Below are 60,972 nucleotides of genomic sequence, written 5' to 3' on the forward strand. Positions count from 1 at the left end.
TGTAGACTTCATTACAATCGAAAGATGACAGGGGGGTGACACATCAAAACAAAGTGAGAGGACTGTAGCTAGGGTGATGATATCGGTCTTGAAGGTTACTGAAGACGTCAATAGATGAGGTGGTCCTGAGACTAGGTCGACAGTGACCTCGTTTGGCAGTGAGAGGACTGTAGCTAGGGTGATGATATCGGTCTTGAAGGTTACTGAAGACGTCAATAGATGAGGTGGTCCTTAGATTAGGTCGACAGTGACCTCGTTTGGCAAAATCGGGTATTGCCAGATGTTGCGTTTCTCCTTCCATCAGAACTCAAAGAATGTTCTACTTAGCTTATTGTCATGTCGTCTATTTAATATGAAGGATATGTTTAGCATCTGTGTGCACCTCAAGGGTTGATGTAAAAATGGGTTATACATGGACTGTCTGGATTATGACATTGTGTAACATTGTCTTGTGATTTTAATAACCACACCTCACATTCCCTTGGGGACAAAGTTATTCTACCATATAACCCCATTCTACTGGCAGACAGGCTAAAACCGCCTCCTATTCTACTACGTCAACACTAACATCTCAGATTTACTTTGTTTGAAAAGTCTACTGGGACAGGAGAACAAAACATATGTAGAATATTAAATTAGGTTATTGAATGTGTATTAAAAAAAAAATAGTCCACCATAATCACGTTTCCTGGATGGTACTAAACAAACAACGAGAACAAATCAAATGGTCAGGTGGCTGAATGCACATCAGCCTGACAAAACGCCATCCTGCTTCAAAAAACAGAACATCCACAGTGTTACACTGTGTTTTGTGTGCGTGTTGTAAACATCCATGATGTTACTGTGTTTTGTGTGCGTGTTGTAAACATCCATGATGTTACTGTGTTTTGTGTGCGTGTTGTAAACATCCATGATGTTACTGTGTTTTGTGTGCGTGTTGTAAACATCCATGATGTTACTGTGTTTTGTGTGCGTGTTGTAAACATCCATGATGTTACTGTGTTTTGTGTGCGTGTTGTAAACATCCTCGATGTTACTGTGGTTTGTATGTGAAAACAGGCCTGAAAAGAATGAAAGGAAGTAATTGGCCATAGAGGACATTGAGGCAGAGGCATACCATATGTTGTGTGAATGATGTGAGTCCTCCAAACCGTACCTCTGCAGAACCTATGCTGAAGACACTAGTTGTAGTTAATTTAACCACTAGGGGCAGTACTGCACTGTGGAAAGAGGAACAGTGGATTGCTGGGGGAAGATATTTTTTAGATACACAGGCACGCACGTACACAGGCACGCACGTACACAGCCCATCGAACATGTAATGGGCAGCCCTATCAATGCCTAGCACTACATGACCAAATGTATGTGGACACCTGCTTGTCGAACATCTCATTCCCAAATCATAGGTATGAATATGGAGTTGGTCCCCCCTTTGCTGCTATAACAGCCTCCACTAGATGTTGGAACATTGCTGCGTGGACTTGCTTCCATTCAGCCATAAGAGCATTTGTTAGGTCGAGCACTGATGTTGGGCGATTCATCCTAAAGGTGTTAGATGGGGTTGAGGACAGGGCTCTGTGCAGGCCAGTCAAGTTCTTCCACACCGATCTCGACAAACCATTTCTGTATGGACCTCGCTTTGTGCATCGGGGCATTGTCATGCTGAAACAGGAAAGATTGTCATTGTATGCTGTAGCATTAAGATTTCCCTTCACTGGAACTAAGGAGCCTAAACTGAGTAATGAAAAACAGCCCCAGACCATTATTCCTCCTCCAAACTTTACAGTTGGCACTATGCATTCGGTCAGGTAGCATTCTCCTGGTATTCACCAAACCCAGATTCGTCGTCAGACTGCCAGATGGTGACGCGTGATTAATCACTCCAGAGAATGCGTTTACACTGTTCTAGAGTCCAATGACGGCAAGCTTTACATCACTCCAGCCAACGCTTGGCATTGAGCTGCTCGGCCATCGAAACCCATTTCATGAAGCTCCCAACGAACAGTTATTGTGCTGACTTTGCTTCCAGAGGCAGTTTGGAACTCCCTAGTGAATGTTACAGAACATTTTTTACGCGCTTCAGCACTCGGCGGTCCCGTTCTGTGAGCAGCCACTTCAGCTGAGCCGTTGTTGCTCCTAGATGTTTCCACTTCACAATAACAGCACTTAGTTGACCGGGGCAGATCTAGCAGGGCAGAAACGTGACAAACTGACTTGTTGGAAAGGTGGCATCCTATGAAGGTGCCACATTGAAAGTCACTGAGATCTTCAGTCATGCCATTCTAATGTTTGGCTATGGAGATTTCATGGCTGTGTGCTTGATTTTATACACTTGTCAGCAACGGGTTTGGCTGAAATAGCCGAATCCACTCATTTGAAGGGGTGTCCACATACTTTTGTGTATATATAGTGTAGGTTGGGGCTAATTAAGCTAGCTCAAGTCACAGCTCCACGCCTGATAAGATTTTAAACAGGAGGGGGGAGAGAGCAGGAGACACGGTTCCATTTCAGCCGAAACGCCATTCCGCTAGAGCCACCCCCCAAAGACTATTTGGAGTCATCACCCCCCCCTCTCTCCTCCTCACCTCTCTCTCCAGAGTAATTTGTAGTGTAAATATGGGTATTTAAAGCGGTCACCTTCTCTGGTCTCAGGGCTGAAAAGGCAATTACAGCCAGCAAACAGCTTCATTGTTATCAGTGAAGGTGCGGCGCTCATTCCGGTCCCTGGAGCAACACTAGCTGCCATCGATCGTTATCAGGGCTGAGGAGAGGATTACTAATGAAGCTATCCTGAGGCTCCGTAGTCTGTTTGTGTGGGTAATTGAGGATGGTAACTCTCCCTGTGTGTGTGTGTGTGTGTGTGTGTGTGTGTGTGTGTGTGTGTGTGTGTGTGTGTGTGTGTGTGTGTGTGTGTGTGTGTGTGTGTGTGTGTGTGTGTGTGTGTGTGTGTGTGTGTGTGTGTGTGTGTGTGTGTGTGTGTGTGTGTGTGTGTGTGTGTGTGTGTGGTTCTTCACATCAGGTATCTTTCTGTTCATTTCCTCTCCCAGCATGACTCTCTGTATAGCTCAGATCTAAAAAGGACATAAAACTGTACAACAGCAGTTTCCCTCCCTTCCTCTCATCTTGACACAGCACGGCTGGAGAATACTTTGAGGATACTTCACCTCCCTCTTATTTTTTCTCTTTCTTCAGACCTTGAGCAGGAGATGGAATGAGAGAGAGAGCGAGACTATGCCAAGGTCAGACGGTGAGATAGTTCAGCAACATCTGATTTAGTCCAGGAGAAAACAGAAAAAAATGCTCTCTCCCCCTCCCTCCCTCTTTTCCTGCAGAGAATAAACCCAGACAGTCATTAGTACATACTGCAGCTTTAGATACAATACAAATAATTCACCTGTGTGTGCAAGAGAGAGAAAGAAAAAGTACATAATAACATATCCATTTCTCTTAAATATAAAAAGACAGCAAGGAGACAGAAAGCAAAGAAGAGGTGAGAGAAGGAGAATTAGAGAAATGTCCTGCTTGACTTCAGCAGTTAGGAGGACATGTTTATACCTTTCTGAACAGGGCTGACACGTCTAGACGGATGAAGAACTACACTGTTCTATTATTACTACTGTCTGATGTTACTTACACTTACACCTCTCTCTCTCTTGCTAGGTGTGTGTACATGTTTATACCTTTCTGAACAGGGCTGACACGTCTAGACGGATGAAGAACTACACTGTTCTATTATTACTACTGTCTGATGTTACTTACACTTACACCTCTCTCTCTCTTGCTAGGTGTGTGTACATGCGTATCTGGAGGCGAAGAAACGCACACCTGTTTAGGCGAGGTGCTGGCTAGCGGAGTAGAGCACTTGAAAAACAAAAGGAGAGCTGCACACTCTAGGAGCTCAGATGCAACAATTTAATAACCAACGTTTCGACAGACAAGCTGTCTTCATCAAGGTGAATTTAGTCAGGTCGCCCAAAAAGTTACATATTTTAGCTTTAACCAATCCAAACACACACTGGCTCTGACGCTCGTCGGATGTGGCCGGGCTTGCAAACCATTACAAACTACAAAGGGAAGCACAGCCGAGAGCTGCCCAGTGACACGAGCCTACTAGACGAGCTAAACTACTTCTATGCTCGCTTCGAGGAAAATAACACTGAAACATGCATGAGAGCACCAGCTGTTCCGGATGACTGTGTGATCACGCTCTCCGCAGCCGATGTGAGTAAAACCTTTAAACAGGTCAACATTCTCAAGGCCGCAGGGCCAGATGGATTACGAGGATATGTACTGCAAGCATGCACTGACCAACTGGCAAGTGTCTTCACATACATTTTCAACCTCTCCCTGTCCGAGTTTGTAATACCAACATGTTTTAAGCAGACTAACATAGTGTTATTGGGCACAGGGACTAAGAACACTAAAGTACTGCCCTATCAGATCCATAGATGATGCAATCTCTATTGCACACTGCCCTTTCCCACCTGGACAATAGGAACACCTATATGAGAATGCTATTCATTGACTACAGCTCAGCGTTCAACACCATATTGCCCTCAAAACCCATCAATAAGCTAAGGTCCCTGGGACTAAACACTTCCCTCTGCAACTAGATCCTGGACTTCCTGACGGGCCGCCCCCAGGTGGTAAGGGTAGGTAACAACACATCCGCCACGCTGATCCTCAACACAGGGGCCCCTCAGGGGTGCGTGCTCAGTCCCCTCCTGTACTCCCTGTTCACTCATGACTGCACGGCCAGGCATGACTCTAAAACCATCATTACGTTTGCCGATGACACAACAGTGGTAGGCCTGATCACCGACAACGACGAGACAACCTATAGGGAGGAGGTCAGAGACCTGGCCGTGTGGTGCCAGGACAACAACCTCTCCCTCAACGTGATGAAGACAAAGGAAATGATTGTGGACTACAGGAAAAAGAGGAACAAGCATGCCCCCATTCTCAACGACGAGGCTGTAGTGGAGCAGGTTGAGAGCTTCAAGTTCCTTGGTGTCCACATCACCAACAAACTAACATGGTCCAAGCACACCAAGACAGTCGTGAAGAGGGCACGACAAAACCTATTCCCCCCTCAGCAGACTGAAAAGATTTGGTATGGGTCGTCAGATCCTCAAAAGGTTCTACAGCTGCACCATTGAGAGCATCCTGACTGATTGCATCACTGCCTGGTACGGCAACTGCTCGGCCACCGACCGGCCCAGGACATCACTGAGGTCAAGCTTCCTGCCATCCAGGACTTCTATACCAGGCGGTGTCAGAGGAAGGCCCTACAAATTGTCAAAGACTCCAGCCACCCTAGTCATAGACTGTTCTCTCTGCTACCACATGGTAAGCGGACCCGGAGCACCAAGTCTAGGTCCAAGAGGCTTCTAAACAGCTTCTACCCCCAAACCATGAGACTCGTGAACATCTAATCGAATGGCTACTCAGACTATTTGCATTACACCGCTGCCACTCTGTTATTACCTATGCATAGTCACTTTAATAATTCTACCCCCTTTTTACACTGCTGCTACTCTCTGTTATTACCTATGAATAGTCACTTTAATAATTCTACCCCCTTTTTACACTGCTGCTACTCTCTGTTATTACCTATGCATAGTCACTTTAATAATTCTACCCCCTTTTTACACTGCTGCTACTCTCTGTTTATCTATGCATAGTCACTTTAATAATTCTACCCCCTTTTTACACTGCTGCTACTCTCTGTTTATCTATGCATAGTCACTTTAACTCTACCTACATGTACATTTTACCTCAATTACTTTGACTAACCGGTGCCCCCGCACATTGACTCTGTACCGGTAGCCCCTGTTTATAGTCTCGCTATTGTTATTTTACTGCTGCTCTTTAACTACTTGTTTTTTTTGTGTGTTTTTTTAAGGGGTGGATCAGCTTAATATTGCGGAAATAATGTTGCTTCCAATGTAATTGTCTGCATCATTTCCAAACCCCCATATTTTTTGGGTTAATATATCCATACACGCATGCATACATATACACATATATACATACACATACCTATATAGACATACATACTTTTTTAAAGAATATACCTTTATTATTATTCCCCGCAAACCCTACCACCGATCCCCCAATTGGAGTAAACTAATAAACACTTCTGCTTTTACCTTCAATTTATACATCTTATACACATTTTACAGACACAGTCTACTTTACAATAGTTCTCTCTTGTTTGTTCTTAGTCCTTCCTCTATTTCTGATGTCCATCCAGTTTGATTTCTATTTGTAACTGTGCTATTTCACAAAAGTTCCGAACCTATATACATTTTACAGATCCCAGATGCTTTACATTGTTTATCTTGTTATTAGTCCCACCCTTCAGCTCCATTCAACCCCTCCCATCTATCTCTCAACATCATCCATTTTGGATTTCTATTTGCCATATATTTTTCAACTGTGCTGTGATGCTTCACAAAATAATTAAACCTTCCTATTCTCATAGCTTCGACAGATTGTAAATTAAAAATAAACATTTTTGCTAAAATAATTATTATATTATTGACTGATTGACTATGGCTTTTCAAATCACCCAGTATTGCTATCTGTAGCATTAGTTCTAGGCAAATGTTGCAATTCTTCAGCCATTCCTGGACCTGTGACCAAAAACGAGCTACATATGGACAATATCAAAATAAATGATCTAATGACTATGCCTCCTCACAGCAGAATCTGCAGAGCTGGGAAGATTGTATCCCCCATATATATAACATTCTATTAGTTGCAAGAATTTTGTACAGTAATTTAAATTGAAAAATTTGAAGTTTTGAATCCGGCGTTGTTTTGCGAATCAATTCATAAACCATGTGCCATGGAATGGGTACATCGAAAATCTCTTCCCAACTATTTTGCAATTTATATGTCACAGCTGTCAGTTTGTTGGTCCTTAAATTAAATTGGTATATGTTTTTATTTATCACACTTTTCTTTAACCATTTATGTTCTTTAATACAGGGCCAACATACAAGTTCCTTACTTTTTTCCCCTTCTACTTGCCTCTTCCATTTTTGTGGTAATGCTGCAATGTATTGGTTGTAATTTTGGGTAGTGCAGACATTTCCATATGTCTGTGTTAGCTGCATGTGTGACATAACTCCACCAGTCCTATTTATGATATCATTCACAAAAATTATACCTTTTTTAAACATTTCTTTGATAAATACCGTTTTTTTTATCAATTAGTATATTTGAATTTAACCACAATATTTGTTGTACTATTTGTTCCGTCCTTTCAGGGGGATTAAACTGAAATTGCAACCAACTTTTTCTAAGGCGTGTTTAAAAAATAAAGATATTTTGGAGATTATTTTCTTTTCAAACAACCGAAAGTGAGCAGGTGTAATCTGAATTAAGGGAAAAAGGCCCTTCTTGAACATAGGATGAGACATTCTTACCAATTGACTAGAGAACTAGTTTGGATTTAAGTATAACTTTTGTATGACTGATGCCTTTAGTGTGAGGTCTAATGCTTTATTATTTAATAATTTCTGCCCTCCGAATTCATATTCGTTATATAAATAGGCACTTTTAATTTTATCTGGCTTGCCGTTGCAAATAAAATGTAATATTTTTTGTTCATATAATTTAAAAAGCAGGTTAGCAAATAGGTAAACTGTGATATGACTAGAGTTAATCAGGGTGATTTTTCCACAAATAGACAGGTATCTTCCTTTCCATGGTAGCAAGATCTTATCTATTTTTGCTAACTTTGTATAAAAAAAATTATTGGAGTGAGATAATTTCTTTCCTTAGGTATTTGTATACCGAGTATGTCCACATCTCCGTCAGACCATTTAATTGGTCAACTACATGGTAATGTAAAATGTGAATTTTTTTGTGATCCAATACGTAATATGGTACATTTATCATAATTTGGTTTTAATCCAGAGAGGATAGCAAAAGTATCTAGATCATCTAAGAGGCCGTGGAGAGACTCTAATTGTGGTTTTAAAAGAAAACATAAATCATCAGCGTACAATGACACCTTAGTTTTTAAGCCACTGATTTCTAATCCTTTAATATTATTGTTTGATCTAATCTTAACAGCTAACATTTCGATGGCAATAATAAATAGATATGCCGATAGTGGACAACCTTGTTTTACTCCTCTAGATAGTTTAAAACTTTCTGAGATGTAGCCATTATTTACTATTTTACACCTAGGGTTACTATACATAACTTTAACCCATTTTATAAGAGATTCCCCAAAATTGAAATATTCTAGGCATTTATATATAAACTCCTGTCGTACTTTATCAAAAGCCTTTTCAAAATCAGCTATGAATACCAGGCCTGGTGTCCCCGATATTTCATAGTGTTCTATTGTTTCCAGTACTTGTCTTATATTATCTCCAATGTATCATCCATGTAAAAAACCTGTCTGATTAGGATTAATAATATCCGACAATACTTTTTTAATTCTATGCACCAAGCATTTTGCTAGGATTTTTGCATCACAACACTGAAGTGTAAGAGGTCTCAAATGTTTTAAATGGACTGGATCTTTATATATACCACTTGGGTCCTGTTTCAGTAATAATGATATCAGACCTTCTTGTTGCGTGTCTGATAAGCTACCATTTATATAGGAGTGGTTAAAACAAGCTAATAATGGTCCTTTGAGTATATCAAAAAAGGTTTGGTATACTTCCACTGGTATGCCATCCAGCCCTGGAGTTTTCCCATCCTTAAAGGCCCCAATTGCATCAAGCAGTTCCTCCTCTGTAATTTGGCCTTCACATGAGTCTTTCTGTACAGATGTTAATTTTACATTATTATTAGGGAAATAATCCATACAATTAGTTTAAATTAGTTTCAGTTAGTGGAGATGGAGGAGCCATCTCCATTCTTAAAGTACTTTACTTCCTCTTTCAAAATATAATTTGGTGAATGATGCGTGATTTGTAACAAGTTAATACATTTTTTTGGTCGCATTTCTATATTGAAGATTGAAAAAGAATTTGGTGCATTTTTCCCCATATTCCATCCAGTTCGCTTTATTTTAATAATATATTACACTGGATCTTTCTTGAATAAGTTCCTCCATTTATTTTGTTTTTCCTCTAACTTATTCGGTGCCTCTATGGTACCGTTTTTATTGCTATCTAACTGTACTGTTAGTCCTTTAATTTCCTTTGTTAATATGGACTCTTTTGATCTAAATTGCTTTTGTTTTATAGATGAGTACTGAATTGCATTGCCTCTAAAGGCACATTTAAAAGTGTCCCATACAATAAGGGGATCTGCTGTACCTATGTTATGTCTGAAAAAGTCAGTTATAAATTCTTCTGTCCTAGTTCTAAACAATTTATCATCTAGTAGGCTTTGATTAAATTTCTAATATCCTCGGCCGCGTGGAAATTCTGTAAGAGTAATATATATGCCAATTATGTGATGATCCGACCGCATTCTGTCCCCTATCAACACTTTTTAAACTTTTGGTGCAGAGAGAATGGTGTAAGAAAGTAATCAAGACGACTAGCTTGATTAAGCCTCCGCCATGTATATCTCACTAGGTCAGGGTATTTAAGTCTCCATATATCCACTAATTCCAATATATCCATGACATTCATGATTTCCTTAAGTGCCCGAGGGTGATAGTTTGTAGTGTGATTTCCTTTCCGGTCCATAGAGGTATTTAAGACCGTATTAAAATCTTCCACCATAATAATAGAGTCTACTGTTGCTTGTAGAGTTGATAAATTCTTATATATATTTTCAAAGAAGCTTGGATCATCATTATTCAGAACGTATAGGTTAATAAGCCATGTCTGTTTATTGTCCAATAACATATTTAAAATAATCCATCTACCTTGAGGATCTGTTTGGACAATTTGCACATTTGGATCAAAATTATTGTTAATTAAAACCATCACCCCTTTTGAATTTCTTTGCCCATGGGAGAAATATATTTCGCCCCCCCCAGTTATTTTTCCACAAAACTTCATCTAAAACTGTTGAATGGGTTTCCTGTAAACAATAGATATTATATTCCTTCTCTTTTAGCCAGGTAAATACTGATCGTCTTTTCTTATTATCTGCTAGGCCATTACAACTATAACTGGCTATACTTATTTCACCACTTACCATAATGAGACACAACTTTCAATTATTTTTATCAAAATATATGTTTGTAAACGTACCATTAAAAAGTAACATGATGATTGAGTGTCTATATAGCTGTACCATGATATTTGCATTTCTACTAAGTAAAACTCCAACTGGTCCCTACTATTCCACCCGCTAAAAGCCCTCCTCGTCCCGAGTTGGGTTGTCATCCCAATGCCCGGCAGACCACCCTCGACCCCCTGTATCCCATAGCCCATAACCGACTGGGATCCATCCTTTGAAAAGAGCACACAGTGCCATTTACCGAATTGAAGTAGATCAACTGCCAAATGCATTTCCATCGCCCTCACCTCGATTTGTATTATATATAGCTGTGGATCATCCTCTATTGTCCCTAACATCTTTACTCCTTCGCAACAGTTGTGGGATACACACATACACCCACACACACTCAACCCTTACCCCCACACAACCATAAGCTCACTTACTCAACAATTGCACCAACCCAGAGCCCAACTCAAGATAGGTCTTGATTTACAAATGCACTTGCAGTTTCTTTAACTACTTGTTACTTTTATTTCTTATTCTTATTTTTTGAACTGCATTGTTGGTTAGGGGCTTGTAATTAAGCATTTCACTGTAAGGTCTTTTATTCGGCACATGTGACTAATAACTTTTATTTTATTTGACACTTCAGTAAGAACATTTACAGCTTCAACTAATCCTCCAAACACATTAGCACCCTGCATTAGCTCCTCCTGACCTCTTACTGAGCCTCACACACACAACTTTCTCTCTCCCCAGATCCTGTCTTCCTCTTTCCAAAACTCAGGAGATCCACTGTGTGATGTCATTAATTACAACACAAGTGAGATTGTTTTCTAGTATTCACATTTCACACACAAACTGAAATGGTCGATGACATCACATAGCTCTGCCACATACGCTACTGTACCTTGTTGAACATTCATTCTCTATAAAACTGCAGCTCCTACATTGCCCTCCATTAACTTAATGTGATCCTTTTGGAGGGGTTGAAGCTTTGCTCAACAGAGCCATTAAAGTTAACGGGGGTCAGAGTCTACTCTTTTTAAGCTTCTACCCAGCGGCCATTTTGGGGCTCTTGCCATGTTTTGAATGCCAAATGGCTACCCAGACTATTTTCATTGCCCCCCCCCCCTCTCCACACCACTGCCACTCTCTGTTGTCATCTATGCATAGTCACCCTCTCCACACCACTGCCACTCTCTGTTGTCATCTATGCATAGTCACCCTCTCCACATCACTGCCACTCTCTGTTGTCATCTATGCATAGTCACCCTCTCCACATCACTGCCACTCTCTGTTGTCATCTATGCATAGTCACCCTCTCCACACCACTGCCACTCTCTGTTATCTATGCATAGTCACTTTAATAACTCTACCTACATGTACATACTACCTCAGCTAACCGGTGCCCCCGCACATCGACTCTGTACTGGCACCCCCCTGTATATATTATTTTTTACTGCTGCTCTTTAATTTCTTGTTACTTTTATCTCTTATTCTTATCCATATTTTTTTTGAAACTGCACTGTTGGTTAGGGGCTCGTAAGTAAGCATTTCACTGTAAGGTGTTGTATTCAGCATTTCACTGTAAGGTGTTGTATTCAGCATTTCACTGTAAGGTGTTGTATTCAGCATTTCACTGTAAGGTGTTGTATTCAGCATTTCACTGTAAGGTGTTGTATTCAGCATTTCACTGTAAGGTGTTGTATTCAGCATTTCACTGTAAGGTGTTGTATTCAGCATTTCACTGTAAGGTGTTGTATTCAGCATTTCACTGTAAGGTGTTGTATTCAGCATTTCACTGTAAGGTGTTGTATTCAGCATTTCACTGTAAGGTGTTGTATTCAGCGTATGTGACTAATAACATGTTATTTTATTTGGAAAACTTTATTCATTCACAGTCACCACCCGACGCACACAATGCAGGAGCATTAAGGATGGAGGGCTGCGGCCAATGTTAGTCAGTTCTTGCCTACTGGCTGTTTGTATAGCCAATAGAACAGCAGAGGGAGAGAGGGGTGTGTTCTATAGCAGGGCTGACAAGTAAAGATAGAAGGTAACTCTTCTGCAGCCGTCATCACCATCGGAGAATGGATGGGAACAGTTAGACTTAGTGCTGAGGAGAATGGATGGGAACAGTTAGACTTAGTGCTGAGGAGAATGGATGGGAACAGTTAGACTTAGTGCTGAGGAGAATGGATGGGAACAGTTAGACTTAGTGCTGAGGAGAATGGATGGGAACAGTTAGACTTAGTGCTGAGGAGAATGGATGGGAACAGTTAGACTTAGTGCTGAGGAGAATGGATGGGAACAGTCAGACTTAGTGCTGAGGAGAATGGATGGGAACAGTTAGACTTAGTGCTGAGGAGAATGGATGGGAACAGTTAGACTTAGTGCTGAGGAGAATGGATGGGAACAGTTAGACTTAGTGCTGAGGAGAATGGATGGGAACAGTTAGACTTAGTGCTGAGGAGAATGGATGGGAACAGTTAGACTTAGTGCTGAGGAGAATGGATGGGCACAGTTAGACTTAGTGCTGAGGAGAATGGATGGGAACAGTTAGACTTAGTGCTGAGGAGAATGGATGGGAACAGTTAGACTTAGTGCTGAGGAGAATGGATGGGAACAGTTAGACTTAGTGCTGAGGAGAATGGATGGGAACAGTTAGACTTAGTGCTGAGGAGAATGGATGGGAACAGTTAGACTTAGTGCTGAGGAGAATGGATGGGAACAGTCAGACTTAGTGCTGAGGAGAATGGATGGGAACAGTCAGACTTAGTGCTGAGGAGAATGGATGGGAACAGTTAGACTTAGTGCTGAGGAGAATGGATGGGCACAGTTAGACTTAGTGCTGAGGAGAATGGATGGGAACAGTTAGACTTAGTGCTGAGGAGAATGGATGGGAACAGTTAGACTTAGTGCTGAGGAGAATGGATGGGAACAGTTAGACTTAGTGCTGAGGAGAATGGATGGGAACAGTTAGACTTAGTGCTGAGGAGAATGGATGGGAACAGTTAGACTTAGTGCTGAGGAGAATGGATGGGAACAGTTAGACTTAGTGCTGAGGAGAATGGATGGGAACAGTTAGACTTAGTGCTGAGGAGAATGGATGGGAACAGTCAGACTTAGTGCTGAGGAGAATGGATGGGAACAGTCAGACTTAGTGCTGAGGAGAATGGATGGGAACAGTCAGACTTAGTGCTGAGGAGAATGGATGGGAACAGTTAGACTTAGTGCTGAGGAGAATGGATGGGAACAGTTAGACTTAGTGCTGAGGAGAATGGATGGGAACAGTCAGACTTAGTGCTGAGGAGAATGGATGGGAACAGCCAGACTTAGTGCTGAGGAGAATGGATGGGAACAGCCAGACTTAGTGCTGAGGAGAATGGATGGGAACAGTTAGACTTAGTGCTGAGGAGAATGGATGGGAACAGTTAGACTTAGTGCTGAGGAGAATGGATGGGAACAGTTAGACTTAGTGCTGAGGAGAATGGATGGGAACAGTTAGACTTAGTGCTGAGGAGAATGGATGGGAACAGTTAGACTTAGTGCTGAGGAGAATGGATGGGAACAGTCAGACTTAGTGCTGAGGAGAATGGATGGGAACAGTTAGACTTAGTGCTGAGGAGAATGGATGGGAACAGTTAGACTTAGTGCTGAGGAGAATGGATGGGAACAGTTAGACTTAGTGCTGAGGAGAATGGATGGGAACAGCCAGACTTAGTGCTGAGGAGAATGGATGGGAACAGTTAGACTTAGTGCTGAGGAGAATGGATGGGAACAGTTAGACTTAGTGCTGAGGAGAATGGATGGGAACAGTTAGACTTAGTGCTGAGGAGAATGGATGGGAACAGTTAGACTTAGTGCTGAGGAGAATGGATGGGAACAGTTAGACTTAGTGCTGAGGAGAATGGATGGGAACAGCCAGACTTAGTGCTGAGGAGAATGGATGGGAACAGTTAGACTTAGTGCTGAGGAGAATGGATGGGAACAGCCAGACTTAGTGCTGAGGAGAATGGATGGGAACAGTTAGACTTAGTGCTGAGGAGAATGGATGGGAACAGTTAGACTTAGTGCTGAGGAGAATGCTGCCCCCCCCCCCATCTGTCAACCACAGAAAACACACTGAAATGCGTGTGCGTGTGTTTGGGGGTTGATCAACCACCGATCTGAGATGTCGAAGAACATGAAGTATTTTCTCTGATGATTAATTTATCTACCCTCCTCCTCTTCCTCCGCTGAGCTCCAGCTCTTAAACTCCCTCAGTCAACACTCAGACGACATTATTATTCAAACAGTAACCCTGCCAAACAGAACACTAAAACAAGCTAATATACCATCAGGGCTCTCCTTTAGAAAAATAAAGGATAATATCCATATATACAATATGCACAGTAAGTATGTTTAACATTATAGAATATGGTTCAAATGAGCTAACTTGTACAGTAAACTTATCATCCAGACATGGATATACAGTGGTTGAAACATTGCCACACTACAGATCTGTATGCCTTGTAGTGCAGTCCTCTCTGTGTTTCTCTCTAATGTGCAGGACTTCAAACTGAGCCAAAGCCCTGACAGTCTCTTTAGGCCAGACAGCCGCTAACAGCAACAGGTCTCTCTTTATAATACAGCATATATGATTCATTAGAATAAGTCTTTAAACAGCGATAGTCATTTATAACACACACTTTAAAATCATACGAACTCCTAATCTGTCCACTAGTTTCTCTAAAATACTGTTGCCAGGTTACTCAGTCAAACACACATTTACGGAAACATGGAGACATTTGCATATGCGCACACACACAAAAGCTGAGGGTCCAATACTTTTCTTATCTTCATCCATCCGATCCCAGGGGAAATATTCCACTGCCTTCTTTTTTAATTGTGTGATGAATTATTCATTTTATTATGCCTGGTTAATCTGAAGGAGCCTCTCACGCATAACCCCACCCTTATTATCAATTAGGTGCAGGTGGGAAAGTAACACACACGCATGCACAAACGCGCTCACGGCTGGACGCACGCACACACACATACAGGTAACAAAATAAAGGAATCACTTGAGTAAATGAGGATTACAACGAATATTGAAAGCATGTGCTTACACACAGGTGTGGTTCCTAAGTTAATTAAGTAATTAACATCCCATCATGCTTAGGGTCATGTTTAAAAATGCCAAGCTGGCCATTATTTTGGCTACCATGACTAGAAGAAAAGGTCTGTGTGAAAAGGTCTGTGACATTGAAAACGGGGTTTCAAAGGAGCATAGGGGGTTTAAATGGTGTGTGTGTGTCTCAGTCACCAGATCTCAATCCAATTGAACACTTAGTTGAAGTGTACCTATGATGAAAATTACAGGCCTCTCATCTTTTTAAGTGGGAGAACTTGCACAATTGGTGGCTGACTAAATACTTTTTTGCCCCACTGTACACATATTCACTGGCAAGGAGCCAAGAAGCAAGCTAGCATGCACACACACCATGAATGCTCCTGCCTGGATTCCCCTTGACACTGAGTTATACAACCAACCTTAACAGATTGTTGAGGTCCCCCCCACCCCCTGTACCGGTGGTACCGTGGTCTGAGCTAACTCATTAACAACACAGCTGGCCACTGGGCCTAGGACTGGGACAAACCACAGGGGGGGGGGGGGGGAACAGACAGACGGGGTGATTTTGTGAACAAAGAGGGAAAAGGGAGTTGGTGTGTGTGTGTGTACTCACCCAGGATCCATTTGAGTCCAGTGGTGTGTGTTCTGCATGGTCCTCCTATAGCTATTCGACTGCACCATCTCCCCTCCAGTGCTAGATTCACTCCCAACCTGTGTCGCCTGCCCTAAAACACACACACGGAAAGAGAGAAAAGGGAGAGCGCCATCAGAAGCAACAACATAAAACTACAAACCAGGTAGGTGTTTCTTTGTTTTCTGTAAGGTTTGACTTTGGATTGATACACACAGAAACACTCAGACACATAGGGACACAGACATTCAGACGCACACAGACACATAGGGACACTCACAGACACACAGGAACACTCACAGACACATAGGGACACTCACAGACACATAGGGACACTCACAGACACACAGGAACACTCAGACACATAGGGACACTCACAGACATAGGGACACTCACAGACACACACACAAACACATTTATCTTTCCCAGAACCGCTCACCCATAATTTTCAATTAAAAACATCACAGTTAAACCTGATGATTACAATTAGCACTTCACTGACAAAACTCACACACACAATAGGGAGGAGAGATGACGCATGAATACACACACACACGAGAAGTCAGAACAGAATGAGCTACCAGAATAACTCTGGATCTAATACTGTTATAGTGCCGGCTCGTTAGAAGCCAATTACCACCTACTGTACATAATAACACTATGAAAAGAAATCAGATCTTCTATATTCCTGTGAAATTTGAGGTGTGTATATATACAGTGGCTTGCAAAAGTATTCACCCCCTTGGCATTTTTCCTATTTTGTTGCCTTACAACCTGGAATTAAAATAGATTTTTGGGGTGTTTGTATCATTTCATTTACAGAAATGCCTACCACTTTAAAGATACAAAATATTATTTTATTGTGAAACAAATATAAGAATAAAAAACAGAACTTGAGCGTGCATAACTATTCCCCCCCCCCCAAAGTCAATACTTTGTAGAGACACCTTTTGCAGCAATTACAGCTGCTAGTCTCTTGGGATATGTCTCTTTAAGCTTGGCACATCTAGCCACTGGAATATTTGCCCATTCTTCAAGACAAAACTGCTTCTGCTCCTTCAAGTTGGATGGGTTCCCTTGGTGTACAGCAATCTTTAAGTCATACCACAGATTCTCAATTGGATTGAGGTCTGGGCTTTGACTAGGCCATTCCAAGACATTTAAATGTTTCCCCTTAAACCACTTCAGTGTTGCTTTAGCAGTATACTTAGGGTCATTGTCCTGTTGGAAGGTGAACCTCCGTCCCAGTCTCAAATCTCTGGAAGACTGAAACAGGTTTCCCTCAAGGATTTCCTTGTATTTAGCGCCATCCATCATTCCTTCAATTCTGACCAGTTTCCCTGCCGGTGAAAAACATGTTGATCTTGGGGTGATGAGAGGTGTTGGGTTTGCGCCAGACAGCGTTTTCCTTGACGGCCAAAAAGCTACATTTTAGTCTCATCTGACCAGAGTACCGTCTTCCATATGTTTGTGGAGTCTCCCACATGCCTTTTGGCGAACGCCAAACGTGTTTGCTTATTTTTTTATTTAAGCAATGTCTTTTTTTATGGCCACTCTTCCGAAAGCCCAGTTCTGTGGAGTGTACGGTTTAAAGTGGTCTTATCGACAGATACTCAAATCTCCACTGTGGAGCTTTGCTCCTTCAGGGTTATCTTTGGTCTCTTTGCTGCCTCTCTGATTAATGCCCTCCTTGCCTGGTCCGTGAGTTTTGGTGGGTGGCCCTCTCGTGGCAGGTTTGTTGGGGTGCCATATTCTTTCAATTTTTTTATAATGGATTTAATGGTGCTTCGTGGCATGTTCAACGTTTCAGATATTATTTTATAACCCAACCCTGATCTGTACTTCTCCACAACTTTGTCCCTGACCTGTTTGGAGAGCTCCTTGTTCTTCATGGTGCCCCTTGCTGTGTGGTGTTGCAGACCCTGGGGCCATTCAGAACAGCTGAATATATACTGAGATCATGTGACAGATCATGTGACACTTAGATTGCACACAGGTGGACTTTATTTAACTAATTACGTGACTTCTGAAGGTGATTGGTTGCACCAGATCTTATTTAGGGGCTTCGCAGCAAAGGGGTAAATAGATATGCACGCACCACTTTTCCGTATTTTTTTTTTTAACAAGTTATTGTTTTCATTTCACTTCACCAATTTAGACTATTTTGTGTATGTCCATTACATGAAATCCAAATAAAAATCCATTTCAATTACAGGTTGTAATGCAATAAAATAGGAAAAACACCAAGGGGGATGAATACTTTTGCAAGGCACTGTATATGTATGTATGTATGTATGTATGTATGTATGTATGTATGTATGTATGTATGTATGTATGTATGTATGTATGTATGTATGTATGTATGAATGTGTGTGTATGTACACTATATATACAAACGTATGTGGACACCCCTTCAAATTAGTGAATGAAAGCAGTCCCAGCAACAATGTTCCAACATCAAGTAGAAAGCCTTGCAGAAGAGTGGAGGCTGTTATAGCAGAAAAGGGGGGACCAAGTCCATATTAATGCCCATGATTTTGGAATGAAATGTTCGAAGACCAGGTGTCCACATACCTTTGGTCATGTAGTGCATGTATGTACAGTTGAAGTCGGAAGTTTACATACACCTTAGCCATATACATTTAAACTCAGTTTTTCACAATTCCTGACATTTAATCCTAGTAAAAATTCCCTGTCTTAGGTCAGTTAGGATCACCACTTTATTTTAAGAATGTGAAATGTCAGAATAATAGTAGAGAGAATGATTTATTTCAGCTTTTATTTCTTTCATCACATTCCCAGTGGGTCAGAAGTTTACATACACTCAATTAATATTTGGTAGCATTGCCTTTAAATTGTTTAACTTGGGTCAAACGTTTCAGGTAGCTTTCCACAAGCTGCCACAATAAGTTGGGTGAATTTTGGCCCATTCCTCCTGACAGAGCTGGTGTAACTGAGTCAGGTTTATAGGCCTCCTTGCTCGCACACGCTTTTTCAGTCCTGCCCACAAAATTTCTATAGGATTGAGATCAAGGCTTTGTGATGGCCACTCCAATACCTTGACTTTGTGGTCCTTAAGCCATTTTGCCACAAATTTGGAAGTATGCTTGGTGTCATTGCCCATTTGGAAGACCCATTTGCGACCAAGCTTTAACTTCCTGACTGATGTCTTGAGATGTTGCTTCAATATATAAACATAATTTTCCTGCCTCATGATGCCATCTATTTTGAGAAGTGCACCAGTCCCTCCTGCAGAAAAGCACCCCCACAACATGATGCTGCCACCCCCGTGCTTCATGGTTGGGATGGTGTTCTTCGGCTTGCAAGCCTCCCCATTTTTCCTCCAAACATAACAATGGTCATTATGGCCAAACAGTTCTATTTTTTGTTTCATCAGACCAGAGGACATTTCTCCAAAAAGTACTATCTTTGTCCCCATGTGCAGTTGCAAACCGTAGTCTGGCATTTTTATGGCGGTTTTGGAGCAGTGGCTTCTTCCTTGCTGAGTGGCCTTTCAGGTTATGACAATGTAGGACTCGTTTTACTGTGGATATAGATACTTTTGTACGTGTTTCCTTCAGCATCTTCACAAGGTCCTTTGCTGTTGTTCTGGGACTGATTTGCACTTTTCGCACCAAAGTACATTCATCTCTAGGAGACAGAACGCGTCTCCTTCCTGAGCGGTATGGCGGCTGCGTGGTCCCATGGTGTTTATACTTGTGTACTGATGTTTGTACAGATGAACGTGGTACCGTCAGGCATTTGGAAATTGCTCCCAAGGATGAACCAGACTTGTGGAGGTCTGAAGCTTCTAAAGCCATGACATAATTTTCTGGAATTTTCCAAGCTGTTTAAAGACATAGTCAACTTTGTGTATGTAAACTTCTGACCCCCTGGTTATATTGTGATACAGTGAATTATAAGTGAAATAATCTGTCTGTAAACAATTGTTGGAAAAATTACTTGTGTCATGCATAAAGTAGACGTCCTAACCGACTTGCCAAAACTATAGTTTGTTAACAAATAATTTGTGGATTGGTTGCCATTGGATGAATCCCGGAACATATTCCAGTCTGTGCGAGCAAAACAGTCCTGTAGCGTATCATCCGTGTCATCTGACCATTTCCTTATTGAGTGAGTCACTGGTCCTTCCTACTTTCCTTTCATTTTAGCTTGTAAGCAGGAATCAGGAGGATAGATTTATGGTCAGACTTGCCAAATGGAGGGCGAGGGAGAGCTTTGTACGCGTCTCTGTGTGTGGAGTAAAGGTGGTCTAGAGTTTTTTTCCCTCTGGTTGCACATGCTGGTAGAAATGAGGTAAAACGGATTTAAGTTTGCGTCACTTCTGGATGGGCATTTTCTTATTTGCTTCTGGCCTTATACAGCTCGTTGAGTGTGGTCTTAGTGCCAGCAACGGTTTGTGGTGGTAAACAGACGGCTACAAATCATTTTGATGAGAACTCATATAGTGTAGTCTATAACTTATCTTGAGGTACTCTACCTCAGGCGAGCAATACCTTGAGACTTCTTTAATATTAGACATCGCGCACCAGCTGTTATTGACAAATAGACACACACCTCCGCACCTCGTCTTACCAGAAGAAGCTGCTTTGCCCCTGAAGCTAGGAAAGCAGAGTCCCTTCCCATCTTCCGAAAAAATCTGAAACCCTACTTCTTCAATGGGTATCTTAAATAATCACTCCCCCCCCCCACACGCACACCTAAAAAAAGCCTTTTGTGAACTAACAATCGCTTCACAATGTTTTCCCTCTTACTAGCTATGACTGCTGATAGCTACTTTATTGAGGAAAATATGTACTTTCTATCCCTGTGATATGTGGTTGTCCCTCCTAGCTATCTGTAGATGAATGCACTAACTGTAGGTCACTCTGGATAAGAGCATCTGCTAAATGACTAAAATGTATTCGGATGCTGCTACTCTGTTTATTATCCATCCTGATGACGTAGTCACTTTTACCCCTACCTACATGTACAGTACCATTCAAAAGTTTGGACACACCTACTCATTCAAGGTTTTTAAATGTTTTAAAAACTATTTTCTACATTGTAGAATAATAGTGAAGACATCAAAACTGTGAAATAACACATATGGAATCAAGTATTAAGCAAAAAAGTTTATATTACATATATTTTAGCCACCCTTTGCCTTGATGACAGTTTTGCAAACTCTTGGCATTCTCTCAAACAGCTTCATGAGGTAGTCAACTGGAATACATTTCAATTAACAGGTCTGCCTTGTTAAAAGTTCATTTGTGGAATTTCTTTCCTTCTCAATGCGTTTGAGCCAAGTCCATATTATGACAAGAACAGCTCAAATAAGTAAAGAGAAAAAACAGTCCATCATTACTTTAAGACATGAAGGTCAGTCAATGGGGAACATTTCAAGAACTTTTAAAGTTCTTCAAGTGCAGTTGCAAAAACCATCAAACACTATGATGAAACTGGTTCTCATGAGGACCGCCACAGGAAAGGAAGACCCAGAGTTACCTCTGCTGCAGAGGATAAGTTCATTAGAGTTACCAGCATCAGAAATTGCAGCTCAAATAAATGCTTCACAGACTTCAAGTAACAGATACATCTCAACATCAACTGTCTAGAGGAGACTGCATGAATCAGGCCTTCATGGTCAAATTGCTGCAAAGAAACCACTACTGAAGGACACCAGTAAGAAGATACTTGCTTGGGCCAAGAAAGACGAGCAATGGACATTAGACTGGTGGAAATCTGTCCTTTGGTCTGATGAGTCCAAATGTAATATTTTTGGTTCCAATCACGGTGTCTTTGTGAGACGCAGAGTAGGTGAACAGATGATCTCTGCATGTATGGTTCCCACGTGAAGCATGGAGGAGGAGGTGTGATGGTGCTTTGCTGGTTACACTGTCTGTGATTTATTTGGAATTCAAGGGACACTTAACCAGCATGGCTACCACAGCATTCGGCAGCAATACGCCATCCCATCTGGTTTGCGCTTAGTGGGACTATCATTGGTTTTTCAACAGGACAATGACCCAACACACCTCCAGGCTGTGTAAGGGCTACTTTACCAAAAAGGAGAGGGATGGAGTACTGCATCAGATGACCTGGCCTCCACAATCACCCAACCTCAACCCAATTGAGATGGTTTGGGATGAGTTGGACCGCAGAGTGAGGGAAAAGCAGCCAACAAGTGCTCAGCATATGTGGGAACTCCTTCAAGACTGTTGGAAAAGTATGCCAGGTGAGGCTCGTTGAGAAAATGCCAAGAGTGTGCAAAGCTGTCATCAAGGCAAAGGGTGGCTATTTGAAGAATCTAAAATATATTTTGATTTGTTTAACACTTTTTTGCTTACAATTTTTTTTTTTCACCTTTATTTAACCAGGTAGGCTAGTTGAGAACAAGTTCTCATTTACAACTGCAACCTGGCCAAGATAAAGCAAAGCAGTGCGACACAAACAACAACAAAGAGTTACACATTGAATAAACAAACATACAGTCAATAATACAATAGAAAAAGTATATATACAGTGAAATGATTCCATATGTGTTATTTCATAGTTTTGATGTCTTCACTATTATTCTAATGTAGAAAATAGTAAAATAATAACCTTTGAATGAGGTGTGTCCAAACTTTTGACTGGTACTGTATATATTACCTCAATCACCTCAACTACCTCGCACCCCCAGCACATTGACTCGGTACCGGTACTCCTTGTATATAGCCTCGCTATTGTTATTTTATTGTGTTAGTATTTCCTTATTTATTTATTTTGTGCAAATGTTCTTACTTTTTAACTCTGTTGGGAAAGGGCTCGTAAGTAAGCATTTCACAGTAATGACTACACCTGTTGTATTTGCCACATGTGACAAATAAAATTAGATTTTGATGGGATTTAATTGAAAAGCCTTTATTTTTACAAAGCCAATGATGAAAGTTGGAGTTTCCAAAACTCAATTTGGATTCCGTTCCTTGAAACATTCCAGTTTGCCAACGTTCTACAGAGCAGCAGAACAATGTTTCAGATGTCAAGGACATCTCTAGTGCCTCTGGTTTCTACATTCCATTTTATTGTCCCATAAAACATAGAATGTCAAACTAATCTGGGTCTGTCTGTATTTCGGGCTTTGGTCTGAATAGCACATCTTTCCATGTCCTGAAGCTGAAGTTCACCACAGTACAATCCTCCATCATGTAAATCACCTTTGCTCCTCACACAAGACTTCACTACTCAAAGGGCATTGGTTAACAAGCATATATTTTCCAATCAAATCTCTATTTGTAGAACATACGCCCAGCCAGGTCACCGGTGATACAAGTCAGGGTTCGACGTCCATCCTTTTCTGAGGATGGCGGGAGATGATGCAGAAACTGGCCACTAGGGGCAACAGTGAGCGCTGTTACCTTCAAGTAGCCTTTGGTTTTTCTAAGGCGTTGTGGACGGGGATGGTGGATGGGCGTAAGCATCTGCCATAACATAAATGGTGACCTTATTTTACCTTTTCTGCTGCTTTTGAGACACGGTTCAATCCCACTTTGAGACAATACTTGTTGAGTAATTAAAACACTAAATAATCACAACTATTGGTCACTTATGTATTGTTATAATATGTATACATTATAGAATTGCCAGTTAATGATAATATTAATGAAAAATCTTTTTTTTACTGCACTCTAGAGTTGTAGGCCTTGATACCTTACAATGTATTTACATGTGTGTGTGTGTGTGTGTGTGTGTGTGTGTGTGTGTGTGTGCGTGTGTGAGAGAGAGGAGAGAATGTGTGTGCATGTTCATTTATTTCCCTTGTCATCCACCCTGCACCCTCCTTGTCTGCTATTCTGCTTCATAAAAAGCTGAGGTCTGGAACTCCCTCCAGGTCACCTCTCTCTCCATTCATTGGCCTTGGTTGCCTGATGACTCACCCTGAATTTTAATCGCCACATACATTCATTGCGGATAACAAACTTCAGTTTGGCCGGAGCGGTGTGGATGGGTAGCCAGGGAATGGTTTTGGTACATAATAAATACTTTTGCATGACAATAAACATATTTGCCTGTACCTCCTGGGATCCCTGTAACTACAGCGCATTCGTAAAGTATTCAGACCCCTTTGACTTTTTCCACATTGTTACATTACAGGCTGATTCTAAAATTCATTTAATATGTTTTTTCCCTCATCTACACAATACCCCATAATGACATCACAATACCCCATAATGACAAAGCAAAAACATGTAAAAAAAATATGGTGACAATTATACTTTTTAAAAATAATGAAATGTCACATTTACATAAGTATTCAGACACTTTACTCAGTACTTTGTGGAAGCACCTTTGGCAGCAATTACAGCATCGAGTCTTCTTTGGTATGACGCTACAAGCTTGGCACAACTGTATTTTGGGAGTTTCTCCCATTCTTCCCTGCAGATCCTCTCAAGCTCTGTCAGCTTGGATGGGGAGTGTCGCTGCACAGCTATTTTAGGGTCTCCCCAGAGATGTTCAAATGGGTTCAACTCCGGGCTCTGTCTAGGCCACTCAAGGACATTCAGAGATCTATCCCGAAGCCTCTCCTGCGTTGTCTTGGCTGTGTGCTTAGGGTCATTGTCCTGTTTGAAGTTGAACCTTTGCCCCAGTCTGAGAACCTGCTCCAGAACACTCAGGACTTCATCAAGGATCTCTCTGTGCTTTGCTCCATTCATCTTTTCCTCGATCCTGATTAGTCTCGCAGTCCCTGCTGCTAAAAAACATCCCCACAGCTACCACCACCATGCCTCACCGTAGTGATGGTGCCAGGTTTCCTCCAGATGTGGCACTTGGCATTCAGGCCAAAGACTTCAATCTTGGTTTCATCAAACCAGAGAATCTTGTTTCTCATGGTCTAAGAGTCTTTAGGTGCTTTTTGGCAAACTCCAAGCGGGCTGTCATGTGCCTTTTACTGAGGAGTGGCTTCCATCTGGCCACTCTACTGTAAAGGCCTGATTGATGGAGTGCTGCAGAGATGGTTGTCCATCTGGATGGTTGTCCCCTCTCCACAGAGGAACTCTGGAGCTGTGTGACCAAGGCCCTTCTCCCCCGATTGCTCAGTTTGGCTGGGCGGCCAGCTCTAGGAAGAGTATTGGTGGTTACAAACGTCTTTCATTTAAGAATGATGGAGGCCACTGTGTTCTTGGGGATCTTAAATGCTGCAGACATTTTTTGGTACCCTTCCCCAGATCTGTGCCTCGACACAATCCTGTCTCAGAGCTCTACGGACCATTCCTTCGACCTCATGGCTTGGTTTTGCTGACATGTACTCTCAACTGTGGGACCTTATTTAAAATGTGTGTGCCTTTCCAAATCATGTCCAATCAATTGAATTTACCACAGGTGGACTCCAATCAAGTTGTAGAAACATCAAGGATAATCAATGGAAACAGGATGCACCTGAGCTCAATTTCAAGTTTCACAGCAACAGGTCTGAATACTTTTGTAAATAAGGTATTTTAGTTTTTTTATTTGTAATAAATTTGCAACAATTTCTGAAAACATGTTTTTTGCTTTGTCATTATGGGGTATTGTGTGTAGATTGCTGACCATATTTTTTTTTAAATCCATTTTAGAATAAGGCTGTAACATAACAAAATGTGGGAAAAGTCAAGGGGTCTGAATAATTTCCGAAGGCACGGTATGTGAGGGTTGTTGGGGCCCTGTGAGGGTTGTTGGGGCCCTGTTTCAGCGCCAGATGACAACCTGCACACACTCCCTGAGGTTTACAGGTCTGCCGGCTTCCTTTTGATCATTCATTTTAAAATCTGAGAAATATCCAATACACCAAACTGTTGCTTTAACTGTGAATGTAATGTATTGCACACAATCCTCAAATAAAATGTAGCATACATAAAATAAACAATGTATCTACATTGGGTCTAATGTGTGTGTGTGTGTGTGTGTGTGTGTGTGGGTGTGTGTGTGTGTGTGTGTGTGTGTGTGGAGTGAGCTATGTTTTTCAACTCAAAAAAAGCACACAGAATTTCCTCAAACTGTACACATTAAGCAATACTGTTTTACAATATTATCAATATCACTTCGATTTGATAGATATTTAGAGTAATTATGTAGATATTGATAATGGAAATGTAGGCATACAGTAGATATCTCCAATCCTAAAATAAAATGGAAGATTCATAAAATAAACAAGTTATTAGAATTTATTTATATTGGGGATAATGTGTGTGTGTGAGAGACAGAGACACAGAGAGAGAGCGTGTGTGTGCATGTTTTATGTTTCCTTGTCAGCCACCCATCTCTGCTTTGTCAGTCTTGATCGGCCCAGTGTAGGCACTTCTGGGTGAGGCTGTCAGGCACTGGTGGAGAGCATGGCCAATCTGAAAGAGAGATGCACAAAGTGACAGTAAGTATACAGGCCAACAACATGTTTGTGTGCACATCTGTTGGTGTGAGTGAGTGAGCGTATGTAATATAATTATGAATTACCTGTCTCCATCTGGGAATCCTCAAAAGTTTATACCTTCACGGCCAGTGTAGTAGGAACTGGTGCAGCTGGTAAATGAAATACCACAGCAGAGGACTGCTGTGACTGCAGCTGAACTGCTGGGGGTGGCAGATCTAAAGGAGAAAGGCCTAGATTCAATCAGATCAAGAGTTAACCACCGAATAGCTGAGGTGTAACTGCCTCGGAACTGTCAAATCGGTGAGCAGCTGCTCTTGATCATTGTCACAAAGCCGCACCCATCCTACTTGCGTTACAAGTTCAGAACGAGAAAGTGTAGGCTATATAGACATATTGACGCACAAATTCAAAATAATAAAATAAAATGAGGATTTCTATCAGACTACTCAAGGTGTAGATCTCACATTCCAGTGTTCAAACTTGTAAACAGGGCTGCATGAGTTTTCTGTTAATGCGACTCCGTGCAGCCAATGACAATGTCCGTATAATGCCAGGAGCCGCTTGTGAATGTGACAGCTCTAACACAGTTCCCCCTCAGACACCACCAAAACAACCTCTATGTAGATGTGACAGCTCTAACACAGTTCTACCTCAGACACCACCTCAGACACCACCAAAACAACCTCTATGTAGATGTGACAGCTCTAACACAGTTCCACCTCAGACACCACCAAAACAACCTCTATGTGGATGTGACAGCTCTAACACAGTTCCACCTCAGACACCACCAAACCAACCGCTATGTGGATGTGACAGCTCTAACACAGTTCCACCTCAGACACCACCAAACCAACCGCTATGTGGATGTGACAGCTCTAACACAGTTCCACCTCAGACACCACCAAACCAACCTCTATGTGGATGTGACAGCTCTAACACAGTTCCACCTCAGACACCACCAAACCAACCTCTATGTGGATGTGACAGCTCTAACACAGCTCCCCCTCAGACACCACCAAACCAACCTCTATGTAGATGTGACAGCTCTAACACAGCTCCCCCTCAGACACCACCAAAACAACCTCTATGTGGATGTGACAGCTCTAACACAGTTACACCTCAGACACCACCAAACCAACCGCTATGTGGATGTGACAGCTCTAACACAGTTCCACCTCAGACACCACCAAACCAACCGCTATGTGGATGTGACAGCTCTAACACAGTTCTACCTCAGACACCACCAAACCAACCGCTATGTGGATGTGACAGCTCTAACACAGTTCCACCTCAGACACCACCAAACCAACCGCTATGTGGATGTGACAGCTCTAACACAGTTCCACCTCAGACACCACCAAACCAACCGCTATGTAGATGTGACAGCTCTAACACAGTTCCACCTCAGACATCACCAAAACAACCTCTATGTGGATGTCAGCTAAAGTGGATGTGATTGAATAGAGCCCCAAGTGAGGGAGAGGGTGCATGTGTGTATACATGTATGTGATAATCACCTGTCACAGCCGGTGTAGCAGGTGCAGGGGCAGACGAATGCAGCTGTGAGGACTGTGGTTGAGCTAATAGGGGTGTCAGATAAAAAAAATTAAAAAAGGTACAATTTCCTTAAGTGAAAATAATTATACGACAAAACCGAGTGAGTGTGTATACGTGTGTGACAATTAGCTGGACCACATCACATGGCTTCAGGTCTCCAAGCCTCTGGAAGTTCCAGCGTGCCACTCCAGGCCACGAACAGCTTGGTGGAAACACGGTTACCTGTCACCCACGGAGCAGGTTGGCAGATCTTAAAGCTGGGCACAATGTTATTTTAATGACAAAACCTTGACTACACACTAACCTAAAGGAAGTGTGTGTGTGGCAACCAGACTTCATTTCCCCTACTGCTCATTGTACTTCCCCTCGCAATCTGTGGTGTGTGTGATCTGTGTTATTGTGACTCAGACCTGAGTCAACCTGACCACATCCTTGTAGTAGGACATTCAGTGATTAGCTTCGGGGGGGAAAAACTGTGTCCAGTAAAAAATATATAAAATATTCAGATCTGGATTGACAGGTGGGCTAAATCATGTGACGTTACAAAACCTCTAGTCTACACACATTAAATAAAGGATGCAGGACTTGAGCCCTAGGACCATGCCTCAGGACTACCTGGCCTGATGACTCCTGGCTGTCCCTGTCTCCAGTCCACCTGGTCGTGCTGCTGATCCAGTCTCTGCTGTTATGGAACCCTGACCTGTTTAGGACTCACCGGAAGTACTACCTTGTCCCAGACCTGCTGTTTGATCCTGTCTCTCTCTACCGGACCCGCTGTTTGATCCTGTCTCTATCTACCGGACACGCTGTTTGAGCCTGTCTCTCTCTACCGGACCTACTGCTTGAACCTGTCTCTCTACCGGACCCGCTGTTTGATCCTGTCTCTCTCTACCGGACCTGCTGTTTGATCCTGTCTCTCTCTACCGGACCTACTGTCTCAACCTCTAAATGCTCAGCTATGAAGAACCAACTGGCATTTACTCCTGAAGTGCTGAACCATTTCACCCTCTATAACCACTGTGATTATTATTTGACCCTGCTGGTCATCTATGAACGTTTAAATTCCTTGAAGAACGATCTGGTCAAAATGTCTGTAGTCTTTCATAATTTCCACCAGCACAGCCAGAAGAAGACTGGCCACCCCTCAGAGCCTGGCTCCTCTCTAGGTTTCTGCCTTTCTAGAGAGTTTTTCCTTCCTGCTTCTACATCTGCATTGCTTGCTCTTTAGGGTTTTAGGCTGGGTATCTGTATAAGCACTTTGTGACAACTTCTGATGTAAAAGGGGCTTTATAAAATACATTTAATTGATTGCTTGTATATGCTTCTATTCATTAACTCTACATCTAAATATGAACTTAATTTATCTTAAAATGTCCTCAATAGGAAGTTGTACTTTAAGCCAACACTTTTTCCTGGTCTTTCCTGCTGGGGACAGAGGGCTTCAAGTTTGGGAATGGATCGGGCATAGATAATTGGAATATTAACAATTATTAGTGCGCACATTTATGAAATTCAATTTTGGGTTAGCTGTTTATCTCATCTGATTGAGAATTGCTGATGATATACTGTATATGTCTATTTTCTTTTTTCAAAATCTGCCACTGAACCATAGAATTATATCTAGTGAGAGTGCACACAACCAACTAGTATCTAGTGACAAGGCTATGTTGTTATCGTAGCCTACTGTACTCCCTAATCGACCAACTTGCCAACTAGTAATGACAAAGCTACAGTGTTGTCATTCAGTAATACTATAACAGTATTGTAGCCTGCTGTGCACCACATTAACCAGCTACTTTACTTAACTAGCTAACGTTAGCTACAAAGATGGAGGCATCCACATAGGAGATTAGCTGGCGTTGTTAGCATTAGCTAGCTAGCATGTTAGCTATCAAACTATGTTAAGCCATGCTTATTTAGTAAGATAAGGCCAATTGGACTGAAATAATTAACAGGCTGAATGTACATTTATGTGACTCACTAGCTAAAACTTTAGCTTGCTAGCTTAGTGACTGCTGCTGGGCGAATAAATATGCACCTCTTCCTGTTTACAGTTCCCTATGCAAAATCAGACGAGCGCCACAAAACCAACCAGTGGCCAGTTGTTTTTGAGATTTTTGTTTTAAGCCTATCCCAAACCTTAACATAACCTTAAACACTTAGAAATTTGACATTTGGAACAATTTAGAAAATTGATGTTCGACAAACATGGATGAGCGTCTAATTCTGACATGAGACAGTGACAGCTGGAAGCACACGCATGCCACATACACACATGCAGAGAGACACGCACACACACCTCCCTCTCCTATTATCGTAAATAATTTGCTGTGAGGGTGTTTAATTTGCATCTCCAAAATGATTTTACCTGGTCTCCAAATCAATCCCTTCACTCCCTCCCTCTTCTCAGATGAATGACTTTACAAGGAGCCTGAGCACAGTTATTTTGAATGAAATGTTTTTGCTCTAGCAATATTACCACCCACATACCCCATTCTCTCCCTCCCTCCTCTCTTACCTCCCCCTCTCTCACCCCCCCCCCTCTCTCTTTGTTGTTTGTCATTATGCCAAAGACATCTTGTCATTTGCTGCTTCATACCTCAACACCTCCAATTAATCTAACTCCTATGAGTCACACACAAACACAGACACACTTAATCAAGCTCGTTTGTCACCGCAGTACTGATGTAATGAACTGACTGACAGACTGAACGTATGGGGTTTAACACAAAGGTGAACACAACCTTGTCAAGGACCCTTATACTAACATTTGTAACTAAAGTGTTTTGAAGACTTGACTGGGTGCATGTGTGTTGCATCATGGCATGCCAGTACCACGGTAATATCACGGTGCCAAAACGTCATGATACCAACATTAGAATACTGTACAGTCATGGCCAAAACCTTTGAGAATGACACAAATATTAATTTTCACAAAGTTTGCTGCCTCAGTTTGTATGATGGCAATTTGCATATACTCCAGAATGTTATGAAGAGTGATCAGATGAATTGCAATTAATTGCAGTCCCTCTTTGCCATGCAAATTAACTGAATCCCCCAAAAACATTTCCACTGCATTTCAGCCCTGCCACAAAAGGACCAGCTGACATCATGTCAGTGATTCTCTCGTTATCACAGGTGTGAGTGTTGACGAGGACAAGGCTGTAGATCACTCTGTCATGCTGATTGAGTTCGAATAACAGACTGGAAGCTTGAAAAGGAGGGTGGTGCTTGGAATCATTGTTCTTCCTCTGTCAACCATGGTACCTGCAAGGAAACACATGCCGTCATCATTGCTTTGCACAAAAAGGGCTTCACAGGCAAGGATATTGCTGCCAGTAAGATTGCACCTAAATCAACCATTTATCAGATCATCAAGAACTTCAAGGAGAGCGGTTCAAATGTTGTGAAGAAAGCTTCAGGGCACCCAAGAAAGTCCAGCAAGCACCAGGACCGTCTCCTAAAGTTGATTCAGCGGCGGGATCGGGGAACCACCAGTACAGAGCTTGCTCAGGAATGGCAGCAGGCAGGTGTGACTGCATCTGCATGCACAGTGAGGCGAAGACTTTTGGAGGATGGCCTGGTGTCAAGAAGGGTAGCAAAGAAGCCACTTCTCTCCAGGAAAAACATCAGGGACAGACTGATATTCTGCAAAAGGTAGAGGGATTGGACTGCTGAGGACTGGGGTAAAGTCATTTTCTCTGATGAATCCCCTTTCCTATTGTTTGGGGCATCCGGAAAAAAGCTTGTCTGGAGAAGGCAAGGTAAGCGCTACCATCAGTCCTGTGTCATGCCAACAGTAAAGCATCCTGAGACCATTCATGTGTGGGGTTGCTTCTCAGCCAAGGGAGTGGGCTCACTCACAATTTTGCCTAAGAACACAGCCATGAATAAAGAATGGTACCAACACATCCTCCGAAAGCAACTTCTCCCAACCATCCAGGAACAGTTTGGTGACGAACAATGCCTTTTCCAGTATGATGGAGCACCTTGCCATAAGGCAAAAGTGATAACTAAGTGGCTCATTGAACAAAACATTGATATTTTGGGTCCTTGGCCAGGAAACTCCCCAGACCTTAATCCCATTGAGAACTTGTGGTCAATCCTCAAGAGGTGGGTGGACAAACAAAACCCCACAAATTCTGACAAACTCTAAGCATCGATTATGCAAGAATGGGCTGCCTTCAGTCAGGATGTGGCCCAGAAGTTAATTGACAGCATGCCAGGGCGGATTGCAGAGGTCTTGAAAAAGAAGGTTCTCTTTGCATCAACTTCATGTAATTGTCAATAAAAGCCTTTGCCATTTATGAAATGCTTGTAATTATACTTCAGTATTCCATAGTAACATCTGACAAAAATATCTAAAGACACTGAAGCAGCAGACTTTGTGAAAATTAATATTTCTGTCATTCTCAAAACTTTTGGCCACAACTGTAGTACCGTTTCATATGATACTACAACATTTTTCAGCCCTACCGATCTAAAGAACCTGATATAAAATATGTTAAAGTCAGTTATGTTTACAAATTCACTTGAATTTAAGCAACAGCCACTAGTCTCTTGTATGCCCTGGTCCAATAATATTCACTTCACTTTCATGCGCATTTCATGTGTGTCAGCTGTAATCAGCCAGCCGCTTCCCCGACCAGCCCGCCCCTGACTCACATGCTTTTCTCTGTCCGCTCTTCACGCGCTTCTATAACTCCATCAGTTTAAAAATATATATATTTTAGCCGTGATGGCGAGCAGAGATGCAGACCCAGCCTCTGATACGTTTTCTGTTGTTAGATTTGTACATTTGTTACATTGGAGTAGCGAGCAATATTGACAGCCTACATTGTATAATTTCATTGCCTGTTATAACCAAGAGCACAGACCAGTCTGAACGACTCTTTGAAAGTTCACTGTCATGCAGCCTCTGGGTGTCAGAGGTAAAATGGAGCACCGCTTCGCGACAGGCATGCTTGCAGATTTACAGCAAAGAAAACGTCTCGTCTCTAGCCTAAACGGGTAAAAACATATGACCCATATTACCGGAGATTACTTTTTTTCTTTCCATCGGGATTCGCGCGCATTTTATATAATTTCACAAATGTCACGGCCGTTTTAAACTAATCCGGGTCGCAAATGATTGGTTTGATAAACAATAACAAACAACATTGTTCAGTCATGTTACCTAGCTAGCAAAGAACCTGGTAACTTGACAGTAGGTTTAGGCACATCTGATTGGCCCAGGAATAAAGGAAAAGGGTCTGCTACTCATGAGATGTGCTTCAAAAGGTAGGATTCATATAGGCCTAATGGAAGCCTAAACTATTTCAAAAGGTAGGATTCATATAGGCCTAATGGAAGCCTGAACTATTTCAAAAGGTAGGATTCATATAGGCCTAATGGAAGCCTGAACTATTTCAAAAGGTAGGATTCATATAGGCCTAATGGAAGCCTGAACTATTTCAAAAGGTAGGATTCATATAGGCCTAATGGAAGCCTGAACTATTTCAAAAGGTAGGATTCATATAGGCCTAATGGAAGCCTGAACTATTTCAAAAGGTAGGATTCATATAGGCCTAATGGAAGCCTGAACTATTTCAAAAGGTAGGATTCATATAGGCCTAATGGAAGCCTAAACTATTTCAAAAGGTAGGATTCATAAAGGCCTAATGGAAGCCTAAACTATTTCAAAAGGTAGGATTCATAAAGGCCTAATGGAAGCCTGAACTATTTCAAAAGGTAGGATTCATATAGGCCTAATGGAAGCCTGAACTATTTCAAAAGGTAGGATTCATATAGGCCTAATGGAAGCCTGAACTATTTCAAAAGGTAGGATTCATATCGGCCTAATGGAAGCCTGAACTATTTCAAAAGGTAGGATTCATAAAGGCCTAATGGAAGCCTAAACTATTTCAAAAGGTAGGATTCATATAGGCCTAATGGAAGCCTGAACTATTTCAAAAGGTAGGATTCATATAGGCCTAATGGAAGCCTAAACTATTTCAAAAGGTAGGATTCATAAAGGCCTAATGGAAGCCTAAACTATTTCAAAAGGTAGGATTCATATAGGCCTAATGGAAGCCTGAACTATTTCAAAAGGTAGGATTCATATAGGCCTAATGGAAGCCTGAACTATTTCAAAAGGTAGGATTCATAAAGGCCTAATGGAAGCCTAAACTATTTCAAAAGGTAGGATTCATATAGGCCTAATGGAAGCCTGAACTATTTCAAAAGGTAGGATTCATATAGGCCTAATGGAAGCCTGAACTATTTCAAAAGGTAGGATTCATATAGGCCTAATGGAAGCCTGAACTATTTCAAAAGGTAGGATTCATATCGGCCTAATGGAAGCCTGAACTATTTCAAAAGGTAGGATTCATATAGGCCTAATGGAAGCCTGAACTATTTCAAAAGGTAGGATTCATATCGGCCTAATGGAAGCCTGAACTATTTCAAAAGGTAGGATTCATATAGGCCTAATGGAAGCCTGAACTATTTCAAAAGGTAGGATTCATATAGGCCTAATGGAAGCCTGAACTATTTCAAAAGGTAGGATTCATATAGGCCTAATGGAAGCCTGAACTATTTCAAAAGGTAGGATTCATATAGGCCTAATGGAAGCCTGAACTATTTCAAAAGGTAGGATTCATATAGGCCTAATGGAAGCCTGAACTATTTCAAAAGGTAGGATTCATATAGGCCTAATGGAAGCCTGAACTATTTCAAAAGGTAGGATTCATATAGGCCTAATGGAAGCCTGAACTATTTCAAAAGGTAGGATTCATATAGGCCTAATGGAAGCCTGAACTATTTCAAAAGGTAGGATTCATATAGGCCTAATGGAAGCCTGAACTATTTCAAAAGGTAGGATTCATAAAGGCCTAATGGAAGCCTGAACTATTTCAAAAGGTAGGATTCATATAGGCCTAATGGAAGCCTGAACTATTTCAAAAGGTAGGATTCATATAGGCCTAATGGAAGCCTGAACTATTTCAAAAGGTAGGATTCATATAGGCCTAATGGAAGCCTGAACTATTTCAAAAGGTAGGATTCATATAGGCCTAATGGAAGCCTGAACTATTTCAAAAGGTAGGATTCATATAGGCCTAATGGAAGCCTGAACTATTTCAAAAGGTAGGATTCATATAGGCCTAATGGAAGCCTGAACTATTTCAAAAGGTAGGATTCATATAGGCCTAATGGAAGCCTGAACTATTTCAAAAGGTAGGATTCATATAGGCCTAATGGAAGCCTGAACTATTTCAAAAGGTAGGATTCATATAGGCCTAATGGAAGCCTGAACTATTTCAAAAGGTAGGATTCATATAGGCCTAATGGAAGCCTGAACTATTTCAAAAGGTAGGATTCATATAGGCCTAATGGAAGCCTGAACTATTTCAAAAGGTAGGATTCATATAGGCCTAATGGAAGCCTGAACTATTTCAAAAGGTAGGATTCATATAGGCCTAATGGAAGCCTGAACTATTTCAAAAGGTAGGATTCATATAGGCCTAATGGAAGCCTGAACTATTTCAAAAGGTAGGATTCATATAGGCCTAATGGAAGCCTGAACTATTTCAAAAGGTAGGATTCATATAGGCCTAATGGAAGCCTGAACTATTTCAAAAGGTAGGATTCATATAGGCCTAATGGAAGCCTGAACTATTTCAAAAGGTAGGATTCATATAGGCCTAATGGAAGCCTGAACTATTTCAAAAGGTAGGATTCATATAGGCCTAATGGAAGCCTGAACTATTTCAAAAGGTAGGATTCATATAGGCCTAATGGAAGCCTGAACTATTTCAAAAGGTAGGATTCATATAGGCCTAATGGAAGCCTGAACTATTTCAAAAGGTAGGATTCATATAGGCCTAATGGAAGCCTGAACTATTTCAAAAGGTAGGATTCATATAGGCCTAATGGAAGCCTGAACTATTTCAAAAGGTAGGATTCATATAGGCCTAATGGAAGCCTGAACTATTTCAAAAGGTAGGATTCATATAGGCCTAATGGAAGCCTGAACTATTTCAAAAGGTAGGATTCATATAGGCCTAATGGAAGCCTGAACTATTTCAAAAGGTAGGATTCATATAGGCCTAATGGAAGCCTGAACTATTTCAAAAGGTAGGATTCATATAGGCCTAATGGAAGCCTGAACTATTTCAAAAGGTAGGATTCATATAGGCCTAATGGAAGCCTGAACTATTTCAAAAGGTAGGATTCATATAGGCCTAATGGAAGCCTGAACTATTTCAAAAGGTAGGATTCATATAGGCCTAATGGAAGCCTGAACTATTTCAAAAGGTAGGATTCATATAGGCCTAATGGAAGCCTGAACTATTTCAAAAGGTAGGATTCATATAGGCCTAATGGAAGCCTGAACTATTTCAAAAGGTAGGATTCATATAGGCCTAATGGAAGCCTGAACTATTTCAAAAGGTAGGATTCATATAGGCCTAATGGAAGCCTGAACTATTTCAAAAGGTAGGATTCATATAGGCCTAATGGAAGCCTGAACTATTTCAAAAGGTAGGATTCATATAGGCCTAATGGAAGCCTGAACTATTTCAAAAGGTAGGATTCATATAGGCCTAATGGAAGCCTGAACTATTTCAAAAGGTAGGATTCATATAGGCCTAATGGAAGCCTGAACTATTTCAAAAGGTAGGATTCATATAGGCCTAATGGAAGCCTGAACTATTTCAAAAGGTAGGATTCATATAGGCCTAATGGAAGCCTGAACTATTTCAAAAATCTATGTATTTCTGGTGCGTCTTAAATTCTGTTTGGTGCCTAACGTTTTAAAAGTTGGGAGAAGTGTGTCTGTTTGTGGGAGAGAGAGTGGTGTGTGTTTATGAGTGAGGGAGACAGAGTGTGTGTCTCTGTTAACTGAAGAGTAAACAAGGTTTAATGCAGTGTTTTCCCCTTACTGACACATTGACATTCAGATCATTATGCATGTATATTCCTTCCATCCATTCCTTCAGCCAAATTACAGGTAGGCATTTGCAAATGTGAGCAAATCAGCCATTCTATGCAGTATTTCATTAAACACTGAACAGTGTGAAGTTAAATTCAATGTGTTGTACTGAGTAGAAGTGTGAATTTCAGTGCCGGGTTTTTGGAGAACGTTTTAGAAAACAGGAACAAGTGCCCGGGGGACGGCACGATACTACTTGGTATCGTGATACTTGGCCTGGTATTGTATGTAAAATGTTAGTGTTGTGAAAACACCAGTGTGCGTATAGTTACCGGCCGTAGCAGGTAGGCCAGACTGCATCCCTGTAGAAACACCAGAGGTAGTTGTGTCATGTTGAGGCTGTGGTACAGTCTCTACTGAAGCCATGGTCTGGTCAAACCTTCCTGCCAGCCAGACCACCAAGGGTCACTATATTATCCACTTAGAGAGAGAGAATAATTATCATCTGAAGGTCTTACCCAGGGGCATTGGGGTCTTCTTTGGACCATGGGAAAGAGTCCCCCATACTGACCCCCCAACACTACCTCAAGCAGCATTTGGTCTCCAACTCAACTTAAGACCACTTTTGAAGTCTGAAAATATCCTACAAACTGTGATTGCCATTTTAAGTCAGGAAAGAGAAAGGTGTAGTCTTTAGATGGAAAGGTTGACATTTTCAGCTCTTCAAACATCTGGAGAGCCATCGAAATAACTTTAATTTACCCAAACCCCTCCCTCTCTCCCCCTCTCTGACCTTACTTCTATCTGTCCACCTGCTCTCCCTTACTCCCTACCTCTATTTTTCCAGTCTCTCTCGGGTAAATACATTTGATTTCAATCACTTTTTGACAGCATTCCATCTGATTTAAACAAAACTTTCCATACATGTTTGCCTCACAAGTCCTCAACTGGCAGCTTCATTAAATAGTACCCGCAAAACACCAGTCTCAACGTCAACAGTGAAGAGGCAACTCCAGGATGCTGGCCTTCTAGGCAGAGTTGCAAAGATAAAGCCATCTCAGACTGGCCAATAAAAAGAAAAGATTAAGATGGGCAAAAGAACACAGACACCAGACAGAGGAACTATGCATGCCTAGAAGGCCAGCATCCCGGAGTCGCCTCTTCACTGTTGATGTTGAGACTGATGTTTTGTGGGTACTATTTAATGAAGCTGCCAGTTGAGGACTTATGAGGCATTTGTTTCTCAAACTATACACTCTAATGTACTTGTCCTCTTGCTCAGTTGTGCACCAGGGCCTCCCACTCCTTTTTCTATTCTGGTTAGAGCCAGTTAGTGCTGTTCTGTGAAGGGAGTAGTACACAGCGTTGTACGAGATCTTCAGTTTCTTGGCAATTTCTCGCATGGAATAGCCTTCATTTCTCAGAACAAAAATAGACTGACGAGTTTCAGAAGAAAGTTCTTTGTTTCTGGACATTTTGAGCCTGTAATCGAACCCACAAATGCTGATGTTCCAGATACTCAACTAGTCTAAAGAAGGTCAGTTTAATTGCGTCTTTAAATCAGCACAACAGTTTTCAGCTGTGCTAACATAATTGCAAAAGGGTTTTCTAATGATCAATTAGCCTTTTAAAATGATAAACTTGGATTAGCTAACACAACGTGCCATTGGAACACAGGAGTGATGGTTGCTGATAATGGGCCTCTGTACGCCTATGTAGATATTCCATTAAAAAAATCAGCCGTTGCCAGCTACAATAGTCATTTACAACATTAACAATGTCTACACTGTATTTCTGATCTATTTTATGTTATTTTAATGGAAAAAAGAAATAGCTTTTCTTTCAAAAACAAGGACATTTCTAAGTGACCCCAAACTTTTGAACGGTAGTGTATATTTTTTCCATATTCACATACATTGTAGCTTAGACCCTATTACACATCTGAAGTTTTTGTGTTGTGCCCACAATTGGTTGATACACAACATGCTCTTGGTGTGTGTCATTTTAATCATGTAAATATAATTAATAGAAGGCACCTATCACTTCAGACCACCGTAATTTAGCGGGTACACCATTGAAATGTTAATTGAATTGAAATGTTATGTTCTAAATACTACCACAAAGATGGCACCCACCGTCAAATGTCAACTTAAATGGCCATGTCTATTATCTATATTTGCTATGGAGGTTTGACATTATAATAATACAAAAAATACCATTAAAGTCAACATTCTCTGATGTCTGGACTGCCAACCATCTTTCTGATACCATTTGAAAGTTGCAAATTAAATGCTACTCCCATTTTAGTACATTTATCAGCCAAAACATGACACCCATCCTGTAGGCCTGATCACCAACAATGACGAGACAGCATATAGGGAGGAGGTCAGAGACCTGGCCGTGTGGTGCCAGGACAAATCAAATCAAATTTTTTTTGTCACGTGCACGTGTAGACCTTACAGTGAAATGCTTACTTACAGGCTCTAACCAATAGTGCAAAAAAGGTATTAGGTGAACAATAGGTAAGTAAAGAAATAAAACAACAGTAAAAAGACAGGCTATATACAGTAGTGAGGCTATAAAAGTAGCGAGGCTACATACAGACACAGGTTAGTCAGGCTGATTGAGGTACTATGTACATGTAGATATGGTTAAAGTGACTATGCATATATGATGAACAGAGACAACAACCTCTCCCTCAACGTGATCAAGACAAAGGAGATGATTGTGGACTACAGGTAAAGGAGGACCGAGCACACCCCCATTCTCATCAACGGGGCTGTAGTGGAGCAGGTTGAGAGCTTCAAGTTCCTTGGTGTCCACATTACCAACAAACTAACATGGTCCAAGCACACCAAGACAGTTGTGAAGAGGGCACGACAATGCCTATTACCCCTCAGGAGACTGAAAAGATGTGGCATGGATCCTCAGATCCTCAAAAGGTTCTACAGGTGCACCATCAAGAGTATACTGACTGGTTGCATCACTGCCTGGTATGGCAACTGCTCGGCCTATGACCACAAGGCACTACAGAGGGTAGTGTGTACAGCCCAGGACATCACTGAGGCCAAGCTTCCTGCCATCCAGGACCTCTATACCAGGCGGTGTCAGAGGAAGGCACTAAAAATTGTCAAAGACTCCAGCCACCCTAGTCATAGACTGTTCTCTCTGTTACTGCACGGCAAGCGGTACCTTAGCCCCAAGTCAAGGTCCAAGAGACTTCTAAACAGCTTCTACCCCCAAGCCATAAGAACAGCTAATCGAATGGCTACCCAGACTATTTGCATTACCCCCCTCCCCTCTTTTACGCTGCTGCTACTCCCTGTTATCTTCTATGCATACGTCACTTTAATAACTACCTACATGTATATATTACCTCAACTAACCGGTGCCCCCGCACATTGACTCTGTATCAGTACCCCCTGTATATAGCCTCGCTACTGTTACTTTACTCTTAATTATTTGTTCCTTTATTTCTTTCTTTTTTTGGTATTTTTCTTAAAGCTGCATTGTTGGTTAAGGGCTTGTAAGTATTCATTTCACTGTAAGGTCTACACCTGTTGTATTCGGCACATGTGACAAATAACATTTGATTGATTTTGTTGTGTCTCAACCAAAAGAGGTCACAACACAGAAACCTCAGATGATGTAAAATAGGGTTTAAGCTACAACATATGTGAATAGGGAAAAATATCTTCACATCTTTTTAGATCATTGACATTAAATGTACCAAAAATCACTACGTTTTTTAGAAATTATAAAATAGTTTGACAACCCTGTTTGTAAGATTTGATGAGATCAATCTCAACCTTGTATCTTTTTAAGTGATGAAGACATCACCATGTCTCATGGTGTGGTGGGGTTAAATGGGTCAACTTTCAGCACCTCTATCTCTTTAATGTTCTGGCATTCAGTTCCCAAAAAGTCACATTCTGAGCATTTCTACAATGGGCAAATATGTATGGAAGGTAAGTGATTAAATTCAAATGGATTTACCCTCTCTTCAATATAGCTCTCCCGCTCTGCCTCTCGCCATCCCTCTCTTTCACTAGCTCTTCTCCCTGAGAGTGTTCTGAAGGACACAATGCAGCAGAGAGAATCCATGGTGTGCAACCGTTTTACATATATTATATATACACACATATGCTGTTCTAGGGCATGTTCTCCATGGAACTGTAAACCATAGGGGGCAGGTAGCCTAGCGGTTAAGAGCTTTTGGGCCCCAGCCGACTAGGTGAAAAATATGTCGATGTGCCCTTGAGCAAGGCACTTAACCATTATTGCTCTTGTAAGTGGCTCTGGATAAGAGCGTCTGTTAAATGATTCGGATGTAAAAATGTAAATGAGCACAAACACTACCCTACTGGCTGACACTCCACGGCACCTTGACCCTGGTTACGGTATGATAATGACAGAGATCGTCTTTATTTTCTCTTACAAGGCTGCTCGCACACCAAACTGCTTCAGAAAATCATTTATCTGAATGACAGTGTTCTGTAAACAAGCGTTGCCGAGCTACAGTCCTTGGAGACAGAGAAAGATTATAAAACAGAAAGAAAGTATTATGTTAAATCTTTGTTGCAACTTCAGAGCCTTTAACCACAGCCTAGAATAAGACAAACAAACAGGTACCAGCACAGACAGACACAAATGGAAACAGGACAAACCAATGGCCTATATTATACAACTTATGTAACCTCCGAAGAAGTACTAGCCTGATCCCAGATCTGCATGTGCTTTAGCCAACCACTCTGACTGCTGTTGTCATGGTTGATGTACAGGTCTGGGACCAGGCTACTGAAGTACATTACGTAGCACTACCTATTTTATTCCCTACAAATCTACAGACAGCGCTCTGTCTCTCACTATTGAGCGATTATACAAATAATCAGGGGTGCAATTTTCACTGGGGACGGGGGGGACATGACCTCCCCACTTTTTTATTCGCATATTTGTTGATACTGGAGACTGTTATCAGAAGAAACTTTAACCTACCATTTATAGCAGCTATGAAATGGGGTGCCATTAATTGTAAGGCTGGTTATCCTCCCACAATGTCAAGTTATGTATCATTTGATTTTATTTATTACCAGATTAAAGGTAACCTGGGTAACTTTCATAAGGTCTGGATGCGTTATATGGAATACAGTATGACTAAAGGAGTCTGTATTGAAAACCTGCCCACGTCAAGGGAGATACCTATTTAGGCAATCCCAAGCTGCTGGGCTGCTCAGTCCTAGCCCTGGTAGTCTGCTGTACTGTTGTCACTCTGGCCTTGACCTAACACACCTGAATAATGAATGTTTCACTAAGATCCTAAAGCTGAGTGGGGTGTGTTGGGTTGAGGCGCTGCAGGGTGGTGGAGCCCTAGGGGCAGGGTGGTGGACCCCTAGGGGCAGGGTGGTGGACCCCTAGGGACAGGGTGGTGGACCCCTAGGGGCAGGGTGGTGGACCCCTAGGGGCAGGACAGGGTGACCCAGCTATGTTGTGTGCAAGTAAAAAGAGCTCTACAGTACTATTAGTCCTATGATATGAATTACACTGAACAAAAATATAGTTCAGTCTTATCAATCACTTAAACATATTTAATAATGGTCTCTTACCTAGCTTGATGACTGTGGGCTAAATAGAGATGGCTAGAAGGGCCATGGGTCATATTAGATAGTGTAGAAATGCAGGAAATTAGCTTAAGATAGCCCCAAAAAATGGGAGGATCTCCAGATCACCCGTCAAGTTATGTCCCCCCCCCCACTAAAACCAAAGTTGCGCCCCTGCAAATAATAATGTTCTGTCTGATATTCTGGCATTGAGAATGTTATGCGATAATGTAATAATGTGACAATGTAATGGTATGACAATGTAATGGTATGACAATGTAATGACGTGACAATGTGATGTTATAATGTGATAATGTTATAGTGTAATAATGTGATGTTATAATGTGATAATGTTATAGTGTAATAATGTAATGTGATAATGTTAGTGTAATAATGTGATAATGTTATAGTGTAATAATGTGATACTGTTAGTGTGATAATGGTATAGTGTAATAATGTGATGTGATAATGTGATACTGTTAGTGTGATAATGTTATAGTGTAATAATGTAATGTGATAATGTTAGTGTGATAATGTTATAGTGTAATAATGTGATGTGATACTGTTAGTGTGATAATGTTATAGTGTGATAATGTGATGTTATAATGTAATAATGTGATGTCTAATTCCCATAAATCTGTCTGGCTGGAAACCTGCCAGATATGGACTGTTACAGTACATTGTGGTTACTCACTATACTGTCTGTTTCATCGTAGTCAAGCGCAGTCTTTCAACACTGCTACAGATGATTTGTATACCTTCGGAACAGGGAGGTTAGATAATACTCAAGAGAAGAACAAACAGAAGGTTAAAAGGGATGTTTTGGCACAAAGCTCAGAGTTCGAGGATAGATGGACTGATTCTGTCTCAGTGATTAACTAGACAGACTGTTTGAGGACACTGGTTCGCTGGCTGAGTGACAGTTCATCAGGGACCCCTGTCTGTGTGTGTGTGTGTGCGTCTCTCAACTGTCAGAGAGGATGTGTGTTTGTCCGAGTGTTATTCTCCCCAAATCCCTCACTGCACACATGGACCTCACTCTTAACCACCATCACACACACACACAGAAACAGAAAGGTGTGAATAACCTGACAGAGAGGAAGGAGAGGGGGAGGATTACCTGAAGCGGTTGTCTTTTGATCTCCCTCTCCATGATGGCCGGACATTTAGTGAAGTCAGTCAGTTCCTGATCTGCTGTCTCTATCAACCGACACTTCTAGAAGGAGGGGGGGGGGGGGGGGACACAGACAGACAGACAGACAGACAGACAGACAAACAGAGAGATACAGAGGCAGGCAAAAATAGCAAAACTCCCTCTTTATTCTGTGAATAATGTACGTCTCTGAGCGCTCTCAAACACACACTGTGTTCCAGTGAATGCCATTAAAAAGGTAGTTCATTCCAGGTGAGGTAGGCTCCATCTTATGCCCCCTTCATCCCCTGAAGAACACCTCTTTCCCTCCCTGCTCTCTCTTTCATTTATGTTGAGTTATGCACATCTCCTGAAACACCTCAAAGCCCCTAGATGTCTTACACAATTCTCAAAGATGAACATTACCATAGCTTGTGATTCTCTCTGAGTAACATTAGAATAAATACCACCGTATTCTCTCTAGCATCACCATGACATTATGCAGGGAGATCCTGGTAGGCCATGTGTTTCTGTTGTTTTTTCTGTTAGTTTCTCTACTTAGTGATTGTCCAGGTCTAAATCCATCTCTGATAAGAAGGAAAAGATGACTGTGGGTCTCATCACCCAGAGCGATGTACCTCTAATATCATTACCATAATGCAGAGAATAACGTCTGATCAGTGTTAAACTGGTTCATTCTCCTGGAGGACAGAACACTGCTATTAACTGGTTCATTCTCCTGGAGGACAGAACACTGCTATTAACTGGTTCATTCTCCTGGAGGACAGAACACTGCTATTAACTGGTTCATTCTCCTGGAGGACAGAACACTGCTATTAACTGGTTCATTCTCCTGGAGGACAGAACACTGCTATTAACTGGTTCATTCTCCTGGAGGACAGAGAACACTTATTTACACTAGTCCTCATGCCGGAGTCCTCATGTCTGGGTCACCATGTCTGGGTCACCATGTCTGGGTCACCATGGCTGGGTCACCATGGCTGGGTCACCATGGCTGGGTCACCATGGCTGGGTCACCATGTCTGGGTCACCATGTCTGGGTCACCATGGCTGGGTCACCATGGCTGGGTCACCATGGCTGGGTCACCATGTCTGGGTCACCATGGCTGGGTCACCATGGCTGGGTCACCATGTCTGGGTCACCATGTCTGGGTCATCATGTCTGGGTCATCATGGCTGGGTCATCATGTCTGGGTCATCATGTCTGGGTCATCATGTCTGGGTCACCATGTCTGGGTCACCATGTCTGGGTCATCATGTCTGGGTCACCATGTCTGGGTCATCATGTCTGGGTCATCATGTCTGGGTCATCATGTCTGGGTCACCATGTCTGGGTCACCATGTCTGGGTCACCATGTCTGGGTCATCATGTCTGGGTCACCATGGCTGGGTCACCATGGCTGGGTCACCATGGCTGGGTCACCATGGCTGGGTCACCATGTCTGGGTCACCATGGCTGGGTCACCATGTCTGGGTCATCATGGCTGGGTCACCATGTCTGGGTCACCATGTCTGGGTCACCATGGCTGGGTCACCATGTCTGGGTCATCATGTCTGGGTCATCATGTCTGGGTCACCATGTCTGGGTCATCATGTCTGGGTCATCATGTCTGGGTCACCATGTCTGGGTCATCATGTCTGGGTCACCATGTCTGGGTCATCATGTCTGGGTCACCATGTCTGGGTCACCATGTCTGGGTCACCATGTCTGGGTCATCATGTACCGGTCTCGTTGTCCAGTGGTGATGTTATACAGGTGGTTGGCCGCCCCATCTGCAAATGCCTGCAGTAGACCTACAGAGAGACCTTCATTAGCCGAAACAGGTGGTTGAATCTAGATAAGATGAATCTTTGAGTATTTGCCTGTTGTGTGCAAAATCTTTTATATTTTATTTACCATTGCTCCTAAACATAATGCAAGTGTTACAATAAATATTTAAAAAATTCACCCAACAAAATATGCGGTTCCCCAGTTTCCACTTTTAAATGGTATTCATGTTTTATGGAATTTGAAGCATACTGTTTGCAAACATCACAACTTACTAATGCTATACATATTGAACAGGAGGCTTTCAGAAGTCTGTTTTTGTGTCTTAAGGAAAGACTTCAAAGGAGCGACAGAAGCATTCTCTAAGCACCTTGTTTAATAGAACTAATACATTCAGCAGAGAGGGAGAGAGATTCTGTTTTGAACAAGCGCACGTGTCACAAGAGGAGTGTGTACTAGCAAACACATTGCAATAAAGAATGTACAGCTTCTTTCTCTCAATGATCCTTCCCACTCAAGAACAGCTTCAAAAGATGCCCCAAACAAACAGCTGTGTTAGTGTAGAGCTGGAACAGCAGCCTGCACCCCCCAGTAGCACTCCAAGAGGACGGTTGGTTTAGAGGGTCAATACCATATCAGTACACACCTAATGCAGTCTTATCTTTAGGATACATTTCATTTCCTTTGATTAATAATAGCGATAGTCACCGATATTGTCATTCTACAGCAATATTGGTTGCATTTTTTTGATACGATATCAATAAATATTGAAATAAAACTCCCCCACTACTATTTCAATGTTGACTTTGCTCTTTACCCCCACAGCTCTGTGGAGTCCACAACTGTTTGGCTGATTGGCTAAAGGGCCAGTTGTGCATGTTCTGGAAGCCAACCCGTCTGAATTCAACAGGAAGCCCATACACCCCTGATGGGTCATCAGAGGGCCAATTATGTATGCTGACTTGATAGCCTGTACAAAGGGTTTTGTGGAACGGTCATGTATGCTTAGGGCTAGGGTTACTTTCACAAGCCAAGAGGAAAGATAAATCAATATCATCATGATATACCTTGCTCAATGATATCGATATGATAAACAATGATAGATATTGGTACCCACCACTAATAAAGGAAAAAAATGAATACCTGTGTGTGCAGGTAGTCTTTTTCCAAAGGCTGGTTGAGAATGATCAGACACATGTTCTGTGTGCCTGGGGAAAGCCAGAGAGAGGGCAGAGAGGGAGATAGAGAGCAATACTTTAATGTGTTACACAATAGCAGATCTATTCTGAAACAGAAATGATGGTTTACTCCCAGGTGATGTTATTGTTACAACGTTTCCACCCTTCGGTCTTCCTCAGGCATCCATATCCCAGGTGGGGGTGGAATGTCTTCTTAACAAAGACAGAATTTAGCTGGGACTGTCTGGGATAGAGGTCTTCAAGGGTCCACCCGAACTCCATTACCCAGGACCGACCAGGTCGGGTCTGAAATTCTTTAGTTGACCCTCGGATCCGGGTTGGATCTGATGGTCACAGGTCTTGGGTATGTATAATTAAAACTGATTTGCAAGTAAGGACCCGTACAGACACGAAAGTGACTGCTCCAGTAGAGGGTGAGAAATTGTCTCGTTTATGCTGCTGCAGCTTTTCATGAGAGAGGCGCGTGTAGCTTGTTGTTTTTGTCGGCCAATCACAAGTCAAAGCGGAACTAGCCTCTGGCTCCTAATAATTTGAATGGAGTTGTTATTGTGTAGGATGGGGGAAAGTGCTTTGATCAGCCAACCCAGCTAGCTAGCTAGCTTGCTTAACTAACTTTTCATCTCGGTTTTATGCAGTCAAAACAGGTACTATGTAATCAGATTGTACAATAAATAACTTAGCTTTGGCAGCTAGAAGTTAGTAACTACTGTGAGTCGGCTTGATTGCTGCTGTGTCTCTCCTCCTCGCACCACCAGCGACACAGTCAAACACACAGCACGGCCCCTCCCCTGCTAGCTCCATTCTCTCTAACAGCTTCAGTTAATAACAGAGCTAAAAATATACATTGGCAAGAAAAAGTATGTGAACTCTTTGGAATTACCTGGAGTTCTGCATAACATTTGATCTGATCTTCATTTAGGGGGCAGCAGGTAGCCTACTGGTTAGAGCATTTGGCCAGTAACCGAAAGGTTGCAAGATCGAATCCCCGAGCTGACAAGGTAAAAATCTGTCGTTCTGCCCCTGAACAAGGCAGTTTACACACTGTTCCCCAGTAGGCCGTCATTGTATATAAGAATTTGTTCTTAACTGACTTGCCTAGTTAATTTTATAAATAAAATTAAGTCACAACAATAGACAAACAGTCTACTTAAACACAAAAACAATTATACATTTTCATATCTTTATTGAACACACCATGTAAACATTCACAGGGCAGGGTGAAAAAGTATGTGAACCCTTGGATTTAATAACTGGTTGACCCTCCTTTGGCAGCAATAACCTCAACCAAACGTTTTCTGTAGTTGTGGATCAGACCTGCACAACGGTCAGGAGGAATTGTGGACCATTCCTCTTTACAAAACTGTTTCAGTTCAGCAATATTCTTGGAATGTCTGGTGTGAACTGCTCTCGAGGTCATGCCACAGCATTTTAAATCGGGTTGAGGTCAGGACTGGGCCACTCCAGAAGGTGTATTTTCTTCTGCTGAAGCCATTCTGTTGTTGATTTACTTCTGTGTTTTGGGTCGTTGTCCTGTTGCATCACTCAACTTCTGTTGAGCTTCAATTTGGCAGACAGATTACAGGAGAATGTAAGGCTGTCTTGATAAACTTCGGAATTCATTTTTCCGTCGATGATAGCAAGCAAGCTGACACTTGCTGATTCTTCTTATCCTCATTGAGCATTCTGCACTGTGCTCTTGCAGTCATCTTTGCAGGATGGCCACTCCTAGGGAGAGTAGCAACAGTGCTGAACTTTCTCCATTTAGACAATTTGCCTTACCGTGGACTGATGAACATCAAGGCTTTTAGAGATACTTTTGTAACCCTTTCCAGCTTTATGCAAGTCAACAATTCTTAATATTAGGTCTTCTGAGATCTCTTTTGTAAAAGAGATAAGGTTCACATCAGGCAATACAATGCTTCTTGTGAATAGCAAACTCAAATTTTGTCAGTGTTTTTTATAGGGCAAGGCTGCTCTAACCAACATCTCCAATCTCGTCTCATTGGACTCCAGGTTTGCTGACTCCTGACTCCAATTAGCTTTTAGAGAATTCATTAGCCTAGGGGTTCACATACTTTTCCCAACCTACACTGTGAATATTTAATCCATTTTGAATTCAGGCTGTAACACAACAAAATGTGGAAAAAGTCAAGGGGTATGAATACTTTCTGAAGGCCCTGTGGAAATGTTATGGCATTTGCTCCATTGGTTTTGTTGATAGGCCACTTATGGGCCTCCATTATGCTCAAATGGCCACAATAGCCTATTGGCCACAGTCTGAAACTAACTTAGGCCCAGTGTAGTCAAACATGATTTTCCTGTGTTTTTATATTTCAATACTGTGAAAATGATGATAAAGTTTTAAAAAGACCACCTGAAAATGTGTGTTTTGGTGGGAGGGGGTTTTGGCCTTCCATTTGGCCTACCATGATCAATAAGAAATAGTTCCACACATAGTTAGAATACTAGAATGGCCATGAACCTTCTTACGATGGTCCAAAGGTCAGCCGTCTTGGTCAGGGAGTTGGTCAAGAATTGTTTTCCAGTGCTGTGATAAGATGCGGGGGATAAAACAGTGTAGTGAATACTTCATCTGTATTGTATGTGTGTTAGCTCACTAGCCTACACTTTGACAGGAATGATTCCATCATTTTTTCAATTTAACTGCCAATATGCCAACATTCCATTCAAACAATGCAGTCAATCCACAGCTGTAATCAGTTGATGACAGGACTTAGACAAGTAAATACAACAAGTACTGTTGTATCATATCACAGCTCTCCATAAATCTGATTTAGATTTATGGTCTGTGTATGTATGTATGAGGCTAGTTATACAGAAAGTGTACAAAACACATATAAACAAAAATATAAATGCAACATGTAAAGTGCTGGTCCCACATTTCATGAGCTGAAATAAAAGATCCCAGAAATGTTCCATACACACAAAAAGCTTATTTTGCTCACATTTTGTGCACAAATTTATTTACATCCCTGTTAGTGAGCATTTCTTCTTTGCCAAGATAATCCAGCCACCAGACAGGTGCAGCATATCAAGAAGCTGATTAAATGGCATGATCATTACAAAGGTGCACCTTGTGCTTGGGACAATAAAAGGTCACTAAAATGTGCAGTTTTGTCACTCCACACAATGGCACAGATGTCTCAAGTTTTGAGGGAGAATGCAAATGGCATGCTGACTGCAGGAATGTCCACCAGAGCTTTTGCCAGATAATTGAATGTTAATTTCTTGAAATTGTTGCATATTGAGTTTTATCTTTTTCTTCAGTGTATACAGTATGACAATATTTTAGGTTGACTATAATTCCATTACGCGATTTATGATATCGCATGCCTTTTATTTTCCTGCATGACTTAAGTAAAAGCCTATGCCTCCAAATGCCTCCAATTTGACTGGTTTTGGATTTCCCTTTGACCAAGATGGCTGCCATTTTCGCCACATTCTGGAACTTTTAGGGTTTATGACATAGCCCCTCTAGTAATTTAATATTATCTATATGGTTCTAAATATATCTGCCAATAACAGCTAATTTTCCCCTCCACTCAAACCACTCCCAGACTAGAGGTCTTCTGAGGACACTGTTCTGAAATGGACCCAGGACCCAAATACATTAATGTTTTAAATATGGAGACCTGGATCCGAGGACAACCAGACCTGGCCCCGTGTAGACCCGGTCGGATCCAGACCCAGTCTGATTCGATGTGTGTGAGGGAAGCAGCAAAAAATATATATACAGTGACAAGAAAAAGTATGTGAACCCTTTGTAATTACCTGAATTTCTGCATAAATTTGTAATGAAATTTGATCTGATCTTCATCTTAGTCACAATAATAGTGTGCTTAAACTAATAACACACAAATTATTGTAGTTTTCTTGTCTGTATTGAATACATCATTTACATTGATTTATTTTCTCTGACCCATCTACACACAATACCCCATAATGACAAAGTGAAAACATGTTTTTAGACATTTTTGCAAATTTATTGAAAATTAAATGCAGAAATCTACATATACATAAGTATTCACACACCTGAGTCAATACTTCGTAGAAGCACCTTTTTCAGTGATAACAGCTTAGAGTGATCTTGGGTATGTCTGTATCAGCTTTGCAAATCTGGATTTGGGGATTTTCTCCCATTCTTCCTTGCAGATTTTCTCAAGCTCTGTTAATAAAATCTACAATATTTAAGTCTTTCGACAGATTTTCAATGGGATTGAAGTCTGGGCTTTGGCTGGGCCACTCAAGGACTTTAACATTCTTGTTCTGAAGCCATTCCAGCGTTGCTTTGGCTGTATGCTTGGGGTCATTGTCTTCTTAGGTCGTTTGCACAGTTCTCATTAAGGATTTGGCTCCATTCCTTGTCCTCTCTATCCTTACCAGTCTCCCAATCTCTGCTGCTGAAAAGCATCCCGATAGCATAATGATGCCACCTCCGTGCTTCACGGTAGGAATGTGTTAGACGGGTGATGAGTTTTCCCTCATTTCCTCCAGACATAGCACTTTGCTGTGGGGATCTCCCCATACTGGCACTCCTGGGAGTTAGAGATCTTGATCACGCTGGCGGAGCAACGCAGGCAGAAGAGGAGAGCGGTTCCCAAGAATAGGCGGCACTACATGAATTGTTTATGAGGTTACCATGAATTCTTTGAGGTTTAATATTCTATTTTTTTTACATTAAATGAATTCAGTAATGATTCAAAAAAGAAATGGCAATCATCCGTTTTTATTGCCAGTAAGAAACTGCTAGCATTGGCTGCTAAACGCTGACAACTGCTAGCTAACTGGCAAGCACAAAAACAGTAATCAACTTTGGGAGTGCAGACCCCTAGAAATTGTCAGATCGCCCTCTAGTGGTGAAAGTAAGAACAGCTGAAAATGCACAGTCAAAGAGAATAATACTTTATTTTTTTTTAGGCATACTAAGACAAAAGAAATGTGACAGTGTGTAAATAGTGCAGAAAATTAAGAAATGTATTAAAATGATGGAAGTGAATCCTGGAATTAAACTATGCAAATTAGCAGAAGCTGTGTGCATTAAATAAATAATAAAATCTCTAATAGGGCGCCTGTAGTGTTCTGTGATTTTAGCAAATAAAACACCCAATCTATTCAAATTGAACTTTTACATTATGTTCAGTAATACTAGCCTAAAGTTCTATAGGCTAAATTGTTGTTGTTTATTTTATTAGTAACAGTCTTATTTTAAGACTGTTTTGGGAGGTAGGCTTTAAAAGGATTTAAAATACCTTGCTTTTTATTATACTAACATCTCTATTGAATAACGTGGGAGACTCCCATCAAGAACAGAAGAAACTTTCTGTTGAGGATTCTTTCAATGACCTGTGAAGTTTCAGTACTGCGGACCGTTGTTTTGGGGATTTCTATCGTGCGTACTGTTATGTTCTTTATTTCTATAAATACAAAAACAAACAATTGGAAAAAGTCTGAAAAGTTATTTTCAAGGACTCTGACATGGGTGCTGATACAACAATAGTCAGCTACTATGGTTGAGGAAGTCTCTCTGCCAGTTATCCGTACATCCAGTCAGACTGGCTATACAATTTGATGTATCCTCTTAATGAGGATCTGTTGACAGGAAGAGAGCCAAGCGGTTTTCATAAACTCTCATTTACAGTGTTAACACAGACAGCCGTCTGTCACTCTCTCACACACACACACACACACACACACACACACATCGAATTACTGTGCTCAAGGAATTTGTGTTCATTAAAATACAATAGACTGTTCTCTTAATAAATATGCATGCTGGATGCGTTCTAACATGCAGAGAAAGAGGTTGTCCACAGGCTGTTGTTTTTACCATCTGCCCACAATGAGATTATCAGGACTCAGAATACCATGCTAATACTCCACATGGAATGCCCACGTGTAATAAATATGTGAGCTTGTCTCAAGTTAGAAGAGTCTGACTCATGAGGAGGATGGAGAGAGATGGAGACAGCTAGGGGGAGATCAAAACAGAGAAAGGTGGGAGAAGATGGAGAGCAGAACATGATAAAACTGAAGAGACTTTTACAGTCTGCCTCTTAAAATAAAATACTTTTGCAATCAGAGAATAGCCTAGATCCTATCATTTCCTCTAAAAGCACACTCGGATGTGTGGAATGTGGTATTATATCTTAATCAAATACGGTCAATTCTGCAAACAACCCTGGGATAGAGGCATAGAGCAGAATGAAAAACCTAGAGCAAAACCCTGTTCCAGAACAAATCACACACACACACACTGTGCAATCACTGTGCACGGCACACACACACACTGTGCAATCACTGTGCACGGCACATGCACACACAAACTTACAGGCAGTGTATTGACAGTAGATAACAGTGATTTAGAAGATAGTCCTGGACACAGAACTACCTTCCTACCTGGGGTATGAGTAACTCTGAGCAACACAGAGAAAGTAACACCTCCTGCCCTCCCTTCCTCATCTCACACTTCTCTCTCCATCTTTCCTTTACAATATCCTGAGTCGCCCCTCTCCTACATTTACCATCCCTCTTTTCCTCCCCCTACTGAATTCCAAATCCAAGACATGAATACAGAAGTACAGAGAACACTGTGTGTGTTTATTACAGTTGGAACAAAGCAGCTTTCTTTGAGCCCTCTGATAAGTACAGGACCATTAAAGTCAGCGTTATTCCAGACCATGATAATAAGTATATATACAGTGGGGAGAACAAGTATTTGATACACTGCCGATTCTGCAGGTTTTCCTACTTACAAAGCATGTAGAGGTCTGTCATTTTTATCATAGGTACACTTCAACTGTGAGAGACGGAATCTAAAACAAAAATCCAGAAAATCACATTGTATGATTTTTAAGTAATTCATTTGCATTTTATTGCATGACATAAGTATTTGATCACCTACCAACCAGTAAGAATTCCGTCTCTCACAGACCTGTTAGTTTTTCTTTAAGAAGCCCTCCTGTTCTCCACTCATTACCTGTATTAACTGCACCTGTTTGAACTCGTTACCTGTATAAAAGACACCTGTCCACACACTCAATCAAACATTCCGATTTTCTGGATTTTTTAGATTCCGTCTCTCACAGTTGAAGTGTACCTATGATAAGAATTACAGACCTCTACATGCTTTGTAAGTAGGAAAACCTGCAAAATCGGCAGTGTATCAAATACTTGTTCTCCCCACTGTATATATCTTGTTTTGCAACTCACAGAAACTCAGTCCAACTTCCTGTAATAGGGGACAAGACTTTGTCTACTGTGAATTGTCCCGAATTGGACATTTTACATCTGCAGATCTAATCACTGAATTGTTCCATGCATTACGCCCCAATAGGCTAGACAGTACTGCTGCTTTTGTGTTCAATCTGATAATTGCACCCACCTGGTGTACCAGGTCTAAATCAGTCCCTGATTAGAGGGCAACAATGAAAAAATGCAGTGGAACTGGTTTGAATCCAGAGCTGAGTTAGCGGCAGCTAGGCTATAACCCAAAACTAAACTAAGAAGAAAAACTGAACGACTGCATTATGCAGTGAAAGACTTCTTCTGTAGGAAGGTCTGTATGTGCCTGTGTTTTTCAGAGATAGATGGAGAGAGAGAGAGAACAAGAGAGAGAGTGTACAGTACCTATAGCTAGCAGACAATCTAAAGGAGTGAATTCCTCATCCATGACCATCCAGATATTCCCTCTCTTCTGCACAAGTACTCAACTGGAACAGAAAAACACATACTATCACTCCATACGCTTCCTTTCTTCAAAGTTGATCAAACTCTTAAAATAATCCTCAATGACCTAACATCTCTGACACCCAAAACTTTGAACACAAGTAGGCCTACCAACCCGATATCATAACCTCTCACTATCAAGGCAATTTCTCCCAATAAAATCACCTGTCAACAACATGGCTGTCAAGCCAAGTGGCAGACTCTAGGTGGAAGTTTTCCCAACATTCTAAGGTAAGTCGCTCTGGATAAGAGCGTCTGCTAAATGACTAAAATGTAAATGTAAATGTATGGGTGTCAATCTCATTCCATAGAGTGCCTAGTATCTGCAGGTTTTTTGTTTTTTCCTGTCAATTAAGACCTAGACAACCAGCTGAGAGGGGAATCGGTGAGATCACAGCGTGGGGATGAATGGATGTAGGACAAAAAAAAAAAAAAAAAAAAAAGGAGGAAAGTGGAACATATTCTAAATAAATATGGAGTGGGGATTGCACAAGCCTTCTGGGAGATCTGGAGAAGGAAAGTGAATGTGACGAGAGTGAGGGTGAATTCATTATGGTGGCAGGTGCAGTGATGACCGCCGACAAGGAGCTGAGTGTAGAGGGAAGCAGTGTGGTGAGGAAGGTTGGTGCCAAGTACTACGTGCTCTATTAGCTCAGAGATGGAACCTGACCAGAGTATGGATGTACAGTGCATTTGGGAAAGTATTCATACCCCTTGACTTTTTCCACATTTTCTTAAGTTACAGTCTTATTCGACAATGTAAGTTAATAGTTTTTTTCCTCATCAATCTACACACAATACCCCATAATGACAAAGCAAAAACAGGTTTGTACAGCAAATGTATATAACCAAAACTACTGAAATATCACATTTTACATAAGTATTCAGACCCTTTACTCAGTACTTTGTTGAAGCACCTTTGGCAGCGATTACAGCCTGGATTCTTCTTGGGTATGACGGTACAAACTTGGCACACCTGTATTTGGGGAGTTTCTCCCATTCTTCTCTGCAGATCCTCTCAAGCTCTGTCAGGTTAGATGGGGAGCGTCACGGAACAAAATGTCTAAAAAACAGTTTTCGCTATGTCATTATGGGGTATTGTGTGTAGATTGATGGGGAAAAAATATTTCATTCCATTTCAGAATAAGGCTGTAATGTAACAAAATGTGGGGAAAGGGAGGGGGTCTGAATACTTCTCAAAGCACTGTAGATGGAACAAAAATATAAAACGCAACGTGCAACAATTTCTAAGATTTTACTGAGTTACAGTTCATATAAGGAAATCAGTCAGTTGAAATAAATTAATTAGGTCCTAATCTATGGATTTCACATGACTAGGAATACAAATATGCATCTGTTGGTCACAGCTTTTCTTTTTAAGTAGGGGCATGGATCAGAAAGCCAGTCAGTAGCTGGTGTGACCACCATTTGCCTCATGCAGCGCAACACATCTCCATGGCTCTTCAATGGCTGTGCGAAGTTGCTGGATATTGGTGGGAACTGGAACGCGCTGTCGTATACGTCAATCCAGAACATCCCAAACATGCTCATTGGGTGACATGTCTGATGAGTATGCTGGGACATTTTCAGCTTCTAGGAATTGTGTACAGATGCTTGTGACATGGGGCTTTGCAATATCATGCTGAAACATGAGGTGATGGCGGCAGATGAACGGCACGACAATGGGCCATGTGGCACTCTGTTCAAAACTGTGACATCAGCAAGCCGCTCGCCCACACGACGCCATACACATGGTCTGCGGTTGTGAGGCCGGTTGGACGTACTGCCAAATTCTGTAAAACAACATTGGAGGTGGCTTATGGTAGAGAAATTAACATTCAATTCTCTGGCAACATCTCTGGTGGACATTCCTGCAGTCAGCATTCCAATTTCACGCTCCCTCAAAACATCTGTGGCATTGTGTTGTATCACAACATTTTTGCAGCGTTTTATTGTGCCCAGCACAAGGTGCACCTGTGTAAGGATCATGCTGTTTAATCAGCTTCTTGATATGCCACACCTGTCAGGTGGATGGATTATCTTGGCAAAGGAGAAATGCTCACTAACAGGGCTGTAAACACATTTGTGCACAACACTTGAGAGAAATAGGCTTTATGTGCATATGGAACATTTCAGGGATCTTTTATTTCAGCTCATGAAACATGGGACCAACACTTTACATGCGTTTTATATTTTTGTTCAGTGTAGTACCTGCGGTGAGGACCGCCGAATTCAGGCTTTGTCCTAAGGATGAAAGGGATGATTCTGGCCCAGTGGGAGTGAGATTTGTGGAGAGAATGGATCCTTGCATAAAGTATGTGGAGAAGAGGTTGGGGACTGTTGAGTTGGTGAGAGTAACTCGGAGTGGAATAGTGATTATTTATTGTGTTTCTTCAGTCCAGAGGGAGAGGGTGCTCCAGATCACACGATTAGGGACAATAAATATGACTTGCTTTGCTCTCCGAAGAATGGCACCGTTGAAAGGAGTGACAACGGGGGTGGCATTAAGTGTTGAGGAAGGTCCGTTGAAATTGAAGATGACCGGTGTCTGTGATGCCCGCTGTTTTGTGCGTAGACCCAGCGGAGAACGTGGGGAAACGGATATTGTCTGTCCTGCTGAGTTTTGATGTAGTCTTTACCCGACAAGGTCAAGGTAGGAATTGTCGGTTGTCACGTGAGAGCTTTTGTTCTGAAATATTAGTATTTTTAGGTGTCAAGTTTATGAGCATCTTGCAGCAGTGTGTAGGATGGAGATTCCTAGATGTGAGAAATGTGCAGGAGGGCATGAGACGAAGGAATGTGTAGTATCGGTGGAGAAAATTGTGTGTGTTAGTTGTGGGGCTGGAGATCGGAGGTGTCTGGTGAGAGAAAGGCAGGTTGAGGTTACAGCAGAGCAGGAAGTGTAATAAAGCAGGGAAGAGAGTGGTAGAGGAAGATGGGTAAAGGGTTAGGGAACCTGAGAGGTTTCCTCTGTAGTAGAGTCCAACAGAGAGTGATGGGAAGAATATGTGCTTCAGTAAAGTGGGTTTCTTAGCATTCTTAGCCATGGTTGTCAACTCTACTGCAGAAATGATACGTAAGTCACAGAAAATACAGGTTGTGGTGGCAGCGGCAGAGAAGTACTTGGGATTGTGAGGTTTTACTGCAGAACAGTTGCAGGGGGTGTTGAGAGGTAGTGTTCTGTCCTCTCAGACTGCTGGTCTGGATTAGGATTAGATAGGGTTGAATAGAGGGGGTGGTTTAGAGGTAGTGTTCTGTCCTCTCAGACTGTTGGTCTGGATTAGGATTAGATAGGGTTGAATAGAGGGGGTGGTTTAGAGGTAGTGTTCTGTCCTCTCAGACTGTTGGTCAGGATTAGGATTAGATAGGGTTGAATAGAGGGGGTGGTTTAGAGGTAGTGTTCTGTCCTCTCAGACTGTTGGTCTGGAGTAGGATTAGATAGGGTTGAATAGAGGGGGTGTTGAGAGGTAGTGTTCTGTCCTCTCAGACTGTTGGTCTGGAGTAGGATTAGATAGGGTTGAATAGAGGGGGTGTTGAGAGGTAGTGTTCTGTCCTCTCAGACTGTTGGTCTGGATTAGGATTAGATAGGGTTGAATAGAGGGGGTGGTTTAGAGGTAGTGTTCTGTCCTCTCAAACTGTTGGTCTGGAGTAGGATTAGATAGGGTTGAATAGAGGGGGTGGTTTAGAGGTAGTGTTCTGTCCTCTCAGACTGTTGGTCTGGAGTAGGATTAGATAGGATGGAATAGTGGAATAGGGGGGTTGTTAGAGAGGGTTAATAGTTGGCAGGGAAATGTTAATTTTCCCCAATTTTGTATTAACGTATCAAGAATGTAATGTAGGTAAGCTTTGACAGGCCTCACACACCAGTACAGTAGGTGGCGGTGCATGCACCTAAAAGTCGGATGCAAACCACCAACCAAATCCTAAAGAAGAAGAAGAGCGTTTTTTACTAATTAGTGACCTTAATTCATCAATCAAGTACAAGGGAGGAGTGAAAACCTGCAGACACCCATTGAATGAGTTTGACATGAGTTAAAGGAACAGGTCTCCCAACGTTCTAATGACCTCTGACTCGAACACCGATTGCGTGTCCGAGCATTGCTATCTGACCTTTTGACCAGTCAGAGACAACAGCCAGTTAATCATTGGCAGCTTCATACAAGGGGTGTATTCATTACATCTTCCAACTTAAACCGTTTAAGAACCAAACAGAAGCAAACAGAACGAAATGGACAGGACCTACTTGAATGTGTCCAATAGAAACTCTTGTTTTTGTTGCAAAACGTTTTGTTTGGAGTAAATGGTTTGTTGCAAAACATTTTGCAACAGAATCAACATAATGAATACACCCCAGTTAGATGAGTGGTTCTGAGGGGTTTCTTGAGGGTAACAGAAATACCGTGACACCAGAGTCGATGTTTGTTGGTGATATGGCTAATGACAGGTAGTGTCAACAGGTCTCCATATACAGAAGGAATACTGCAGGAAGTAGCTTCGTCCCACAACTATCCATTTAAATTAACATTTATATATATTTTTTTATGTACTTTAAATGTTACAGATGGTCAAAATCTTTAATATAAATGTTCATTTAAATGGAAAGTTGTGCGATGAAGCTATACAGGTAGCCCAAAGACCGGCAGATGGAAATATTGAGGCGTGATTTTACCGTCCAAATGCATGGTGTGCAACCAGCAATACATTCGATCCCTCGTGGACCGGTTCGTACCTAAAACATTCTCTACTCAGGATGCATAGGCTTCGACTTCCTCCTTAACGTTGTTTAATGGCGAGGCATTTAAAAAAAAAAATGCATACTTTATGAAACACCATTTTACACCACCATGCTAAATGCTAATCCCAGATGTTGTGTATGGACGGCTGCATATAATACGTTTGGACGGTAATATGGCTCAATATCGCCCTACCGGCCTATGCAGGGAGTAGAATCATCAACAAACACACACCACAACGTGTCTGTCTGCTACATTGTTGACAGCTCGCAACCTGAACTTTGAGATAAGCTGGTTATTGTAGGCTCTGGTTATCAATGTGCCTCTTAGTTTTATCAAGAATATAGCTGAAATATCAGCGGAAAGCTGCAATCGGGCGTCAGCAAGAACAGAGATGCCGAGGTTGGTCGTTAGCTATTCTCACTGCTCTCCATAGGTTCATACAATTGTAACCCCTGACCTTATTCTATTAATTTTACTTTTGGAACTCAATTTACGTATAACATTAGTGATTTTCTTTTTTATATATATTTTTTACTTTGGTTATTTTATGTTTCTTTAGAGGAAATATGCGTGTAGTGATGTTCTATGTTTTTTTGTCATTGCATTGTACATTTATTAGAATAAATACAAAAATAAAAAATGCTTTCACGCGCAAACGATTATGACAAGTAAAAGCGCCACAACAAGAACATCGCCGACAACTGATCCACAAGCCTACGCCCACACACATTAAAAACGTTTTACTGTCAACACGACTTCGGTAGAATAATCATGTCTTGTTTTTTAGGTGCAAGTTCATAAAATACTCACTGAGTCAAGTAACAGTACCAGCATGAGCTCCTGATCAGATTTGTAAATAGTCAACAACAGCTCTGGGTCTGACAGCCAGGACCATTTTTCAGCAAGACGCCCAGCTCTGGTGGAAAAAGGTCTGTAGACTCTGTGATGGCGCCATCTATCGGTGGGCAAGAATATAATCAAGATAGTTTTAGGAAATACAGGATATGATCTTTTCGGTTTTAGGTCTATCTAGTCCAGAGAATGAATCCTATATCTGTGCCTAAGGAGCTAAACACAGCAACAGTGAATACGGTGATTAAGGTCTCAGCCCCCAAAACCCCTATTCATAATCAAATCTAATTGTATTTGTCACATGCGCCGAATACAACAGTGAAATGCTTACTTATTAACCAACAACGCAGTTTAAAGAAGAAAAAAAGAAAAAATTAAAAGTAACAAATAATTAAAGAGCAGCAGTAAAATAACAATAGCTAGGCTATATACAAGGGGTACCGGTACAGAGTCAATGTATGGGGTCACCGGTTAGTCGAGGTAATTGAGGTAATATGTACATGTAGGTAGAGTTAAAGTGACTATGCATAGATAAACAGGGAGTAGCAGCAGCGTAAAAAGGGGGGGGGGGGGTTAATGCAAATAGTCTGGGAAGTAATTTGTTTAGATGTTCAGTAGTCTTGGGGTTTTGGGGGTTGAAGCGGTTTAGAAGCCTCTTGAACCTAGACTTGGCGCTCTGGTACCGCTTGTCGTGTAGGTAACAGAGAGAACAGTCTATGACTAGGGTGGCTGGACTCTTTGACAATGTGTAGGGCCTTCCTCTGAAGCTTGTCCCCAGTGATGTACTGGGCCGTACACACTACCCTCTGTAGTGCCTTGCGGTCGGAAACCGAGCAGTTGCCGTACCAGGCAGTGATGCAACCAGTCAGGATGCTCTCTATGGTGCAGCTGTAGAACCTTTTGTAAATCTGAGGACCCATGGCAAATCTTGAGGGGGAACCCCCCCCCCCCCCCGACACACACACACACAAAAGTAAAAGCCTTAATCTGAAGGGTAGGCTGTAACATGAGACAGTATAGGGGATGAATTCATCACAGCAATATACACATCAGGGGTCTTCATCTCTAGAGCCTATGAACTAATCAATCTTCAGTCACTTTCTACTAATCAAAGTCTTCAGTCACTTTCACTTTCACATACAAAGACACTCTATTCATTTG

At 41.7% G+C, this 60,972-nt stretch overlaps 1 protein-coding gene and 1 long non-coding RNA gene across 13 annotated transcripts in view; one reads left to right on the plus strand and one right to left on the minus strand.

Moving 5' to 3' along the window:
* LOC139531555 (uncharacterized) overlaps positions 1 to 6,529 on the plus strand; it is a 7,036-nt gene extending 507 nt beyond the window's left edge. The window contains exons 1-2 of the long non-coding RNA XR_011666390.1: positions 1 to 3,247; positions 3,786 to 6,529. The exon at positions 1 to 3,247 is cut by the window's left edge and continues 507 nt beyond it. This is a non-coding gene — a long non-coding RNA (uncharacterized lncRNA). The remainder of the gene's footprint in view (positions 3,248 to 3,785) is intronic.
* Positions 6,530 to 26,062: 19,533 nt separating this feature from the next.
* Positions 26,063 to 59,883, minus strand: LOC139531553 (thiamine pyrophosphokinase 1-like). Of its 12 annotated transcripts, none has more exons than XR_011666385.1 (7): positions 59,770 to 59,883; positions 46,422 to 46,486; positions 43,478 to 43,573; positions 43,052 to 43,115; positions 27,810 to 27,872; positions 26,376 to 26,522; positions 26,063 to 26,266 (listed from the first exon to the last, which is right to left on the minus strand). XR_011666385.1 is itself a non-coding variant. In XM_071328097.1 (7 exons), exons 1-4 carry the CDS (start codon positions 54,171 to 54,173, stop codon positions 43,074 to 43,076), a joined length of 252 nt encoding a protein of 83 aa, XP_071184198.1. In that variant the 5' UTR covers positions 54,174 to 54,619; the 3' UTR covers positions 26,063 to 26,266; positions 26,376 to 26,507; positions 27,810 to 27,872; positions 43,052 to 43,073. The 12 variants fall into 12 exon arrangements, 5 of the variants coding, with proteins under 5 accessions (XP_071184198.1, XP_071184196.1, XP_071184197.1 ...); XM_071328097.1 differs by lacking the exon at positions 59,770 to 59,883 and adding an exon at positions 54,125 to 54,619 and having other exon boundaries at positions 26,376 to 26,507; XR_011666384.1 differs by lacking the exon at positions 43,052 to 43,115 and having other exon boundaries at positions 26,376 to 26,507.
* Between the last annotated feature and the right edge of the window lie 1,089 nt (positions 59,884 to 60,972).

The sequence above is a fragment of the Salvelinus alpinus genome, chromosome 10 (genome assembly GCF_045679555.1).
Source record: "Salvelinus alpinus chromosome 10, SLU_Salpinus.1, whole genome shotgun sequence".
Lineage (NCBI taxonomy): Eukaryota > Metazoa > Chordata > Actinopteri > Salmoniformes > Salmonidae > Salvelinus > Salvelinus alpinus.

Bases quoted from the DNA above. Each gene is read 5' to 3' on its own strand.
- LOC139531553 (XM_071328094.1), bottom strand. From the start codon at position 54,173: ATGGTCATGGATGAGGAATTCACTCCTTTAGATTGTCTGCTAGCTATA. The intron at 43,574-46,421 runs GTATTCATTTTT...CCCTCCTTCTAG, and splicing joins AAGACTACCTGCACACACAG to AAGTGTCGGTTGATAGAGAC. The intron at 26,508-43,477 runs GTAATCCTCCCC...TTTCTCCTTTAG, and splicing joins TCAAAAGACAACCGCTTCAG to ATCTGCCACCCCCAGCAGTT.